The following is a 69,100-nucleotide window of genomic DNA, read 5'->3' on the forward strand; positions in this document are numbered from 1 at the left end:
TATTTAAGAAAATTATTATGCGATACATGTTCGGAGTTAAAAATGAAAGTAAACTGTTATGATTAAGTAATCTATTCACATTTTAAATTTAATGTCATAATCAATATAATTCACTTATCTATTAAAAAGTCACATCAGTTTGGAAATGGGAGGTTTAAGAATTGTTGTGATAGTTAAAAAGAAATCATTAATTTACATCAAGAGAAATAAAATATTTAGAAACATTGAATTAGAACTACTCCATGGAATTTATATTTTCCCTTTATCTATTGGTATAGAAGATTAGTATAAATAAACATGAAATTAGAAAAGATAAAGTAAGAAACATAAAATATTTCAAGGATAGTTATTTTATGTTTTTCCAATTTCTATTAGGATTAGTATAGAAATTTATATAAAATACTTCATGTTAGTTATTTAATAATGTTTATTAATATTAGTATAGAAACATAAAATATTCCAAGGTAGTTATTTTATGTTTTTATAATTTCTATTAGTGTTAGTATAGAAATTTATATAAAATACTTCATAATAGTTATTTAATGTTTATTAATATTATTATATATAAAGATATATGAAGGTAGAAGTTATAAAATAAAATAAAAGTTATAAAATATGAAATTGGAAAACATAAAGTCATAAACTACTTCATAGATGTTATTTTGGGTTTTACCTTTATTAATAGTATAGATATAGATATAGATGTTAAATTTGATGTGAGAGAATATGATTAATATATTGACAGTAATTATCTAAGATTATATGATTTTTCGTAAAAATTAATTAATATTAAAGTTAAAATAAAAAATTGGAAATTATTGTATACTACTAGTTACATGACATTTTACCTTTATGTTAGGATCTTGAACTTGTCTTGATTACATGCCATAAATACCCAATTTGGGTATACTTATATATAAACTAACATCACAGCCTGCAAAATAAAGTTGATTAGAAGAGCCCAAAATATACTTTGTTTATCGAGATTAATACATTTCTGCTACGAACTTATGATAATATATTGTAGACTGGTTTAGATTATTTTCCTTATTATTCTTAAATCAACTTCTAGCAAATATACTATCCTATAGGATTTGTGGTAGTTAGTGGTGGATGTAGAATCTCAACGCTTCTCAAAATCACATTTGATTGTTGGAAGAAACATAGAAAGATCCTCCACTGCTTAGTAACTGGAATAAGCACTAAGTTATTAATCTATAGAAAATAAGCACGCTAAATCATTTTAATAAGCAAAAGAGTAGAAACACTCCTGAATGTGTAAAAGTAGAGTCAGATTAAATTGAATAAATGAAGATATATGATTGGTGGCCCATAGGAACAAGTATCAACCTTATAAATTCTACAAAACCAGAAAGGTTAGAAGAATTGTCAAAAAGTTTCAAGATAGTACAAAGAAAAGTAAGAAAAATGATTAATTGGCATGACCCTAGAGGGGAACAATGAATGACAATTTCAGTGATGAAATCATGTACTTCATGGAACCATAGAATGTGTCATTACGTGATTTTGTTGAATGAAGATAATATATCATAATTCTTGTTTCATTCTATATTTCTAACCAATTAAAATGTATCATTTAATTATTATTTTTTTATAAATTAACATTTTTATATTATTTTGTAAAATTTAATTCAATAGAAATAAAAAGACATGATTGTTTAGAATCTTTCTTTGGATTTGTTTGGGTGTAGGTAGCATTTGTCCACATCAGTTACTCACTTCCAACTAATATATGGTTAATAACACATCATATCATTGCTTGACTTAACATAACTAATGGCCACAAATCCCAAAACCATGACATTTTTTTTCTTAACAAACGATGACATAAGTTGCTTAGAAGTGCATCCTTAATCAAGAAAAAATAGAACGATAGAAAGGAACAAGTGAGGTATAATTACCCATAAAACCTTCCCAAGTCCAAAGGTGTTCTACTATATACGCTTTAACATTATTCCTTGTCGTGGCAAAGTTTGGAACCGTTAATAGACTCTGCTTAATGTTGATTACCTCACAAACAAGAGAAGAGATTCTCTTCATTTTTTAACTTGAAAATAGTTTTTACATAGGGGTTTCTACATTATCAAATATCAATGCATTCATTGTCTAACATAACATGCATGAATGGTAAAAGATAAGCACTAGTGTAAGAAAACTTCATTCCGAGCATATATATTAAGGTTAGTCAATTTTTATAATTTTATGCACTGCTTTTACCCATTTTTTTATGAGAAAAAAATGTTATTCTATATAGTGTCAATCTAGATGATATATTATTTTTTATAAATCTTTACACAAGATATTACATTCTTTTTTTATTTAATCAATGTCTATACAATGTATTAAAAGTATAATTTATTAGTACCAACAAAATAGGATTAAAATAAATCATGTAGAATGGATTATTTATTATTTAAAAAATAATCTTTATGACTGTATGTGGTGTAAGGCCTCACTTAAATATTCAACTCACGTGTAGGTAATGAAAAACATGAACTCTGAAAATGATTAATTTTTTCCCAAAAAATGAAGAATACCCTTCATAGTACAAAAAAAACCTTAAACTTCTTATTGAAGAAGATTAGTTTCTCACAATATCGCAAGAGGTAATATTTTATTTTCACCTGATATTTATTCAGTTTGATCTTATTTAAGAAAGAAACTAAAAAGCAATATAATACATTATTCTATTTTGTAGATAATTTATCCAAATGAGCAGAAAAAATGGGGAAGGGATGTTTTTTTGTCAAGCCTATCGATGAATGAATGGCATCATCCATAATAAAAGTAAGAAGGAAACGAATTATCTACAAAAGTTTCTTCTATTATTTACCCTTATTGACCAGGTGCGGCATACATATAAAAACGTACCGTTTTGCATGCCAAAAGGTCCAGAACTAAGGGTACATACCAAAGCTCTTTTTAGTGATTCAATTTTTGTGCAACACAATATTTTCACGTGGAAAGAACAGGGCTAAAGCATGTGAAACAAACTTCTTCATTGGTCTGAGTGTACATAAACATCAAACAATGACACAACTCATAAAATTCAAACATCGGGTCTCCAAAGTAGAACTAAATAAATAAAGACTAACAACGTTAACAGTAACATTGCAACATGCAGAAGGGCAACATAATATTAAGGGAAATTGAGGCAGAGGTATATAACAAAATCTTCGCTGCCATAACCATACGTTTAAACTGCAACACAACTAAAGAACAAAATTCTTGAAGGCCGCAAACCATGCCAATAGATGTGGCAGAAAAGCATAAATCAGCGTCCCCTGCAGAGAAAAGGAAACTTTAACTGACTAACAATTTTAAAGCCATATTCTATGATCAAACAGATGTATATCTAAATAGGTAAAGCTTAAAGGTCTGCCAAGGAAAATAAACTACTCATGAATGCAGTTGAGTTAGCAATTGTTACAAGAATCAGCATTCAACTACACTCTAATGATTGTTATTGTATGCTGTTATAGCTTACTTGCTGCATACATGACGAATTAAGAGAATGTGCAAGAGTGTGTATGTATAATGGCAAAGAACTTCACCTTTATCAGCGTCTGTCAGTCTTTCCACTGGAGCGCTTCCCAGAATACAAGTGTTTGGGCTTCAGATTAGGTATAACTCTATCAGCTTCTCCACGACGGGCATCCTTGTTTCTCTTTTTATTAGAATTCTTAGCAAGTTTAATAGCCTTGCCCTTTTGAATAGAGTCCTTGAAGCCCTCTCCTGGTACAACTTCATTTGCAGGGCGCGTAACTGACCTGGACCGCGACCGTGACCTACTGAGACGCTGCTTCTTGCTAGGTGTGTCACCATCAATATCCATTCCATCTCCACCATGAGCACTTTCAGGTGATCTATCCCTTTTCCGACCTCTCCTAGACACAGACCTGCTGCGCATTCTGTTAATTGCCAAACTGGGATCAAGCCCCAAAGATGATAGCTGCCTTCCCATTCTTTCTGATGTGAATTGTTTGTCCTTGTCAAATTTCCTTGGAACAGTTGGCCGGCTCTCTGCTGTGCTCTTTTTGATCCGATGCTGTTGAATGAGCAGGCTTTTCTTTTTCCTAATCTCAGCTAAAGCTGCCTGTTGTTCTGGAGTTAATTCAGTTCCATCTATCTCAAAATCATCTTCATCCTCTGCCTGTCTAAACCCATCTTCTCTTTCCAACTCTTCAACTCTATGCAGAATATCAGGATCAATGAAATCATACACATTGTGACCATCCAAAATTTCTGGCAGTATATCTTCTTTCCATTCATCATCAGCTAAAATGTAATGCTTTCTCAAGTTCATCGAGTATACACCTGCCCCTCCATTCTCATTCTCCAGCTCCTTTTCAGTTTTCCTCTTTTCCTCCTCAGCTGCTTGCTTAGACCTAGCTTCTAGAACTGCTGGAGGAATACATGGAAGCCTTTCCTTCTGGTCACGAGGTTTTGGTAATGCAACATGAAACCTATTCAAGCAATCATTAATTTTCTTTGACTTCATCTTTATCTCTACCCTCTGATTCAATAACCTTTCACATGCTGCATTTTTAACTGCCATTACCCCATCTTCTGTCAAAGTGCTCATGGTCAACAACACACCCTCATCATTTGTAATATCTCCGTCTTGACCAATAACAGTCTTCAAGGCTTCAGATTTCATCTCCATGACCAATTTCATGTCTTCCTCAGATAAGCCCTCAAGGGGTTGCAAGTCTGTCTTGTTGCAGACAATAATTAATGGCTTGTTCATGAACAAAGACTTAATGCTATGAAATAGAGCTGCCTGTTGTGCAATAGTGTAACCACAAGACCCAGATATGTCCAAGAAAAACAATATTGCAGCTCTCAAATGTGCCAGAGCAGTGATACTGCACATCTCAATAATATTACGATCTTCAAAAGGTCTGTCCAAAATCCCTGGGGTATCAATAACTTGGTACCTGTTGACATGGAATATAGATGCAGTGAAACTCGTAAGAATCCAAGATCCAACTACAGTAATAATAATAATAATGGACGGTTTGAATCCCCCTCTATTGGTTAAAAGAGATTAAAAGAGATACAAGCAGTGATAAAAAAAGGTGACCTAGTGCATGAGACTCTCATTTAGTGGGATATGGGAAGGGTAAATGGACGCAACCTTGCCCTGCAAGTGGATAAGTTGTTTCCAAGATTTGAATGTTCATAGAAAAAGAGGTGAAGGACTATTGAATATTCTTGTTATCTTCTACTGATAGTAGTGTCATCTCTATTAGGGTGTCATTGATAACATAAATGTAACTAACACCCTACCATTGTATAGAGTGTAAACCAAAATAAGTTACTGAAATGTACTTTAGTTAATGAGTTAGAATGAGTTAATCTCCCAAAGTATTATATCTTCAGCTAGTTGCTAAAAGCACTTACAAAATACAATAGCCAAGTATTTCAACTCATTTTTATGCTTAATGTGAAAATCTAATTCTGGACCAACTACGGATATCAATTATACGAAAATAAATATAAAATGAGCAGCAACAGAATGATGTGTTATTGACCAGCTGGGCAACCATTTTGATAGAATTGCATACTGTAAATAACAACAGCAATGATAAAAGATTAAAAAGGTAAATCCACAGAGAGTAAAATGCTGACAGATACCTGAGGTACTTATAGTCCGTATGCCCTACAAAGAGTGACTTTGTAGTGAAAGCATAAGGCTGTACATCCACATCAGCTCTGGTAATTTTGTTAATGAATGAGCTCTTGCCAACATTAGGATATCCACAAATCAAGACGGTCCTGGTATTTGGATCGATTGATGGAAGCCTAGCCATGTGTTGTCTTATCTGCTCGAGGTAAGCCAAACTTGGGCCAATCCTCTTAAGCACAGTGCACATGCGGCCAAGAGCAGCAACCTTCAGACACTTGCACCGGTATAGTGAGTCACCATATTTCAGCAATCTCACATAATCCTTGGCAATCTTACCAATAAGATTCCTAGCAGTATTGATTTGTCCGAGCGCAAGCTTGTAATGATCTTTGTTGTATAGTACATGGAGTAGATCACCATAAAAAGGATGAATATCATCAAGCCGAGGGAACTCATCAACAATGGTTGAGAGCTTTTCATGAAAGTTCTGTTGAGTGTATTTCACTTTGCGCATATAAAACTGACGGAGACGGGTAATCGCATATCCTTTGTGTACAACTGTAGGTGTCTGACGCTGGGTGCGAGAAAGGATGATATCAATGAAGTCCTTCCCATTTGGTACCACAGTAATTTTCTTGAAGTTATAATGCACCATCTTTACGAATAAACCTATCGCATACAATAATTTATGGTTAAAAATCAACACATCAAATAAAAAACGCACAAATTCAAATATAATGGAACACGCATGGTTTTGAAGCATCAACTACGATTCAAGAACAAATAATGAAAATGCAGAAAGTAAGTAAGGGAAGAATTGACCTGAAAGTTGTTAGGGTTTGATTGAGAAGTAATGGAAGCAGAGAGTGAGAAACTTATACCGACTTTGGAGGCGGCATCAGTGAAGTTTCTCACACAACGAACAATTGAATTTAGGTACAAAAAATATAAGCGAGGAGATTCTTCCTTATTGGGCCCATTTTCACCATGCGTTGAGCCCAGTTCAGAATTTGAGATGACTTTTTTATTTGTTGAGCATTATCTCGCTTAATTTTTTTTACATGAATTATCTTTATTTATGACTTAATAATTGTCAATCTATAAATGATCAATACCATGTTAATATTTGTGCTATTTTCTCTCTCTTTTCATTCCTAAATCGTCTACAATGACACAATATGCTCGTGGAGAATAATATGGGTTGTCCTTCATTAATTTAAAAAATCAATAAATGACAATACATGCAAAGGTAAGTTATTGATGTTCCTAATTTCCGATTCATGCTTTCCAATAATCAATGTCATTTTAGTCTCCTATTTTATAAAATTATAATGGATTGATGAATAGTCTAAATAGACATTCAAATTTCCATTACCCTCACCCTTCATAAATTAATCATAAATGTGATCTTAACATTTTCTTATATGTCCATCCGAATCGAGTTGAACTAGAATTCAGTTAGGTTTGGCTCGATAAGGATTTGTTCAGCTCGAAATTTGACTTGAATTCGATACGAGTTATTTTTTCAGCTCGAATTCGGCTCGATTAAAGTTCACAAATTGATCAGTTCAGTTCGAATTGGTTCATCTAGGCAACTCAAATAATTAATTCATTTTTAAAAATACTACAAATAGATGTGTATATAACATTGTTTATATATAATAACAAAAAACATAAAAAAATAAAATAATGCATAGGTTATGATATAATAACAATAAACATAAAAAATTAGTTTGTATATATTGAGTCAGCTCATAAACTTAATGAGTCGAACTGTATCCAACTTAAATTTGGCTCATTTATTTAACGAGCTAAATAATAAGTCGAATTTTGAACTAATATCAAACTGGTTTGGTTGATTGCAAACTCTATTTTTCACAATTTGAAGTTGAAGTCATATGAGTCTTTGAAATTCGTTAGGATCGAAAGGAATCTCACAACTCTATGAGTGATGATAGATATACTCACATATATTATATACTAATTAGGTTATCATCCAACTTGTGAGATTTAAACTCTTATATAAATTATAATTCAACCTTTATCCACTTCTCATATTTTTTATCAACCATATTTTTTTAATCAAAGCCATTTTAATCTCATGAATACATAATTCACCTAATCTTCAACTAATTCAAACAAGTAAACAAACTAATATAATTCTTGAATTTAATAAATAATTGAAATGTATCCATCCACAGTACAATAGTTTTTTACATTATCGTTACATCATCTACTATTCATATTTATTATTGACTCTCAAATAAAAATATTACAAATAAATGATGGATAATATATACTTATATATTGATAGTGCATAGATATCTTAAATGAAATGATTTATTTGCGAGTTGTGTTTTAGAGACTAATGAAAGGAAATAGAAGAATTCAGAAACAATAAATAAAATTTTAGATAACTTTACAATCTTTTATTTTCCCATCCAAAGCCTAAGTCATTAACATTTTTTATCCAATAAATATATTAGGTATCATTCATATCATATCTATCAATTTTATTTAAGAGTGAATAATTATTAATGTATGATGTAAACAAATCACACTCAAAACTTTCAAGTGATGATGGTACACCCGAGAAAAACTTACTCTTATGATATCGAACTAAAGCTAGAGAGAGAGAGGAGGAGGACTAAAGTGCACAAGTTTAAGAACTAAAAATAAAAAAATAAAAAATGGAGGACTAAAGTTACAATTAAGAAAAGTAGGGACCAAAGTAATAATTAAAAAAAACACGAAAGATGAAACGTCGAAGGATGTAGTAAAAAGGCAGGTTTTGCAAGACAAGCAGCAGAGGATGACGATGATGTTGAGATGGAATTTGAATTTGAATTTGAATTTGATGCCAATGTTGTGTTGTATCAATTCATCTCACTCTTATTTCACATCTCTTCAACTTCAACAACAACCCTTTCGTCGTTTCCCAAGGTTCAAACTTTTCTCTCAACCATCTTTCTCTTCTGCAACTTCTTCACCATCTTTGGACACCTCATATCTCCGTTGTTCCATGCCACATAACCACAACCTCCGTCTTGCCGTTCTTATTAGCGGCGGTGTTGATAGCAGTGTTGCTCTCCGCCTTCTTCACGCCGCCGGTCACTCTTGCACCGCCTTCTACCTCAAAATTTGGTTCCAAGTACTATTTTTCATTTCACTGTAACACAGTTGAAACTTCATTTCTAATTTTATTATATTCAATTGTACAACATTAATTGAACAATGTCTACACACTTTGTTTATTGCTTATTGTTTATTTTCAAATTAGGTTAAATTACACACGTTTATGCTTTTGTGTAGGAAGATTTTGACAACTTTTGGTCACAGTGTCCATGGGAAGATGATTTGAAGTATGCCAAACATGTTTGTGATCAGGTCACCTTCTTCTCAATACTCTATTTTGCTTTATTTATGACATAATTGAATGATGCTAAGGAGCACAATAAATTGATGTTTGCATTTGCAGGTTGATGTGCCATTAGAAGTTGTGCATTTGACTGATGAGTACTGGAACAATGTGGTATGCAACAATGCAATATCCCTTCACCTATTTTTGTACAATCTTTACCCACTTTCCCTCCAAACTTCAAGTGTAGTATTTCCTGTTTTATACAGACTGCATTAATGTTTATGTGCTTGCCTTAGAGTGTGGACTTATCCTTACAAAAAAATGATTTTTGTTATGTAGTAAATCAGAATCTATTTAGTGTTAGGCTGCAATTATAAAAAGTACTTTTAGGGATACCTTTTTTTAAATGTAAATTTGAAGCATTTTAGAGAAACTAGAAAATAGCACTTCTCAAAAAACTGTTTTTCAGCTTTTTTTTACAGGTACTGGACTACTGGTAAAAGTCTAACCAAACAAATATGCAAGTGTTTAAAGTGATTTTTTTAAAATAGTAAAAAAAAACATGTTTTTTGTGTGAAATAATGCTTATACAAGCACCCTTCATTAGTGTATTCATGTTGCAATACTATTGGTGTGTCGGGTGCACCTGGTAGCTGAATTACTAACCTGCATACAGGTTTCTTACATCATTGAAGAGTATCGTTGTGGCCGTACTCCTAACCCAGATGTTCTCTGCAATACGAGAATAAAGTTTGGTATGCATCCCATCACGTGCCATGGTCCAATCTCACCAAGTTGTAGTTTATTTCATGTAATTTCTTTCTGTGCCATAAATCATATATTGTTTTCTTAGGTGCATTCTTGGATGCAATCAACAATATGGGTTTTGACTATGTTGCTTCTGGACATTATGCAAGGGTTGTCCACCCATCTTCAGATCAAATGGATGAGCCTTCTGTTCTAGAACTATCACAAGACATGGTACCAATATGAGATATACTTTTTGCAAGATCTTGTTTGCACTTGTAGATTATAGGTGATATTTCTACACAATTAGTTTTATCTGGAAAATCTTCACTGGTTAACATATACTAAATACTTCACAACATTATTAAGTTCGCTATATTTCTTTGCTTGTTTGTTTATCAATCGGAAAAATATCTTTCATGTGTGGGTTTGAAATTTTAGGTGAAGGATCAAACATACTTCCTTTCACACCTCTCACAATCCCAGCTGAAACGACTTCTTTTTCCACTTGGTTGTATTCCCAAGGTTTGTACTGACTGCCTCGGTCACATTTACAATGCTGAAGTTGCATCTTATTTTGTCAGTGATTCGGTATTTTTATGTTGTCTAACGTGAGAACTCAGGCAGTGTGTAAGTGTGTTCAGAATATATGCTAGACTTTGAGTCCCTTTAATTGCTGCTTAGGGTTGAAAATTGAATGCTATTTTGCACTGACCATTTACAAGGGCGAGTTATTGCGTTCTGTATTAAAATTTCTTTTATCATCTTTTACTTGCTGACATTCACTTTTATTTGTACATCGCTTGCTATCCATTTTTTAATGATGTTTAACATGAGTACTCAGGTAATATGTTTTCGTATGAACTTTGTTTCTATCATTTTCTCTATGCAGACATGCTTTGTTTTCTTTAACACCATGATATTATGAAGAAAATTATTGTCTCTTGCCTCGTTATCTGCAGGATGAAGTCCGTAGGCTTGCCTCAAAATTTGATCTTCCAAATAAGGATAGAAAGGATTCCCAAGGAATATGCTTTTTGGGCAAGGTATGCTGAGTGAAAAGCTCTTTTATATTGTATCTATGACTATGTGCAAAGAAATATATGGTTCGTCTACAAATCACTATTGATCTTTCGAATTGTTTTCAATGAAGATGGTTAAAATAAAAAGGACATGTATGACAATGTTCATTTTGGATAATTGTTGCTATTATTTAATTTTCCATGTTAAAACTTTTAATACTATCATTTTGTTCACATGCATACTATTGTTTTGAGGCAAGCCTTGAAGGTAGTTTTCTCTTATGACTAGATTTATTAACTATTTGAATAGATAAGGTTCAGTGACTTCGTTGCACGGCATATTGGGGAGAGAGAAGGTATCATCCTGGAAGCGGAGACTGGAGATTTTCTTGGCAAACATCGAGGCTTCTGGTTTTATACTATTGGTCAGCGCCAGGGTCTACGGCTACCTGGAGGCCCATGGTTTGTCCCCTCCCTATTTCTTTCTGACACCGGCTGTATTTATCTGATAAATTTCCAATCTTATCTTATAATTATACATTTTCTTTTGCATTGAAGATAGGACTGTATTTTAAAATTATGAATCCATGTTTGCTTGTTGCCCTATACAATTTTAAAGATTTGTCCATTCACTTGGAAGAGAGCAATGTTTTTGCCACAACAATTTTCTCCACCCCGAGCCATCTAAAAATTTGCTTTAATGGTTTTCATATCTATATACCGAATTACCAACTATGTGGTTATTAAAAACAAAAATAAATAAATCATACCATTGTTATCTCATGCAGGTATGTTGTTGAGAAGGACATTAAAAATAATGTGGTTTTCGTGTCAAGAAATTACTTTTCCTTTGACAAAAGAAGGCGCATATTTCGTGTTGGCTCTTTTAAGTGGCTTAGTGGGCAGCCCCCAAGCCAGACAACTCAGATCCAATGCAAGGTGGATGAATATCTTGAATATCAGTATCAATTTATCTTCAACGTTGTTATAAACATTTTCCTTATTTATATTTCTTGAAGACTTGAAGTTATGTATCTTAACCTTTTCAGGTGAGACATGGTCCTGGGTTCTATAATTGTAGCTTAGAGATGGAAGATGGAGGAGATGGCATTGGAGACTCTGCTGTTGTTCGCATATCTGAAGATGATCAAGGCCTAGCTGCCGGGCAGTTTGCAGCCTTCTACGAGGGAAGAACATGTATAGGCTCTGGTGTGATTTTGGAGTCCTGGGACGATCAAAGTTTTCCTGTATGTACAAAAGCGTTGGAAATTGCAAAAATGGAAGATAAATCGAAGCTTGGGAATCCAGTTAAGATAAAAGTTAAACCAGACAGCCCACAGGAGGTTCGCAGTTCCACAGAGGTAGCAAGCAAAGCATCATAAGGGAGTAAGAAATTCTGGAGTTTCTGCCACCGAACAAAATATGCAGACATGTCAGAGGATTGTAGCTTCCATATTCGATTTCAATGCTAGAAAAAAACTGGCAGAAGTGGATGTACATGTGGGTTATCTGGTTTTTGGTTCAGGAATGTTCTTTTATACATGTTCGGGGAAGCCATAAATATTTTTTGTAGGGATGGATGGGTACTTTAGTTGCAATGCAAAGGTTAGTAGGAAAGTAAGAGCTCTCAATATTAAGTGTTTTGTGTTAATTATGTATAGCTACCTGCACATGGTTCAATGTGTTGTACTTCATTGACAAAATACCTTACCTTAATTGGTTGTTCCTCTCATTGTTATTCCAATCAGTTATGGTACTAAAAAGTAGTTAAGGACATTGTAATCTTGTAAGAATAGCAATTGGGTCATTTAAGAAGGGAAATCCTTTGAAAATGGGAAGCTCTTGAAATCCTTCTCCAATTCTTATTCATTCAATAAAATTATTTATGTCACAATTTTCTTTCTTGACTTCCTAACAGATAGGTGTAAAACTTTCTTCACTTCCCGCTCCTAGTTTTATAATTTTCTTTCTAATTTCCTTAATTTTTTAATGTTTTTTCTTTTCTTTTTGGTAGTATAAGTAGGGCATGTGTCATTCATTGTTCTTTATAAATGGACATGCTTGTGTTGGTCCTTATTTTGGTGAGACATAATGGCAGCAAAATCCATTTTGGCAATGTTACCTGTGCATATAAGTCAATGAAGAGAATAGACAGAAGAGAGAGTTTGTGAGGATTATTTTTCGAATCTCTTTTAAAATAATACCTTCATGATTTCCTTTGGTGACATAATATATTAGCTAAAGAGAAGTTATTGGATAATTCTTATCACTCATGCACTTTAGATTGAGGACTAGGGATGCATTCTAGTGAGCAAAACTCTCCCATTAGTTGGATATAGACTTTGTAGTATTTTGTCTTAGCAAACTTTACCTTCTCCTTTGTATAAGTAAATTAAAAAATACAGCAATATCAAATTCAGAGTTAAAAAAATACATTCAATTTTGTTTGTAAATTCTGGAACTCTACACAATGCCAAATTATTTTGAATTGTTGCATTGGAAACACATAAAAGGCTAAGCGTGTCTTAAAACATGAATTAGTTTTGGAATTTTACTGTGACAATCTTTTCATTTTTAATTTATCCTTTTTTTGGTAACATTATATTACTGTAAAGGGAAATAACATCACTGTTTTTTATATCTTTTCTTTAACCTATCAATGGAACTTCACCAAAATCATAAATATAATTTCGAAGATGGGAATATTATAACTCTAACAACAAAGAGTTACAATGAGACATCATATGAAAATATGAGAAAAGAGATCAAAACAAACATTTGAAGAAACGCTGATACATGCATAATGACAAAACATAATAACACTGAGCCTCTTATTTCACTGTCTCTACTATATAATCAATGAAGGCTTATATAATTAAAAGGGACAATCATGTGTCACATAATCTTAGTACACCGGAGGCGGGGGTGAGCTATAGAGGTAGGGGTGATATGGTGGAGGGGGTGACGGAGATGGTGGAGGTGGTGAAGGAGATGGGGGTGGTGGTGACTTATAGACATAAGGCGGAGGAGGCGATGGAGAAGGTGGAGGTGGTGAAGGTGATGGAGGAGGTGGTGAAGGTGATGGAGGAGGTGGTGAAGGTGATGGAGGAGGTGGTGAAGGTGATGGAGGAGGTGGTGAAGGTGATGGAGGAGGTGGTGAAGGTGATGGAGGAGGTGGTGAAGGTGATGGAGGAGGTGGTGACTTATAGATATAAGGTGGAGGAGGCGACGAAGAAGGTGGAGGTGGAGACTTGTTTACATATGGAGGAGGTGGTGAAGGAGATGGTGGAGGTGGGGACTTGTAGAGATATGGCGGAGGAGGTGAAGGTGAAGGTGGAGGTGGAGACTTGTAAGCATATGGGGGAGGTGGTGAAGGAGATGGTGGAGGAGGAGACTTATAAACATAAGGAGGTGGTGGCGATGGAGATGGAGATGGTGGAGGAGGAGATTGGTAGTAATATGAAGGTGGTTGGTAGTAGTAGTAGGGTTGCCCTGCATTGTAAGGGTGATAATCAGCAACAACAATGGTAGCAATTAGGCAAAATGCAACTGCATATATCAGTCTAGGCCATTGTGAGGTTCCCATCTTGCTTGGTGAACAAGTATGGATTCTAACCCTTTATATAGTGTTACCCTTCTTCACTGTGGTTACAACATTTCTTTCTTAAACTCATTTATAAATTGGATTCATGTTTTCAATGCATTTTTTAGATGCATGTATACAACTTAACACAAAGTTACTGAGATAAAATTAAAGATATACAATATTTTGATATACAGATAATAAGATATTTTTATACTTTCAATATATCATATATATGGATAATTATTCACTCTTAAATATATTTAAAGATGGTATATGTTTTGGAGGTTGATGCACCTTTGTTTTTATATGTTATTTTATATTTCAGGTTGATGTTTTTGTTTTGCAATAAGTGTGAGTTCACATTTTCCACAATAAGACATAGTCATATAAGAGGGGTTGGGGTAATGGCATTGAGTTCTTGCTAATTATATTTGATCAAACATTGTAAAAACGCGTAGAGGCTCATAGCAGAGAGCTATATGCATTTTTAGAGAGAATATGATCTTATTAGAGTAAATTACATTGACACCTCTGAGTTTTAGAGAAATTATATAAACCACTTAGAACTTTTTAAAACCACGCAAACCACCCCTATTTATATATATATATATATATATTATATTGACTATCTTGTAAGAGATATAAGTGTAATTTTTTAAACAAAAAATAGTGTAAAATATAATTAAGTCAAAACAAAATATGTTATATTGTAGAGACAAGTCCAAATAGTATAAATTTCATGTATATTCATTATTTTTTATTTGTTACAAACTACGTCAATAAGTCTAAGAAGGTGTTTAAATTACTCTCATATTATATTGTAACTAACCAAAATAAAGAATAAACATCAACTTTTATACTATTTGAACTTGTCTTCACAATATATCGTATTTTGTTTGACTTAATTACACCCATCACCATTTTTTATTTAAGAAATTACACTTATCTATCTTACAGGGATAATCAGTGTAATGTATATATATAATTAGGAGGGTTCATATATGTTTTAAAAAGGTTCGAATGATTTATGTAATTTCATTAAAACTCATGGGTGTCGCTATAATATACTTTTGTTATTATCATCCAGAAGCTTTAATGTGAAACGGCATATGAATTATGAAGTTAAATGACAATCTTACCTAACTTTTTTCTTCTCTAAATAGTCTCTATCTTTAAAATTTATATATGGGCGTTGATCTTTTCTTCCAAACATCAGTAATTCAATATTTCATGATTGTTAAAAAAAGCAATTAGCTTTGCTGTTATTTTATGCTTAAACATTTTTTTTTATGATTAAACATTTTTTTTATGATTAAACATTTTTTGTACTATTAAAGTATCCTTTTACCTTTTAGATAAATAACTAATCTTTTTGAGGTGTATAATTGTTTCTCTGCACCTTAAAGTATTAGATCATCACCTTGTTGGTTGGTGATTAGATTGAATCAACTTAACATATATCCTTGACAATAGGCTTACATAATTTAACTTTTGACTTTGGAATCACTATCTTTTAACCCAGTAGACATGTGGTTGTTAATTGTTATTGTTAGTCATTATACTATCTGTACATTGATAGTATAAACATGACTTTAATACTAACATTTTTATTTAAGAATCATGTTTTTGTAACTAAAAAATGCTAGTATTATGGTCATGTTTTACCGAGATTTGCATCATAAAATATCGAGTAAGGATTCTTTCTATTAATTGAGAAATAAGTACTATAAAAAAGTGATATGATAAAAGACATTTTCTATTATATATTTCACATTACATTTATGATCTATGTAAAAATTGTGCAGATAGGACCTCTTTTTGCATAACGTAGCCATTTCATTATTTGTCTTGAGTTATTGTTAGATAGTGAGAATAATATTATTCTGATATATTGTTGTAGGTGACTGATGTTACAGATTTATTGCTACTTCAAATAATAGTGTGGTTATGGGCATATTCTCATTTAACTACAGAGTTCAATGTTTGCTCTCTTCCTGAACTTGCATACTTAAACTCCGTACAGCATTCACACAAAAAAATACTGTAAGAATTATTAACAAACAGAATGGTAAAAATCCGTACTGCATACTTAACTAAATCTAAATTCATATTTTGCTTCCTAAAGATCTTTAAAACGGATTTTGTTTTTATGCATAAAATCGTTTATATACTTTGTCTAAGAATGATGGAATCTGTAAATGTCATAAGAGTCAATTAAAGAATTGAATTTCATTAAATAATTTGGCATATACAGTGGAGGCATATATAATTAGAGTCGTAGTCGAACAAGTTTTGTAGCTGGAATGTCTTGTTGTTTAACATGGTGACGTCTCCTTTCACATTGGCAAAAGAAAATAAATGTATTTATATTGTTTACTTCTTTTTTGATCAACTTACTTTAGACATATCTTGGTTGTTATCTATAAATATGCTACACATTTGTTGTTTATACAGAGACGCCTATATATAAGTGTTCTATTCTTTTTAGTATAACTAATATATTCCCTTACCCTATTGATAAAAATTAATCCATTTTAAGTGCATGATTGTTTTCCGACAAATACTACTCATAAAAATTAAACATTTAACATTTTATTTATTTGGGGATCTAGTATGACTATATGCTACTAGACCAACATTATGTTGATATATGATTTACATTGTAAACTAATTATCGCAATATTCAAAATCACATTGATAGTGATTTCCTCTCTAATCAACTCCTAGTCCATGCATGCTTGTTATTTATTACCTCAACCAAGTGAATATGATTACACCAATATGATATTACCATGATGTGATAATCTTTTGATGAACACCTCAAACCTTATAGCTCAAGGACTTGTGCTAGTGTAAGAAGGCAGTACCAACCCACACGGTTTGTTTGAGAATTAGATTTTGGAGAGGAAGGAAAAGAAATGGAAGATTGAGAGTCATTTTACATATGTATTTCATGGCTCTCAAGTCTTCTTTTTCTCTTCATTCCCCTCCAAAATCCAACTTCCAAACAAATCCATAGAGAATTCATGTTTGAGGCGAAACAAACAGAAAGAAGAGTTATGCAATTGCAATCCATGTTGCAAGGAGAATTCCATGAAGAAGGGGGATAGATTTGGTTGTGGTCATAGATTTACTGGGAAGCATTTTGGCACTTCACCTCAATAAAATTGAACAGATAAAATAATAGAAAATAAGAAAAGAGATTTCCTTATGCTGAGATTATATTGGTGAGGTGCTTCAACTTCAAGTTCAATTGTCACACAAGGAGTCTGGAATTTTGTCATAAAAATTGCAAATACAATTTCATATAATCATATTCCCCCAATGTAGATAGACACTATCAGTAGTGAGTGGCAATAAACATGAACACATAGGACATTGTATACAAATACTATGAAAAGTACCATAAGCCAGCCTCTCCAATACACAACCATGAAGCATGTCCATTCTCTATATCAAACTATATGATTCTGACCATTTTACTGCACTCTTTGTATTTTCACTAAACCCAACATAGTAGGTCGTTTGTCTATGAAAAGGAAACATAGCAAATGAATATATTTCTAGTGAAGACCCAAACTGAAGGAGAAACAAACAGAAACATGCAAAGATTGCATGTTGCTCCTATTTGCTCATCTGTGATTATTTGTGTTTTGACTTGTCTGCAAACACCTCTGTGTAACATATCGGACAAGCCTAAAGACAAAAGCACGGTAAAAACATAAACGTCAGAATAAGCATTAAATTTATATTTTCATGACAAGTTGATGAATATCTTGCCTTATTGATGCTAAGCCATTTGTTCCCACAGCTAGCATGATACATGTGTTTACATGGCAAAGTGATCCGCTTGTCCCCTCTTCTATATTCCATTTGGCAAATAACACATCTAAACAAAAATACACGTTAGGAAGAGGAGGCAAGATCCAAATATTTGATCTTCTGCCATAAAATAACAGGCAAGGTTTGGAAGTGCAATACCCATCTGGACGTTTCCAAGTTCCAGATTAAGGAAAGAAACATAAAATCTTCAAAGTTCGTTCGTTTGGGTCCACATTTTTTTCTTAGTTACATATTATGTGAAAGAGGACGAATTAGATTTTAGGGCAATGATCAATGGTTAAAGTGTTCATTGATAATCTATGCATTTCTTAGTTCATAAGAATCTACCTTCCCATGTCATTTACTAACTGATATATAATCTTCATCTGTGAGATATGCACCTTATTCATCTTAACCACATAATACATTGCATTTAAGCTATACAAAGTAGTGTTTGGACAATTAAAGAAGACATAATATCAGTGATTAAAATTAACCCAAAAAAATAAGCTCAATTGCAGCAATCTCTAAGCTCCAAGGTCAATTTGGACACACGGAAGAAAGCAGGATTGTTTGTTAGAAACTAGTCAATGAAGAATAAAAGCAGAAATAAGGATTTCTAAAGTTAGATGCATGAATTTTTTCAAATGTAATGGCTGAATGCATAAGAAAAGCAAGAATTGTATTAAAACACAGTGCAAAAACCTAAATGTTACCTCTCATCCCGTGACTTTTTCCTCAAGAAGAACCCACACTTGTACTTTGAAACTGGAAGCAAGGAAATCTGTTCTTGGGTGAGACCACGGCTTTGAGTTCCGACAGCCTCGCTTAATTCAAGTAGTTCCTGCAATAAACAACAATATGATATTAATGAGGGGAATTACAAGGGAATCATCACAAATATAAGGGGCTATATACTTTAAACTTTAATTAATCGGTACTCGACAGTTAATATCTAGAAGATTGACGCAATGCTATCAGGAAATCAGATATATAGTATCTGTAATTTAAGGAAGACTGGAAGAAATATATAAAGCCCTAGAAGAAGTGGTATCTAAGACTCAAATCTTATAAAGCCCTAGAAGAGATGGTATCTAAGGCTCCAATCTAACCTCATAGGTCATGTCATCAGGATCAATACTGTCTTGCCAAATGACCTGCAAAAATTAGAAAAAAGGCTAAGATAATCTTTTACTCTGCTTCTACTGATGAAATGGGTAAAGGTAACTACACAAACTTCCTAGATGTTCATTGCATTTGACTATATTATGCAACTTTTGAAGGCAAATACCTGATAATCATTGGAATTACTATGATGTCTTCGTGGGCCTGAAAGAAAATAAACAGATATCTAAATCACGAGCAAACATTTTATATGCAGGGTAAAAAGACTAAACTACCAAATGACAGCACTGCAAAAGGGGGTTTGGATAGACTTTAATGACTGAAACAGATACCTGACTTTCTAAATGCAGTTTTTCAAACATTGTGATACACTGATGCTCATAACAGAGTCAACAATCCTTTAACTCAAAGAGCAGAGGTCTGAGGTGAGCAGCAATGCTCTTTCAAGGAACTCACACATACCCGACAGTTCATTTAGTCACCCAGATATCACCAAAATGTAACTAACTAACTAACTACTTATGATGTGCCGGACACTGACAGGGCATTTGTTTTTAGATTGTAGAAATGCTTCAGAGGCTAATCTGAGCCCCTTTTATATATTAGGAGAATCATCTTCAAATGAAACTCAAGAACTTACACTCAATAGAATTGTCTCGTGTATCAGTGTTTACACTTTCTCCCCATTCTGTACTTGCTGTTGTCGTCTGTTCACTAACTACCGGTGAGTTTCCCAAAGGCCTCCTATAGTCATCCACTGGTGATTGATGATGGCTTAAGTCATCACCATGACTGTAACGATAGTATGAATTGCTGTCAACTTCAGATAGTCCAAACTTGTAAAAGCTTGAAGCTGAAGGGTAGGAACTCTCCTGCATATACAAATGGGATTTTATTTAACATTTATACTTGAATATCAGGAGCCATTTCTAGTAGTCTTCAATTAATAACAACAGAACAATTAAAAATTTGCTGATAAAATATGAAACTGAGAACAGTCTTTTCCAACAGATCTACAAGAAGAAAACAAGAAATGAAGTGCGACAATGTCGAACGAAACAAAGCGAAAAAATGTCTTAAACAGAATATATATTACAGTCATTTCAGGTACCTGAGCATGTGATGCACCAGAAAAAATGAAGTTGACATGTTCATAGGTAAGACCTTCAAAATATTCAATAAAGCTCCCTGCAGTATTATAGGGATAGCTGGTGTTATTGTAATGCACCTCCATATTTGGGCCCCAACTCATTTTGAACCCTTCCTGCTAGACAAGTATTCTGCAGAGTGAATTCACAACAGATTACAGAAAATAATGAAAACACAATAAGATGCACAAACAAATATAAGAGCTTCATAAAAGCATCAATAGATATATACAAATATATTCTCCACAGATTCACCAACTCCAAGCCATAATAAGATTCATCAATAAAAGATTAATTAATTAACACAAAATCATTCCCCTCCCACCATTCAGAGAGACCTAAAACGTAAACTTCTAAAGCAAAATTCAGACAAATGTTAAGTGATGTGAAGGTAAATGCCATTAATCCAAAGAATAATCCAGCATGTTGAGCATTTTCTAATTAGATTCACTAAAGTTGAGAACTAACATTTTTTGAGATCTATGCTTAAAAATCATCTTAATATTAAAAAAAGTCAATACTAAAAAGATTGAGATCTCTGGTTAAGAAACACAGATTCATCAATGATGATAATATTCTCCGTCGCATCGCAGTGACAATGCACTTCGCTTCAAACACGTGAATAGTGAGAAGCAAACAAGGCAGAAAGTAAAAGAGTAGAGTACCTAGAAATTACAACAAATGTCGTAGTGAATATGAAAATGGTACGGACCAAAACCAGAAAATAGTGAAGATGAAGAAGAATAGAGAGAAAGATCGAAAAACCGATCTAGAGAGAGTTTAGAAGGAAGAGAAATGAAAATGAAAATGAAAATGAAAATGGTGAATGGTTTTGTAACTCACTCTCTTGTATTTTCTCTCTCACTACGCATTGGTTTCAGCAACACGCCAAGTTCATTAGATGAACTATGTTCACCAGCATTGCACCTCTTCTTTAACTGTTACTCATTACTTTTATTTTTTATATCTCTCATAAAGGGGAATACAACTCAACACAACATCTTCTTTTCTTTTTCTCTTTTTTTCCTATTCTTTTTGTCTTTTCTAAATCTCTATTTTTTATTCCATTTCCTTATTTTTATGCTATACTCCTACAATGATAGTAGTAATTGACTCTGATGTATTAATAAATGAGGAGACCACCAAATCATTGGGTTTTTGGTAGTGGCAACATTAGTGGTTGGTCTGTGTCTAGAAAAGGAGCATGTGGCTTGACTCAAGAATGTGGTTGAAGACCGGTGATCAAACAAAATTACAAGTTTGTTAGGAATCAACCTACTAAAACTATGTTTGCTTTACAAATTATGAGTCCCTCAAAATGATTTGAATTTTGAAAAGCAAAATTTGCAAATATTTTAAATTAAGTAATGTGAAAATATTTTTTTATTAATCATACAATTCAAATTTAACCATTTTTTAATGATTAGATAAGATAAGAACATGATAAGATAGATAATATAATATGATAAACTCTTATGATGTTTAATATTTGGTGTTCAAAAGATATTGAAATGACAATATTAGTAGTGGTAATGATGGTACATGTAAAGATATGAGGGTCAATATTCTCATTTTTAATTAATATAAAAAATATATAATGTGATAAAAGATTATTTCCTATGTAATCTCTTATAGTGAAAAAGAAGCTATAAGCAAATCATATATTTCTTCATTCTCTCTTTTGGATAAAACTAAACAAGCACAGTAAACATGTCTAACTAAGAAGTAAGAAGGAACAAATGAAAAAGGCTATGAGGCATGTGAGAGAATCAAGCATAACACATAATTGAGAAGCGAATGATACAAAAACTTGGCATGCAAGTTAAGTGAGGGGCGAAAAGTATCATTAAAATTATAGGCCCTTCACATTACTTTTGTTTGCCACGCCTAAAGAACCAATGACACATTCGGTTGGTCATGATTAATACCAAACACAACGATTCTCTTCTATCTTGTTCCACAACCTAATGATTTTCTGCTAATTATTCTGCATCACCGCTCTAATAATACAATCACCAAATATTTCCTTTTAACTTTACAAACTTATGACTATTTCTCTAAGTTTCTAACTCTATACTCTCCTCTTGTATCTCCACTCTCTTGTTCCAAATTATTTTTGGCACTATAATTTTCTTGTCAACATTTCATATATGGGTTTATGTCTCATACTATGTCTCGTATTAATGATAATAAAGAAAAAACATGACATGTCATTTTTAATCAACATGACATGTTTTGATTAGGGCAAGACAAACTTTAAGACAACAGTTATCTCATATCTGTTTCATATTTGTTATACCCTTGTCGGAAATAAGTATTTACAATTTGTGTATTTTATTGCATATTGAATTACATTATTCTGTTTACATTTGTCTATAGGGTAAACTATAGTTATTGGTGAAATGCATTCTACTCTTCATAGATGGTTGTACAGTACTGTGATTTGAAGTTAGCCAGTTTCATGTCAGAAAATAATACAAGATAGTTCCAAGCTACATGCCCAAGTCCTCTGGTATGCTGATATGTAGAAAATACAGGCTGCACATAAAGCAATACTTATGAGATAATTACAAGTAAGGAATCAATTTAGACACTTTATAGTGCAATTAAATCCTTCATTGGCAAGTAATCTTCATGTTAATAGTTTCTAATTAACATGCATATTAGTTTTCTCACTTTTTATAACTACAAACATGAAACATGACTCTAATACATTAAATTTACCAAACTAAGTAACCATAAAAAACCAAATGATAACATCATCTCATGAAATGAGTTTTTATTTGCAATGAGATTTGTCACCTTGCTGACATGAAAGCCATTCCACAGAAGACGGCCTTAACAGATTGCTTCGGTCCGGCGTAATCAAAAGCCAATGGCAGCATTTCATGAAGTGTTAGAAAGGCCATGACTCCACCAACTGTATTTAACATAGAAAAATTGACAAATATAGATAACAAAGTTCCCAAACAAGTTGTGACATTTACAAAATTTATCAGTGCAAACCTGCCCCAAGTAAGCCTTCAAGAATCTCAGGACTTAAACTGCTAGGGAATAGACATGCTACAGAGAAAGAAGAAAATTCATCACAGAAAGTTCAAATTTACTAATTCACACATATTCAAGATTGCCAATGTGTTAAAAAAAGTGTATAAATATAGTTAAAGCTTAAAAACCAACTATGATGTCTAGAGTGAAAGAGATTCAACATGCAAGGTTGAATTAGGCATGTATCCTTTGGTTGACCTTAATTTTGAAGCATGTCCTTATAAATAATATGCTACATTATTGTCATTATAACAAATTACTGCTTATTCATGTGTTCTGTTTCTTTGAAAGAAAAAGAGTCATGTAATAAAAGTGGGTGATATACCTATAATTATAACACCAAGGGGTTCTGCAAAGCCAGAAAGTGATGCCAATTTGAATGCTTCCCATTTACTAAGAAACATCAAGGAATGAAAAGTTTAGTTAAAATTCAAATTTAAGATTACTGGTGTAACACATTAACAACAACAACTATAGATTTAAAAATTAACTAACAATTCTAGATGTTATTATGTAACAAAAAAATTAAGTGTGTCAAATTTGTGAATGTGAACATCCTGTATTAACTAGGGATAGCAATATGGGCTTGACCCGACGGGCCAGCCCGTTTGGATTGTCATTTTTAGAAGGTTGGACTGGAGATTTGAGCCCTTTTAACAACAAGGGTCGGGTCAGGCCAGACCAGCCCATATTTGGGCGGGCCAAAGGTGGGTCGGGCCGGGGTGGCTCGTATTGCCACCCTTAGTATTAACGATAAAAAACCTCCAAAGTTAACATCATCTAGCCATCATTTACATTGCTAACATCACATTTACTGCTAATAATGTAAAAATTAGAAAAACACCAAAAGGTGATCACATTCATCAGCAAGCCTTTTCAGTACAAATTATTGATATGACAGTTCCAATGTCAAATTCTCAGAGCTGCTGAGGACATATTTCCCTGTGTTTATTTCATATATATAGTTGTTGATTCCATTGTTTCTTACTCTTATCTCAGAATGACTAGCAACCAACAAGAAGGCTAAAGTAATAGAAATCAAACCAATGAAGGTTCTTGCCTCTGTGTTGCATAATATATAGGAAGCGCGACAGCAACACCCTGCAAAATCAGAAGATTCTTACAATTGTTCATGTGAAACTAAAAAAACTACAATACAAACAAAACTAAAGTAAAATATTGAAAGAAAACATCAAATAAGTATCAAAGGCTTTACACCATTGCTAATTGCAACAAAAAGAATCATAGCATCCACTCTAAACAGGCTTTGCCACAAGATAAGAATTTATACCTCTGGGATATTGTGTAGAGCGATGGCCAACGAAAGGTTAAGACCAACACGAAGGCCCTATTGAAAGGAGGATTGCATAAGCATCAAATTGAAGTGACATTAACAGAAGCATTAGTCAGTAACTCAGTATATAGGGAATACTTCACCAATCAATGATAAAAGTTCTTTTGAAAACCCAACATTCTACCAACTAATTTATTTGAAAGAAGGTGTACCTTCATGGATCCAAGGAACACTGCCATTCCTTCTGGAAAATTATGTAAACTTATACCTGGGAGAAAGCCATGAGAAAAATTTCTAGTCAAACTGAAGAATAATCTGAAGTACAATGTAAGAAAAATAATTATCCACCAACAAAAATTTAGCTATGTCTGGAAAGTACTAATACAGACCTATGGCTGTAATAATTCCACTGAGTAAAACTTGGCGCTGACGTTTTTTCATAATGTCCTTGTTTCTTTCATCTCCACCTTTCTATTTTAGCATGTCATAATATTGTTAGAATTTTACCTAGCAAGTAATATAGAAACTGCAATGCCATTATGAAAATGCAAGAAAACAGATTCACTAAAAAACCTTTCTGCTCTGGTCATCTGAAATGGGAGCAGATGCAGGAGGTTCTGGGATAAATTTGGAAACAACTGCAAAAAATATGACTCCAGCAAAAAACTACATGAACAAGAAAATGAAACTTTTTGGTCAGAACAAATATGAACATGGTAATGATATATATGGAACAGAACATAGAGTGAAGTGCAAAGCGACAAAGCGTACCCATAGGTTGGCTTTCAAGAAGCCAAGTGCATTCAAAGCATTGTGAACCAAATCAAAGAAAGATATGCTAAGCATCAAACCAGCAGCAAAACCCTTCATGGAAGGAAAAGCTTTAAGAAAGTTGGCTTATTGCTAAAGTAAACAAGTCAACAAATATAATAGAGTTTATGTCACGTTTTCACAGAGATTCTAAATGAATCTATGCAAGAAAAAAGAGACTATCAACCAAGAAAACCACCTGTAACAGGCCAAGCATCTTCAAATTCGGAGCCGGATTAACGATTACTAAAAGTGCACCTGTTCCATTTTTTGAGAAATTTTAGTCTAGTTACATAAGAAAAGTCTATATGCTAATGAAAAAGGGGAACAAGCAAAGATATCATTTTTGCTTCCCATGCAAAAGCATAAGTCAATAAACAAACTTAGAAATCAACATGTGATTGTTATGGAAATTGCAGGATATGCATTAATAAACAATAGAGTCTTACTAATCAGGCTACTGATAATAAAATCAAACATTCCTTCACCACAACACTTGTTAGCATTTGCCTTAACAAAATGCGAATGATGAAGAATAAATGGAGAGTGAATAATTTGTAATAATAACAATGTTATTTGTATAACAATTCTGAACAACAAAGTTTTACAAAAAGAAAGAAGAACCTCCCAGTTTTTATTTTCATATCCCTTTTCCCAAAAATAGAAGTTATGAAGTTTTGATCAACAAAATTGTTTAAAAAACATTTTTTTAGTAAGGAGGGAACAGAAAATGTAAGATAAAAGTGTTTGGTTTGAAGTTATGATTATAGAATTTGATGAAAGAGGAGGCACACATACCTATGGAAGTGCTCAAACCACCCAAACATGAAAGAGCAATACCCAACATGAACTGATAATCCATGAGGATGAACCTGAATAACACAATTACAGAAACTAAGAAAGGATAAGAGAAATGGGAGAGAAAACCAAGGAATGAAGGCTTATATATACATAGTTGTAGTTATTATTAGTTTATTTAACAGTGGAGGGAAAGTAGAGGGAGAGGGGAATTTAAATATTCTACAGTGGAACAAGCAACAACAAATTAAGAAAGAGATGGATTGTGTTATATCACCACGAAAAGTACTTTCTTTCTCTCCTCAACCAATCTATACCTAATAATAACCCATTATCTAATCACTTTTCTTCTGTTTCCTCGTGCATGGTCTTGTCTTTTTGCCAACCTTTGTCATTTGAACACTCTGAGACGACAACCTTCACATTTGCATACGTGTTTAATTCAGTTTTTGTCTGTAGACAAATTCAATTCTTGTTCTCAATCTAGAAGGTCTTTAGGATGGGTGACTTTTTTTGGAACTTAGAATATCAGTAGTTAATTTTACCATATGATGAAAACTATGAAATTTAAATGACAGTATAACTTTCATGCATTATTATTGCTAGTTTTTTCTATACAACCAACTGTATCTCCATATTCAAAAAGGGTAAGGAATGAATCATTTTCAGGTATTTGAATATCTCTCTTAACGAGTGTTCTTAGGAATTGAACTTTTTACGATTGTTAGTATTATTGCTAGTTTGCTCCTATTGATAAATTGTATTTCATCTCATATATGTGATGAAAATAATAATCTATAGTATAAAAAGTATTTATATATTTACGAATGATTTATTCAGGTGATATATATTTAATTGGCTTTTGGTTTGACAAGAAAATGAGACAAAAAAGATCACCTTGTGGTTTGAGAAGTGAGTCTCAATGCTCTTCATGTGTTTCTTCTGTCTTAATTTACAAATTTACATAAATTTTACTAAATTCTTCTACTAATTATCCTACTAATTCTCATAAGGTGACATATATCACCTTAGTAAAAAAAGAAAATTAAGACTCAAATTACATTTATCCCATTTTCCATATTCTACCCCTTCTTCCACTGCCATCGAACACTTTTTATTTATTCTCAAAGCAAGGGAAGATATTATTCTTTTTACAAAAGTTAGGATCCAATCATAATCTTATTTATTCTCACTTGTGACTCTTCAGGATAAATTAATCCAGAACAGTGCTCTTACTCATAGTGTCATCCACCACTAGAGGAGAAAATAATGGAAATGAAGAGAATCTCTTGTGCTGTCTTTGTGGTTATGGATTTATCTTGTTGCTTCCTCCAATGGAGCTTGATTCTCCTCCTTCTGCCCATTTTACTTGCAATAATCAATAAGTTTATCATTGGAAGAGGATTTTGATTTGTGTTCATTTCGTTAATTGTGTTAACATTTAAAGAAAAATATGTAGTATTTATGTATCAATTTTTACACTAACATTACATAAATTTTACACTCTCATATTAGTGTGTTCCTTATGTTAATGGATTTATTGGAGAAATGTACTGATTTGATAAATAAAAAATGTTACTTTAAAATCTATTTGTATACCTCTCCCTTTATACTAAAAACTGCTGATTACTTAGTTCTGTTTAAGCAAAAAGAGTTTTGTAAATTTGTGGTTTTATGAGAAATCCTCAACCTAAATCTCATTTATTTTGGTCTTTCAATCTATCTATGGAGAGCCTGAAAGTGGAAGAAAAAAAGAAGGGGCACTCTGTAACTTCAGATTTAATGTACAGTTACAGTGTAAGCTCAAAACCAGAATGTCTCTTGCTTGATTAGAAATGTTCAAGCTAAAATTGTAATTCAACAGAAAATACCATTAACTGGTGGAGAAATGCATAGAAATGAACATAATCTCCCTTTCAAAACTACCAACAGGAGTTATGTCCATTTTATCAACACTGGCAAAACATCTTAGCAAGAGTTTCATTTTGAGATGTATGCATTTCTCCTTGTAGAATGTAAGGTAAACCATGTAGGTACAATGCAACCACATGAGTAAATTATTGGTACCACATAATCTTTATTTGTTGTTATATATAATATTTTGTTACTATCTTCTCCTCCTTTGAGTAATAAATTAATCATTTTTGATGTGTCTGACTATTTCTCTTAACAAATATCAATCTCAATAATTGAATTATTAATCTTTTGATTATCGTGAAGATCTATGTGAATCTTATGCTATTAGCCCAAACATATTACTGGTATGTATATATGAATAGTCATATATAATATAATAAATGAACTATAATTGGTATGTTATTAAAATTATTCATTAGATGGAATTTATTTAATATAATTTTTTTTTGTAATATTAAAGATATCTCTTACTTACTTATTGATAAGAAACTAATCATATTTGAGTATATACATGTTTATGCAACAAATATCGTTTTCAGGAATTGAATTTTTAATATTCTATGCCATATAAATATCAAATGAACCCTTACATACAAAACTGGATTAATTTAAATAGAGATTTAATTATCTCAGATTGGAAAATATCCAGCCCAAATAAAAAACAACGGCTCTAATTATATTTTTTGTTTTCAAAATATACAAGGAAAATATGCTTTTAAGAATATTAGTGTTGACAGCTAGTTTGTACTTGTGAGTCTGCATTATATGTCCCTAAGTACTTTTAAGTTTTATATATTTTAGTTGAGAGAATTAAAATGTATATTTTGTGTTTGTATATTTTATATATTTATTTTTATTATAATGTTTTATTTAAGTTGAGATGAATGATTATTGTAGTAATGATGTTTACTTAGGATTATATGTTTTGTATGAAATAATAACTAATATTGAACGCACAATAGGAATGTGGAAATTATATTATGCTAATAGTTATACTATATATTGTCTTTATATATATAGATATAGATTAAACAATATACCCAGAAATGAGATCAATGTGAAAGGGAATAATTAATTGTGTGAAATATATATGTATTAATAGTGTAAATATCTATACACATATCATTTACATTCATTTGAATTACTTTTTAAAAAAGATTAATAATAATTAAAAATAAATGATGCATTATGCAGTCACAATATAAAAAACTCTTATACTTTATATATATATATATATATCTTTATCTCTATTTAATTTAAGTTGTCATACAAAAAATCAATAATAAGAATAAAATGACAAGACTACCATAAACATATCTGCTGTCTAATAAAAAATGTGTTAATTTATATACAATTATTTATGCTTGTTCAGAAAAAATGTATTTATATTAAAATGTAATAATTAAGTATTTCTCGTACTAATAAAAAATAACATTAGATGAAGTGATACACTTCTCTACACGTGTACAACATCTTACGTACCGTTTCACACGAAGGAATCTTGATTGATTAATTAACATAAAAAACATTAGTTAAGGTAATAATTTGATGAGACGCAATAAAAAATGTTAATGCATTGGAGCATGTATCATCCCCGAAAAGCAGAGGCAATAAACAATCCCAGCTGGCAAAACCGTCGATATGGCAAATGAAAAATAGACAACCTTGGGAATGTAGTAGTAACACCCTCACCCAATAATAACTAGCCACGTCATCATCATAGAAGCAGCAATAAAATCCTTTTTAAATAACAATCACTGACACAGACAAACACGGCGCACGCTTCTCTCTCTCTCCTCTCTTGATCCCAAATCGATTAGGTTAGGGTTTCCCTTATCTCTCTTTGATTTTTACTTGTTATCGTCTTCGATTATTTTTCACCCCCTTTCCCTTTTGTTGTTTTATTTCGTGAATCCAGGATTCATATCCGATGCGGTTCTAACTTATTGATCGACGTCAACGTTTCTTTTCGATTTTTAAAAAAATTATTTTTTCGCCGACCAACAAGTTTGGCTTTCGTTATGTCTTGCAATTTTTGTTTAATTTCACGTGTACTATTTGTTTCTGTCCAATTTTAGTTTTCTATGTATTATGTAAAGGGATCTCTGTTTAAGTTAGGTGGAAAAAATCCTAAGTTGTATTTGCAGTTATGGACTTTTCTTTTTGAGTTTATGTACAGTAGAGTTGGTATTTGTGAATGCAAACTGCATGTACAGAAATATTCGAAGTTATCAATATATGTTTATGAAACATTTTCCTCACATGTCATGCTGGTGTGTTATGGAATTTATTGCAATTTTTGGTGCTGAGACTCAATAATGTGGTGTTTGTCCTCTGTTCTGGCATGGGATATAGCTTCTGGACTTGCCTGTTCCTAATGATTTGGAGTTGGACGCTTGATATTTCCATTTGGGGCCTCTATACTATAGCCATCTTAATTTTTTAATCAGAAGGGAAGCTGTCTCAAATTATAATTGAGAAGAAATGCAATAGTATACACTGGTAGTGATATATTTCATGTTGTCTGTGGCAAACCCTACCTACTTGGCTGCTGCATGTGATTTTAATTAAGTGCTTAATATTGTGTAGATAAACTTTTACACATGGCCAATAGGGTGGTATAGTTGTAGCAAGTCATAATTTGAGCTTATAAAAAGTCGATGCCAAAAACTACTATTGCCACTTCTTGTATGAAGTATATTGATGACACTCCTGTACTCTTCTGTGATTCATTTTACTAGTTTGTGCTAATTTCTATTTTTTCAGGAGTTTACTTTAATCTTTGGCTACAATTACAACTTGGAAATTTTGGGTTTATCTGTTTATGTAAACTTGCATTGCCATGCTTAAAGAGAAGCAAGGGAGCCCCTCTGTTATTTCTTTGTTTAAGTGCACATGTTGGCTAAGAAGCTTGTTGTGGCAATATTTAGTCTGCAGAAAAGACTGCTCATATTGATTCTTTATATCAGTTGGTTAATAATCAAATTAGGATACTGGGTATGCTATAGAGTAGAGTGGAGTATGTTTCTCGCTTGAATACATGATGACTGACTTTAGATATTATTAATTTGAATATCTTTGTTGCAGGAAAGTTGAAAAAAATATGGACCATGACAAGACTGGATGCCAAGCTCCTCCTGAAGGTCCTATATTGTGCGTTAACAACTGTGGATTTTTTGGAAGTGCAGCTACCATGAATATGTGTTCTAAGTGCCACAAAGACATGATGCTCAAAGAGGAGCAGGCCAAGCTTGCAGCATCATCCTTTGGTAATATTATGAATGGATCATCAAGCAGCACTACAACTGAATCTGTTGCTGCCAAGGTGGATGTCCCGGTAAATGCAGTGGAGCCTAAACCTATCTCTGTGCAACCTTCATTTGCTTTCGGTTCAGGGGAGAGTGGTGATACAAAGCCAAAGGACGGTCCAAAGCGTTGCCTTAGCTGCAATAAGCGGGTTGGTTTGACGGGGTTTAATTGTCGTTGTGGTAACCTTTTCTGTGCTGTACATCGCTACTCAAACAAGCATGATTGCCCATTTGATTACCGCACTGCTGGACGGGATGCCATAGCTAAAGCAAACCCAGTTATCAAGGCTGAGAAGCTTGATAAGATATAAGATTTCGTTTCTTGAAGTTTCATGCCGAGATGTTGTGCTCAATTTGATCAAGAAATAACGCAAGATTCCTACATGTTGTAATTTTCTTATTGTATTGTTATATGTGGTGGTGGGACTTGGGTGTTGTAGGACATCTCTGCAATTTGAAGGATTCTATTTCATATGATTGGTGAAAATATAACATGGTAATCGAAGGGTTTAATTTTTTGAATCTATGCTGGTTTGGTGGAAATTGGTGTTCTTATCTTTGTAATGCCAGTATTCTGTCTCCTGGTATGTGAAATACTGCAATTTACAGATGATTTCAAGAGCATCATCCATTGATGGTTAGATTGTAATTGTTATTATAATAGGGAATCTATGAATTTCTGTCTGCAACAGTAGACTGCAAGAAATCGTTTGGGCTTTTCAATGGAGTAGATATAGTAAGTAGGTAAGGGGGTTTAACAGGACAGGAAGGCAAAATAGTTGGAATATATTGTGAATTAGAGAATCGGAATGTTAAAAATTGTATAAAATTAGAGAATAAAGCTCCTCATACCTGGTGGTAACTTACTCTTTCACGAGTTAAACTTTCACAGCCAGGTTAAACTTCATTGTCTTTGTTGACACATGGTACCCAATCAAACCCACGGTTTAACTTCGAACTTTTTCACTGTGGTCTGACTTTAAAAGCGTCTGCATTCTATCTAAAGGGGACATGGAAACATATGCAAAGACAATGAAACCTAGGGATTCTGTCGGACATGAGTTGTGTAGAATAAAATGAGGTTTTTTTGGTACATGTAGAAAAAAATGGTGTTAGAAATAGAGAAAACTGTATTTTATTATTTGATCCACAAAAAGAGAACTACATGTGCAGTAAAAAGAATAATAAACCCATAGAATTTGCTTCTATATTATTTCGTGGTACAGAAACAAGACTCTATTTCGATGTTAAACCTTGGGCCAAGACTATAATTTAAATTGCGGGGTACTCTGAGCTTGGCCCATATAGAAGCCTAATTAGAGGGCTCATTTTTTGTTTGTAGCAATTCTGTAACTCAATCTTATCCACATTTTATGTCAAGTAATCCACAAATTTTGTTAGGGTTCAAACTAATCCACAGCCTTTAGAATTTCAGTTCACACTCATTTTCTCTTAAATTTGCCTTGAAATGTAATAAACGAAGTTATTAATTATTATCTATTTCACCCCCCATTCCTTTTTCTTCATGAAATATGAATGAGTGCCCTAAATGTTATGTTTAAGGAAAACAAATGAAATGTCTTGAAAATTTATATTTTGATATGTTGAGAAAGAAATACAAGATTTAGTTTTCCAATGTCAATTTCATTATCATGTATTCCTTAAATAATAAGTACCATTAGATACTCGTTAATAAAACATTTTTATTAACATAAAATTTTATATCTGACAATAATAAAATGCTAGAAATGATTTAGAATTTAAATCGAGAGTATAGTTATTAGAGTTTGAATGGAGAGCATGGCCCTATTGAATTTTGAATGGAGAGATCTATAATTGGAGTTTGAATATAGAGGCTCACAATGTCTCATAATTTTATTAAGTGATATGACATTTATAGATATAAAAAGTGAACCATTTTCAACATTGATTCAATATATTTTCTTTCTAGAAGAAATATATATATACATACATATATTTAATTTAAATCGAATTTTTTTTATTGTTAAGTATTTCACATGTATAAGAAAATTATAAGGAAATAGCATCCACACTGAAGAATTATATTATACATGGAATACCTAAGTGTGTGTCTCTTTATTGTTATATAGCATTGGGATGAAATTCATAAACGTATAACTTAATTTTCTGCGCATTCCAATAGAACAGAACAAACTCACACATTTAAGACAATCCAACCACCTCAATATTGAATCAAATACCAAGTTTTAAAACATGCTATCTCTGACTTCAATCCATTTTTCGATTATCCCAGGAATTAAGGAAAAATCGGCTGCATTTTTTTCTGTTACCTGAGCAGTAGTGAGTAGTGGTGGTTTAGAAAACAAAGCTAACCCTAGCTAAATGTTAGGGTTGAAAGATATTGATAGGGTTTCCACACCAAACATAACACATGAAAGTTTCCAAGTGTAGTTCATTTCGAGGCGACACGAGAAGTTTCCCGGCATTAACTCCCATCTCTTGGAACTTCGATCCTCGTGACTTCCCTTGTCTCCTACTACTCTTTATGCAATTACCCATACGTCCTTCTCTTTCTACATCACTTATTAATTCAAATTTTCAACACAAATACATGTAAATGTATATTTACATATATAATTGGAATGAAGATTATCGGTCCCAAGATTTAATATAATAAATGTTATTAAAAAAATACTAATTAGTTAAAAAAAAAACCATAAAAACAGGTTTAGAACATGAAAATATAATTTTTTAAAATATGTGATCTTTTTCCTAAACTTACTGTCACGAATAAGATAGAGAGAAACTCCATATATTATTTTTCCCCCTTTTCCTAAGTATATATATATATATATTATAGGCACGAGGTTACATACAGATAGAATAACCAATCATAATAATAATAAAAAAGTAATTATATCATATATCACTTATATATTGGCTACCTTTATGTTGAAAGTAAACTGATATTACTCTCAACTAACAATGTTGCAAAAATGTTATTTCATATTACCTTCACAGTTTTTCATTATTTAATATATATGATTTTATTACATTATATATAAATATATTTGTTGTAATTTTAAGTTCATAACTTACATTAAACAATAATTGAATTAAACTAATAGAGGATATTGTGGTAAGAATATTGAAGCATAATTTGTATTTTGTAGTAGCTAATGGTAAAAGCATGGTCAAAGTTCTAATTTCTTTTGTGTTTTTTCGTGCAGGCATGCAGACCTGATACATGGCTCTGTTGGCTGCAAACTTTTAAAGCGAAAAAGGCCAAAGATAAAGAAAACATGCAGCAGGAAACAAAAACAGACACGTATCAGTCACATTCCACTGACTCTGAACTTCGCCACAGAACCTGAAATGGAATGATAACATCATTAAATGTCACTGTGAGAATCCTCATGCACGCACTTGTTTCTTTTCAGTTCCATTTTTAAACTTTGATTTCTACTCCATCCTCTTTTCTGAGCATAACACTATAAATCTGATACAAATAATATTAATTATATCTATATGATTAAAACTAGATTGTAAAATCTGTCCATTAAATTATTTTATACGATATCATTCATCATTAATTTATATTACTTTTATCTGCAGTCAATAATAATTAATAAATTAATGGTGAATGTTTTACAAACAGTGTAAAAAATACTTAAGATTGTATTAAATCCTTAAAACTATCGATCCTCACTTTATAATTAGAGAGCTAGAAAAATTGAAATGTGGAATGGAACACAGCGAGAGACGTGGTATTATGCTCCCTTGTTATGGTGCAATTTGGTCAAAATAGCATCTTCTTTATGCAACACCAAGTCATCAACCGTGACAGATATTTGATTTTTTTTTTATTGTTTGCTGTCAGTGCTTCTCACTTATTATAATAATTAATAATTTTCGATAGTACTTGTTTTTGATATGTAGTTTATATTCATCTTTTCATGGATGATCTAGAGTTAGTTAATTCAGTTCAGTGAATTTCTGCATTGCTGTGTATTGTAGAAATTGAAGTTTCACTAAACAAAAGATGAATTGATTGAATAATAGAAATTAAATATTAACCTGACAATTTACGTATTTAATATAAATACACACTATATTGTTTTTTTTATCGGCAAAATGAAAGATTTTATTAAGAGAAGAAATAATTACATGAGAAAAAGAAGCAGAGAAAAAAAGAAAAAACTAAAAGTCATTATAACATAGGATCAAGATAAAAAATAAGGTTTGTATTGTTACTTGCTTTTACAAGTATACACTATATATGTTCGATGTTGTACTTAATTTTCTAGTTCATGAAAGAAGTGGGTGTAATTGTGGTATATTGAGGGATCCAAGCTTTGCCTAGCTAGTAACTTAATTTGTCCCCCCTATAAATCTAACATGAAGGTATTCTATAAGGTAGGAGTATTTATCAATCAATAACTTCGACATTCCATATATAAAGTATGATACAAGTAATCATTTCACTTGGATATATACGTGAAGATGCATTGCTTCAAGAATGGTCATAGCGGGTATATCACGAAATTAAGTCACTCATTGTGGTCGTGGATCATGGTTAACAACATCTTTTTAGTTTTTTTATTATTTTATAACCAATGATATACCCTTATCTCATAGGTAAGTAGCTAATTCCTTTTGGAGTGCGTAACTGTTTCTTGCACATTATTAGAAATCGAATATTTAACATTTTAGTTACCCGATGATACAATAAATCTCATACCATTATATCAAAGTCTTGTTGATGTTAACATGATCTTTAAAATTGATTTGTCTATTCTTGATATTATGGAACTTGAAAGAAGAATCTTATTCGAAGGCCAAAGTTGATTATACAAGGTTTAAGTGTTGTAAGACACCAACCTGATAGGCCTTTATTTATTTAATATTTATATTTGTTTTAATCTAGTCCAAGCAAGTGGCCTTTTTTACGGGTGAAGAAATCGAGTAGGTGGCCAACAGATTTTTACTTGGGGGAACAAACCGAACCCTTCTATAATATTTCATATTTACCGTTCAAATAAATCACGTTATTTAAGTATAATTATAATATGGAACACAGCTTGGTCTAATGTTGAATAAAAAGTAATTCTTACTCTTCTTCTGGTACTTTGATACTTTGATTTTATCAATGTTTGGCTTTTTAGTAATTTTAACCATAGATATTTCCATACACATTATTTTATATGTAGGTAGATAATTTTCTAGCCATAATAGTTTAATATAATTTTCAGTACCCTTTCTAATTCTTAATATGAGTAATTATCCTCTTCCGGAGAAATAATTGTTTCAAAAACAAAAAAATGTAATTTTTATAACACATTTATTCTTTTAATTATAATAAGTAATAATTTTGTCACTAAAAACGCAATAACTTTATAGAAGATGGTGTGCTCTGTGTATATTTTCTGTCTCAAAATATAAGATTAAATGAGCTCAATTAGTTCTGAACATGCAATTTGAGGATTCTTTTCTTACATCACGTGAAGTTGTTTTACTCTCTCGTTTCCTTTTTAACAATACTTCTTTATAGATGTACACTTTCAGGTTTCGACTTTCGAAAAGAAAATCATAGATATCACCTTAAATATATAAAATTGTTGTCCAAAAATCCTTATTGAATATTGAATTACGTTAAGCATATGCATCTTTAACACATGCATGATTACGTGATCTATGAATTAGGAGTTTTTTGTTAAAATATATTACATAGTACATACAAAACTTACATCGGAGGTCTTGCATATCTTCTTGCTGATCTTTATCTCATTTTAGATCTTCATTTTTGTTTCATTCACTTCCAATATATATATGTAACTAAAATATAGAGGGAGGGGTTGGTTTAATAATTAACTTCACCTAGAGTCTTTCATATAAGACTAAGATATGATTTGCAAGAGTTTCAGAATCTTATATAAGCAAAAATCATCACAAACAATAAGATATTAACGAATCAAATAATAACTAACAAAACATAAATAACATATAAACTCATGTCTCATTTTTGTCAAGACCATTCTTCACTGTACTGCATCAGATTTATCTCCAAAAACAGCTAGTTGCACCAGCAAAGTGGTTCTTCTCCCCTTCACCAATCAGCTCAATATGTTCAATTATATTAACACTTATTTTCAGAATCATCACCCAGCTTTGCTTAAGGGAATGATGAACATGGGTTCTTCTTCAATATCTGCTGATGTTGTGATTAACATGTGGGATTAAAGTTGAGTATGAATATTAATTAAAATTAAAATATCTCATCGTAATGTTTATTCCAAGATTTAAACTTAGAAGCACGTTATCTCCTCTTCCTTCTAAAAAAAATTACCTATAAAAGATTCAAAAAAATATATATTTTCTTCAAAACATTTCCAGGAGAAAACTAACACCGCCACCACTGTGATAAAGCGTATTCTTCAGTCCTCTTGCATGCTCTTGTTTACTTGAGTTCCATTTTCACTTTGATTTTTCCTCCATAAAATGTAGATTTGAAGTTTGGATTTATGAGGGATTTTACTGTTTGGAAGTTCTAGTTGTAGAGGGGTAGAAAAATAGAACGGTGGAATCGAACACATCGAAAGAAGTGGTGCTATGCTCCCTTATTGTGGTGCAATTTGGTCAAAATAACATTATGTTTATGTTATATATATATATATAAGTTGGCGGGAACAGTGCATCATTAACTGTGATAGGTATTTGAATTTTTTTATTGCTTATTTTCCGAGCTTCTCGCTTACTAGATTAAAAATTTGCTAAGTAGTTTTTATTGTTACTTCAGATTCTTCCAATTCATCCCGTGATTAATGTGTTAGTTAATTAGGTGGGTTGGTACATGTTTTCTATATTCTAATTAGTAGTGGATCATCTTTTTTTTTATATGCACTTTTGCTTCAAATATGTGGAGTAGGTGTTACAATTGGTTAGGCCTGAATGCCTGATACTCAATAGTTGTGTGGAACACTTTGAGCAACAAGAGTTAGCTTATGCAGCATTAGGAATATGGATATTTTTTTAGGATGTTTTGGTTTCTTGTGATCTGGTTTTTCTGGTTAACTAGAACAAGTGTGAGTATTTTAACAGTATAGGTTTAATTTTTTCCCCTCAATCCTATCCTGAACAAAACATTCTAAAATTGTGGATATATGCGTGATCCTCACATATATTTTTTGGTCGGAGAAGAATTATTTTATTGAAACGCACAGAAAAGTGAGAAGTTGGTACATGGTTGAGAAGGAATAGAAGAGAAAAACAAAAAATAATTATGAAAGACAAGCTAAGAGTTTACACCTAAATAGAGTAGAATATTACATCCAAACATATTTATTGGAACACGTTATGTGTACTTATCCTTCTTTCAGTAACAGATTTATGAACAGCATCACAAGTAGTTGTTCATGTAAAAGTGGATAATATTACTGCATCTTATTTTTGGCAGAATATATATTTATACATATACACTTTTTTGCTTCCTTTTGTCAAACCGTAAAGTTTTGTGGCACTATGCTTTTGTATTTTGGAGTAATACTTTTATCCATTCCAATAAGATTTTATTTTTATGATTACAAAAATGAAGGATTCACGTAATTATGTATATTCCACGGATAAATAAAAAACTCTGTTTGTGTTTACCATAATTATCTATATGCTAGGTGCATCTTCCTCTTTTTTGGAAATCTAAACCTCCCTTAAAAGTCATTATCTTTGTTTGAAGACTTTTTCAAGATAGGATACCTGCCATGGTCCCACTTCATAAGAGGCTTTATCACATGGAGGAGGTCTCTGATGCCCTTTCTACAACGAAAAATTACGCAGAAACTCTAGATCATCTATTTTTTTACTTGCAACCTCACATCTTCAGTTTGGCAGCTCCTCTACAATTGGTTGAACATTAGCACGACAACCTATAAACCATTTTATTGCTCACATGGCTATGATATCAAACAAAAGCCGTTCAAAATTTTGGAGTATCATTTGGTTAGCTTCAACTTGGGCTATTTGGCTTCTTAAGAATGACTTCATTTTCAACTCTGTTACTCTTTCTCCTCAGAAGATTTTTGAAGCTGCAAGAATTCATTCATGGTTGTAGGTTAATGGTCAGATGAACAATAAAATATTTGAACAAGTTATTGTCCTTCTTTATTTCGCTTCTTTTTATTTCTTTTGTAATTATCTTCTATTAATAAAATTCTTTTAGTTGCCCATCAAAAAAAAAATATCTATAAATATCTATATGCTAGGTGTGCGTTTAAATGTACGTGTGAGTGTGGTATAGTGGGAGATCCAAGCTTTGCCTAGCTAGTAAGTAACTTAATATGCACCCTATAAATCTTCACTTCTTGATGTGTTTTCTAGTTAGTACTAACAGTGAATTATTCTATTCATCAATAACCTAGACATTCCATAAAAATATCTTAGTGCCATGCTATGCCATCATTTTACTCTGATATATAGATGGAGACACATTAGTTCAAGAATGCTAATAGCGGCAAGATTAAGTCATTCTCCGTATATGATGGATACCAAGATCCTTAAGATAAATTTGTCAATACTTGATTTAGAAGAATCCTACCAAAAGATTAATTACTTGTTGCTTCAAGTGATATATACTTATTTTTCCTAGTCTTCTAGTTTTGTATATGTTGAAAATGAAAAACCTAATCTCATTATGTTGTGGATATTTATTGGTCAAAGAAGATTAGCTTATCTAAAAAAATAAGTGCCTAGAAAAATATTAAGCAAAGGGCAAAGTAGATTACAAACTTCAAGTGGTGTAGGACACTCAGCCTTTTTTATTTTATTTTTATTTTGCCCTATTCGAAGCATGTGACCTTTTGACGGTGAAGAAATCGAGTAGGTGGTCAACAAATTTTTACATGGGGGAACAAACGAAAACCTTCTATAATATTTCTTAATTACCGTTCAATTCAATCGCATTAACGATTTATTAATTATAATATGGAACACAGCTTGGTCACATTTTGAACAAAAGTAATTCTTACTCTTCTTTTTGTACTTTTAATTTTTAATGTTCGGTTTTTTAGTAATTTTAATCGCACTTATTTTCATATAAAATAAAATTATGATGTAAAAGTTATTAATCATGTACAGTAATCACAATGATTTATTATATATCTTTTCATGTATAAATATTAGTATGTTAGTATTTTTGTTGTGAACGAGACTTGACCTATATCTACTTTACTGAATCTCTTCTCCCTAAACATCAAACTTAATTTTATATTTAATGATCTAAATTAATGAAGATTCATTTGCTTGTTTTAATTGTGATTTCAAAAAAGACTTTTTTCACTAACAATGTTCTCTAGAGACTTTAAGTAATGTGAACCGTATACGTATCACTCTTTCTACCATCTTGTGAAATAATTAATGAGATTTATTATTTATATATAAGTATTTGACAAGAAAATGATTTTGTGGATATAATAACCATTCAAAATTTTCAAAATTATATCCCCTTTATATTCCATTGTGTTTAGGTAGTTTCGCATCGGATATGTGGGGGAAAAGTAAAAAAATTTATATGTAAAAAAGACACAAGAATTATGTTTTAAAATTTTGGTTCAAGACGTGTTGTTTTACTTGTGGGTATCCATCTTTCCATACCCAGTAACAATGGAACTCCCTGATGATTGGAGGCTTCCCGGTCACAATCTGGTGCAACAAGTGATGTTAGAGTCAATGGTTTGGCTCGGACATGATGGACTTAAGGGGGAGCAGATCGAAAAGTGTGTGGTACCCACACTTGAGAGGGAGATTGTTGGCTTTATTCAAGTGTGAAGTCTCAAGTTGGATATGCAGGGAGAGGAATGTGGAAATGTTTATAAGTATAAAATTTATATGAAACTAAAGCCTTAAAATTTTGGTTCAAAAAGTGATATCTTACTTATCGTTCTTCACTCTTCTCATACCTCGGTAATATTGGAACTCACCCATGATTGAAGAATCCTCCTTGTCCCAGAATGATCATTGAATATTATTGTATGACCATACCCATGCATGTTCAAAACATGCAGGACTAGGCGCTCTACAAAATGGGTTTTCTTTGTTAAATCATATCACCTACCTTATATTGGAGGTCTTCCCCATCTTGTAGCTTATCTTTAATCTCATTTCAGATCTTTACTTTTTTACATTCACATTCACTATACATGTGAATATAAGTAAAATAGAGGGGTCGGTTGTTTAACTTTACGTAGAGACTTCGATTCGAGAGTAAGATATGATTTGCAGCGTATGGGAATGCTGGGCTTTTGGGAGTCATTGTTTTCACTAAACGAGGACGAGAGTTCCAATATACCAAGTGGGTTACATAGAGAGAGATAGGTGGAAGGGTATGAGATTATATTTTATTTCTATTTTTTTTGAAGCTGGAATGGTGATTTTGTCTCTGAACAAAGACTATTGAAGGAGGTTTCATGAGTAATAGTTTAGTAAGACACACTCGTGTCCCAACATTATAGTAAACAGATAATATTATTTAATAATCATTTGTAGGTAGATCTTAACATTGTTTTATGGTTTTGGAAGCCGGTGGAAAGGGTCATAGTCTACAAAAACAACCTTCACTTATGGGGTGAGATAGCCATTGTAACTTAATTTAATCCAAGTGTTTTAGGATTGAGAAAGAGTGAGGGAATAATGCACTTTAAATATTGTGGTTTCATTAACATGTTCTCTTTTTAGCCTGTCTTATTTTCCCTTTATGTTAATAAAGGAAGTTGAAAGTAGAAAAAGTGGAATTGAGTCAAAGTAGTTTTCATTGCTATAAACCCTTGCTACAACCTTGGGTAAACCTATATATGTTTCTATCTTGCCATCACTGAGTTTTCCATTCTCTTTTCATGAACTTTTTTTATCACCTACCTCAATATTCTATATTTTAGATGCAGGTATTCCATGATTTGTTGAAAGGAAAAAGCAAGAAAATAACAAGAAGGGCTCAATGAATTCAAACAACTGGCTTTCCTTCCCTCTTTCTCCTACTCATTCTTCATTACCAGCTCATGATCTTCAAGCAACTCAATATCATCAATTTTCTCTTGGGTTAGTGAATGAGAATATGGAAAATCCTTTCCAAAATCACGGTATGATTAATCCCTTTCTCACTTCCTCTTACTATAGTTTTCCCTTGTAACTTACATTATTTGGGTTGTAATTTATAAATCCTACAGATTGGAATCATTTTAATACTCACACCAATGATGAAGTTCCAAAGGTTGCAGATTTTCTTGGTGTGAGCAGGTCTGAAAATCAGTCAGATCTTGCTGCCATGAATGAAATTCAGCCAAATGAATCAGAATACCTTTTCACAAATAACAGTCTCGTCCCCATGCAAAACACAGTGGTGACATCATCTAGCAACTATGAGTATCAAGAATGTGGTAATAGTAATTTACAATCGTTGACATTATCAATGGGAAGTGGTAAGGACTTAAGTTCTGAAACTAGTGGTGACAATAGTACAAAGACTGTTGAAGCTGCACCTTCTAGAAGAACTTTGGATACCTTTGGGCAGAGAACATCAATATATCGTGGTGTAACAAGGTTATTGATTCACCATATGTTTGATTGAATCAAATTATTTTTTCATATAAATATTGTTTTGTTTTTGCTCTAATCATGCACCAAAAAAAACATATATAGACATAGATGGACAGGAAGATATGAAGCTCACCTTTGGGACAATAGCTGTAGAAGGGAAGGACAATCAAGGAAAGGTCGCCAAGGTAAACTTTAAATTAGTAACATTCTGTAGGGTTTTTCCACCCTTAACATATACTTTGATGTTTTTTTATTGTGGAATATTAATTTGAAGTTTTATTAACATGTTTGTTTTCTTATTTTGCTTGTTTCTTTTCAACTCCCATTCAGTCTATTTGGGTAAGTGTCTTTACTTTCATTCAGTTTATTTTCCATTCCGTTTTTTCCTTTTGTGTTGTGATCGTTGAAGTAACCACAATATATACTATTTTCCTTTTAATTGAAGGCGGATATGACAAAGAAGAGAAAGCAGCTAGGTCTTACGATTTAGCTGCACTTAAGTACTGGGGAACATCCACCACCACTAATTTTCCAGTAAGTTAATCTCTCTATTTTCTTCACACTTAATTCCTAGTCTCCTTCAAATGTATTTATTTCATGTTGTTTAACAGATCAGTAACTATGAGAAGGAAATTGATGAAATGAAGCACATGACAAGACAAGAATTTGTGGCCTCTATTAGAAGGTGACTTGAAACATTCATAAAACCTTCTAAGTTATATAACGCGTAGTGTAATTTAATCAAGAGTATAAAATTAACAAGTGTGATATTTTATTGAATGTATTGCAGGAAAAGCAGTGGTTTCTCAAGGGGTGCATCAATGTATCGTGGAGTTACAAGGTATCAAATTGGTTCTTATCCAATCTATTCATTTACTAGCTCAACCCCTTTCTCTTTACATGCACATTTTCTTATTGGAATGTTCTTTTTTTGATCCGCAACAAATGAAAATATTATTGAAAAAGATAGAGGTAAATATTCGTTATAATTCTATTGTTAGGCATCACCAACATGGGAGATGGCAAGCAAGAATTGGAAGAGTTGCGGGAAACAAAGATCTTTACTTGGGAACTTTCAGTAAGCCAAATAATCATGCTCCATGCATAGAAACTCCTACTGTATTCGACTTGAACTCAAAACTATTTACTGAAGCATGAAACTATAACTATTTAGAATCATTTTGTCATATAGGTACTGAGGAAGAAGCTGCAGAAGCTTATGACATAGCTGCAATAAAGTTCAGAGGTCTTAACGCGGTAACTAACTTTGACATGAATCGTTATGATGTGAAAGCCATTCTTGAAAGCAACACTCTCCCAATAGGAGGTGGTGCTGCTAAACGACTAAAAGAAGCTCAAGCTCTTGAATCTTCAAGGAAACGTGATCAAGAAATGCTTGCACTTGGATCAAACTTTCAATATGGAACCTCAAGCTCTAGCAGCAGGCTACAACCTTATCCTCTAATGCAGCATTTTGAACAACCTCAACCATTGCTAACCCTACAAAACCATGACATGTCTCATCACTTCTCTCAAGATCCTTCTACACTACATCAGAGTTACCTCCAAACACAGCTTCAATTGCACCAGCAAAGTAGCTCTTCTTACATTCACCAATCAGCTCAGAATGCTCAATTCTATAACAGCTATGTTCAGAACCATCACCCAGCATTGCTTCATGGAATGATGAACATGGGTTCTTCTTCATCATCATCTTTGATGGAGAATGATAATAACACTATTGGTGGTTTCACTGGGAATGTTAATGCTGTGGGATCAGCAGAAGAGCTTGGGTTGGTTAAGGTTGATTATGACATTGACATGTCTTCCGGCAGTTACGGTGGCTGGTCGGCGGAGGGGACGGAGTCCATGCAGGCATCAACAGCTGGTGGCGGCGGCGGCGTGTTTAACATGTGGAGTGAATGACTTAACAAAAAATAGAGATGTTACTGAGTATGGCACAAACAATATTGTTAATTTTGTCTTTTCTGCAGTTTTCTTTTTGTTCGTTAATTTTCTAGCATTTTAAAACAAAATAGTTGTTGATTTTCAATGAAAAAGAAAAAATATGTGTCTGAACTTATGCCGAATATTCATGATGCTTCATTTACGTAAAATGTCGACGCACTACCTTAAAATGTCGACTTAATTTAATCGATAGTGGTTTGGTAACGATGTCTCATATTTTTCAAGTCTTACTTTATTAATTAATTTGAAATGATGATTACAATATATTCAAAAAGAAAATACATGTGATAAGCATAATTTGAGAAAAATAATGGTGAAGGGGAGAGATAACTTTGTTTCACATAGGTCGAATACTCCAAAATAACTGAGTGCCAAACTTAAGACCATATTTTCTCTATATATCTCCTTTGAAACATAGAGATGTAAAACTTAGTGAGTAGACTTTTGATGTGAAAAAGGTGCATTACTCGTACCAAATAGTGCAATACTGAATAGAAATAATGACACATGACAAAAAGTAGTATTTAAGGGTTCAAATTTTAAGTTGTTTTTTAATAAAATAAATTTAAAAATTAACGAAATTCTTTTTCCCCTTACAACTCTAGGAGTCCAGTATGTGGATTGTGGTAGCTTCAAGAAGCATAGCTTACAAGTTATAAGTAAAATGAGCCAAGAGGAGAATTATGTAAAAAAATATATAGAAAAGTTAAAAGGATAATAACACTTTTATTCTTTAACTTATACTGATATTATATTTTTACCCTAAAAAATACATTAGAACTATCATCTTCGGTAATAAAGAGGAGTTTGACTCGAGTAATATAAGCATTGCTTTATTACACATACCCTTATCATAATATATATATATATATATATATATATATATAATAACGTATAAAATCTAGCTCATTCATTCCAACCACCAACCACGGCCATGCATGACTTGGTTGACATTTCAACTTGCATGATAGATGTTTCTAACCATGTGTCAAAGCAGTATGACTGTATGAGTTAAACTTTGTTTTAATTTTCATTTAGATACAATTGGAATTTTTATGTATAGTATTATATTCATTTTTCAACAACATAACTAGGATTTATTTATTGAGGTTTTTATTACTTGACCACAATTCATGATTAACCATAATGGAAGCGAAATGTGGTCTTAGACAACTTTAACTATGACATATTCTAAGAAATACTAAGCAAATCTGTCTAATAAGCTTGACTTGAAGAGTCTTTCAAATTTGTTTTGCACTAGGTTTCAAAATATTTTTGATATACATACTCTGTTGAACTTTCTTCTCATACCAATCACATAAACTAATGTCTGTATGGAATCCATGGATCATAAAAATCATTAATTGGACTAAGCACAAGATATCAGTGTTGCATGTTGAAATACACTGTCTCATCTCTGAAGGTGAGTAATGGCTCCAAAACAAAATTTCTGTTTGCCCCTTTAGCCACAAAGCTGATAGGATTATATTGTCTTAATCCTTTCCATGCAACAAAGCTTGCTGCTTGGTTAAAAGTAGCATCAGAATCAGACTTACAACTGAGCTTCACTTCTGCAACAAAGTTCATACTACTGTACATGTAGCAACCATTGTTGGTTTGGGATTCTAAAGATATGGTTTCATTTCTTCCATCCAATCCTGGTACCACAAGAAAAATAGATGATGACTCAACTTGTGAAGAAATGACAAGAGGTTGATTTGCTCCTTGGTGAATCACATTCATTCCAGGAAGATCAAATGGTTCTAAGAGTACTGATTTACCAACAGCATTTGAAAATGTTGAGTGCTTTGTGGAAGGTTCTTTTAGTATAAGTCTAAATGTTGCACGAAGAGCCAAATCAGTGCCAGGTCCAGGTAACTTTTGCATAGTAAGTGATGGGTTTGAGTTTGTTAAAACAAAACTTGATTTTGCAAAGTCTTGGGAAAAGGAAATTAGTTGACTATTGTAGCTGGCAGGAATGGGAGTGATCCATTCTGAAATAGCTTGGTTAGCCCCGGATTTAATGTCCCAATCACCGGTCGTATGACCGGCAAGAAGATACGGACCATAGAGAATTGCTTGAAGGGATGCATATTCAGACCTATCATCTGAATTTAATTCATAACACAATATCAGTAATGTAGGCAAACAAATTCATAAAATATATATGGTATGAAAAATGAAGAATACTGATAATTAACTAACAGATATGGATCATGTTGTGAAACAACCTTTTATGGCCTCTGTTCTGAGGGTAATAGGCAACTGAAGAGTCAACTTGTCACCAGCACTCCATTGTCGTGTGACTGATAAAAAATTTCCTACAGGTCCAAAAAATAGAATATGACTTTCATGTGTTAACTTTTTTTGTGAAAGTCCTAGGATCTAGCATGTCTGTCTGTGTATGTATCCGAACTTGAATGGGCTCAGTTTTTTAGAATCCAGTGTATGCGTATGCGTGCATGCGCGTGTGCAGTTTAGATAACTGGTGGAACAACTACTTTTCATTGAAAAGGGAAATTAAGAGTGCTTCACACCTGGAGCTGGCAGAGATAAAGTTTCACCATTCAACATCCCCTTGGCACCATTTGTATGAGTCCAAGATGGTAGTCGAAAGTTCAATATGGACGAAGTACCAGTTTTCTGCAAAAGTAAGATTTGAAAGATAGATTTGAGAAAAAAAATGTATAGGATCATGTGCTGATTATCTTCACATTGCACCTTGTCCATTACCCTCTAGCTAATAAGTTTAGCAGTTGAAATTTTACAATAAATGTAAGTTACTAAATTGTCATAATCCAGTTGTGATATCTAACTTTGATATTATATCCATCTTCAATTAATAAGCACCTTGACTCTGCAATTTTCAAGTTATGGTAAAAAAAGGCTGGATATCAACATGATATTGACCCAAAATCAAACAAAAGCAAGCATCATTTGTATCCTTATGCTAGTTATATCAACATATTTGGAAAAATGAGATGCTATAAGAATAACAATGTAACAGGTACCTCAGTAGGAGAAAATGTAAATGTGACTCGTAAGTAAGGATCCCATGAAGCAGCTGGAACTACTGTCTGATTAAGAACAACGTTTCCGGATTTCCAATTAAACGAGCTTGATATGTACTGAATGATGTAAAGAGCAGGATGGTTCCCTCCCTCTACAAAATAGATAGAATCTCCCAGCTTTGAGAATGATTCAATTCCTAATGAACACGGAAAAGAACTTTAGAGCATTAGACTGATGAGAACATGGATGCACTTTGATGCAAATGGAAAAGTAAATATTACAAATAAATGCATACCAGTTCCATAGCAGCACCAGAAAGAGTCAAATGGTGTTCCCCAACTATGTCCAGTTCTAGCCTTGGAAACACCATGCCCTAGTGGAAGCATATAAATCATCACTCCGGGATCTGTTCCTCTTTGAATGCTGAGTACACCATTTGTTAAGGCACGCTCATAATAATCGGCATACGAAACTTCTTTTGTCCATCTAAACAGGTGGCGCGAAACCTGACAAATCATTTTAGTTTTTGGGTGCTAAGGTAATGGAAGCATTATACAACATAAATATTTCAATAGAAATAAACTAAGATTTATCCCAGAATATACATCACACTCACATATAAATGCATAATCACAAGAATATGCTAATGAATTACCATGAGACAATAGGTCTTCCCTCTTCAGACAGTTCAATTTTTTTTATGGAAACTTCATACGCACATTTTGAACTTCTGATGCATTATTAAAATGATGAGTGATTGGCTATACCTTCAGCATATTATAAGTTGTGCATGACTCTTCATTCTCTGTTGTTTTTAGGTTGTCGGCTATTCTCTTTGGATCATGCCTACGCAAAAATTGAAGTACATGTATTTAGTAGAAATATATAACTGATTACCAATGAATAAAAGAACAGAACATTTTCAGCATGAAGGCTAGTTGATAGACCCCTATGCTTCTACAGCATGGGAAATGTGAAAGGAGCTAGACTCCATCTTCTTTTTTTAGTAAATTTCTGGTGCCTAACCTTAATATAATAAAACAATTATTAAATGGAGGATTATAAATGCATTTGAAAGAACTAAAACTAAAAATGTGGCATCTCAATACCAGAATTCACTGACTGATGTGCCTCCAGTTGCATAGCTGTGAGAAGAGTTAATAAGGTCCATAAAGAATGTCCCAATTTCCTAACAACAAGAACAGATTTTAGAAAATTGAAAAGCATGACAAATGGTAACTTCTACTTGGCTTAATGTACAACCAATGCAACTGTGGTAAAATAAGCATATGTGATATTGGAGAACACAAAATTGCTATAACTAGGTGAGTACTGAAAAAATAAAACTGAGTAAATCATATTACACCAACAAATTGTAAGTAAACACAATTCCATCAAATCTAGTGATATTTTTAGCAGCAAGCTACTGTATGCATAGAGCAGTTCACCTTATAAAGTGGATCCCCTGTGACTTCATACCGCATTTGAGATCCAACAACAACTGGGATATGTGTATTAGCATGAAAATCAGCTATATCATTAGCCTGCATGAAGAAAAAAAGTGAATTTTATTCACGGACCTTGTTATAAATTAGATAAAATTTCTAGACTTGAAACGGAAATCCTAAGTTCGACATCCAAATATCTAGTTTCATGGTGAGCACAATATAAGACAACGAAGAATAAGTAGCAATTCGGTCATGACAAGTGTTATTATCACTACCTGGACTGCAAGCAATCCCAGAAAGCATGGCTTGTCAAAAAGGTGAGCCAACACTAGATGTTTTGGATCTCCCTGCATACGATACACGAAAAGTTCAGTTTGGAATTAAAATTTACAGCAGTAACTTTGTACCATGTGTCATAATCATAAAAACTATTATATGAATATAGGCATGCCAATTCATATAAAATCATATCTGAAATTCTGACTTATGGATTATAAATTTATAATTCATATCTGTTAATGCCTATTCATATAAGCAAATGAAGCAAGAAGAGAGTTAAAGAAGTTACATGAACTAGTTAACTTACGGTTAAGCTATATAATCTGTAAAGGACATCATTCATTCCTCCAGTTTCCTCATTTATTGATTGATAGTGTCTATTTATACTGAACTGTGTTATTACATTCAGGACTCGGTTGTAAAAGTAATCAACCATCCATGTCACCATTTTTAGAGCCTGAGGGTTTCCGGCTATAGTATGTTGATCCAACAGGCCGGCTAAGATCTGTCAAAGCTGAATAGTTGAAATCCAACAATAGTAAGGCTAAAACCACTTGCATAACCAAAATCTACTTTTGACTGTACCTTGTGAATGGTGTAATAGGGAGCCCACACAGGTTGAATAGCTTCGAATCGATCGAAAAACTGAGATGGAAATGCAGAGAGATATCCTGTTCCGATTTTCTCTTGACAGGCAGATAGACCTGCAACAACAGCTGACATTTTCTCCTTCAGGCTAACATTGTGTGTGCTGGCCCACATTAGAGCTGAAGCACTCAAGTAATGTCCTTCAAAGTAACAAAACAAGCAATTATAAATTAACCTTGAAAAGTGAATTGCACTGGCTTTGAGCAAGTAATGCACTTCAATGTGTGAGAAGATATTTCAGGAGCTATGAATTAACCTCAAACAAAGTAAATATGGTTCAGTTCTAGACAAAAATTGAGTCCAAGGAGGATAACCTTTGTATGCAGAAAGACATGCATTTACATTTGTATGCTGTTTAGTTGATTATGTAGCAAAAAAAAGTATCAACTATGAAATTTTCTTTAAATATAACTGCAACTTTTATTAAAAAAATAATACAATTTTCTCCTTGCTCTGACTTAACAAAATGAAAATAAAAAAGCACAAAAAGTGGAAAAAGCATCACAAGAAAAAGAGATGCATGCCCTTTTGAATCTTGGGATGAAAAGAGCCAACCAATTATAGAATTGTTGTACCAATAGCAATGCCAATAAGCAAGTCTTTAAGAAGAGCTAAGTGCAAATAAAGATCATTAAAGTGGGACACAAGTAAAATTTCTTAACTGAAAAGGAAAATTAAAATGATTAATAAACTAACCAACAAAATGACCCCTGAGTTCAACTTGAGCACCTTCCCAACCTCCATAAGGTGTAGAAGGAGTTGGTAAACCAGCATTGTTCCTGAAGCTCCAAATCAACCTATCAACATCCAACATTAACAAATACTCCAAGTTTGTCTTCTGTGCTTGAGCATGTATTGAACCCTCTTGCAATCTCAAATCATGCAATGACACCTCTTTCAGAAACCCTTTAGGTGGAGCAAACACACCCAAGTTCTTGACTTTCCTATAAATCATTGACCATTCATGTTGATGATCCTCTCTGGAGAATCTCCTTGGAAGCATATCTTCCCAAGCTGAGTCATCAGTTGGTGTCAAATGGTAATGAGACATAACTTCTTGCTTCCATGTTTCATTGTTGGATGTTAACAGTTCATAACGGAATGTGTGTGATTGGGTTGGAATGTTTGTACACTCTTTACTCACACCATAACCACACAGAACAACAAAGGATACAAACACAAATAGAAAAGCCTCCATCCTTCTGAAAACTCAAAGTAAACATCAAACATAAGAACATGACATTACTTATTAGAATATACTTAAGTATCTCAGAATATCTTAAGTGGTCTTATATGATTACTATATCTAATATTACTTAACAGACAACCAAATAGAAAAGAAGATGATAATAATAAGTGGGGAAAGGGTGAATAATTAAGAGAAGATAGAGAGAGATGTGAGTGAGAATGTATTATAATATATATAAATAGAAGGTGAGGTATAACAGGAAAAGGAATGTGAAGTAGTAACGGTGAAAGCTAAAAAACAAAGGAGGTTAGAGTGGACCATAGGTGTGGCCAATGAAGTGTTAATGTTCAAACAGGAAAAGCAATGTGAATAGTACTGTCAGGAATTCTAGAAGAGGACAAGGATACAAGGTTGTATCATGTTGTACTTATACACACGAGCCATCACGGGTCATGTTCATTGACTAAAAAACACTTACATTTACATTCTTAGTGTATAAATATTAAATCCAATTGTGAAACCCTTAACTGAACTGAATTATTTTTTGTATTAATGTGTTTTGGACGTGTGATTAAATCTCAACACCTATCGGTTGTTATGAATTGAACATTTGCCTAATACCATATTTAAGGCTTTACACTAGTAGCTTTGTTGGTGAAGTGGAATTGGTTTTATAAAATAGAAATCCAACTAAACTGTTTATACTTTTTGGTTTGGTTCTGTTAGATTTTACTGATTTTTGTGACTCTGGACCACTTATGCTCGGTGGTCAGTGCAAAGGAATTTGAAAGTTGAAGTTCAAACTTCCTGAAAATGAAAGGTTGAAATGGGTCTGGGTCTTTGGATATGGGTTCAAACTATTCGGGTTGTGTAGTTTTTAAAGGGATTTAGTTTATTCGGGTTAGTAGCTTCAATTTCATATTTAATCTGTTTCGGCCAATAAAACTTAATGGACATCATGTACGCGTTTAAGGTTAGTTGGTCACACTTTTACTCCATTCTCCCTACACAAAAACAAAATTTTAAAAATAAACATTTAATGTTTTATCTAACAAATCAATTAATAATGCATCTCTCATTAATTACTCAATCATACAAATAGCCTCAAATTTTCAAATACTTTAATATTTTTGGTTTCCCACAGATATCCTCTTATTGGAGACAATTCTGTCCGAACCGGACCATTCACATGTACGTGGGGCTAACTCTCCCAGTGGGTATTTTGTCTATCCACAAGACTCAAATCCGATACCTTATTTAAGGGGAATCAGATATGTTACATGTTACTAACTTGAAATTTTAAGTGGTGTGTTCCCCAATTCATTTTTTCTATACTTTAATGGAAAAGGGATCCACTTATTAGAAGAGTGAGTTACTCTTTATTATAGTTATTGATTCTAAGAAAATTCAATGATTTGAATTAGTAACTAGATCTAAGTTATTAGATGTCCATAAAATTGATGGTCAGGATGAGAAAAATCTTACTCTTTGAGTAAGTGGATCCTCACTTTACTTTAATTATTTAACAAATATTTTAATGCATAAAATATTTGAGAAAAATGTATCTAATAAAAGTGTAAGAGTTTTATAAATTGACAATTTATCTTATGTAATTTATTTTTAATTGTCATTGGCACTTCAAAAGTAATATAAATATATGATGAATGATATACCACTTCAAAAAGAAATATAAATAAATGGTAAATAATATTTTAATTGTATATAAATATTTATACTTCTAGATATATTAACTCAAAATATTTTATGAAATGATGTCTTATATATGTTATGAAATGCATAAAATATACAAGACATCATACTTTTCCTTTACACCTTTTGATAGAATGAAATGACATGTCTTATATATTTTATGTTATTGTATGCAATATTATGAAACTCAACCTGTACATTAAATTGAGAAAGATTTTATATTAGGTTTTTTAAACAATTAAATTGTCCGGTCTGATCGAGTGATTTTGTACAAAATTAATATTTTTTATCTATAATTATATAGTTATATATAAATATAAAACTTTATATAAATAATAATTATGTGTAATTTTATTGAAGTAATACATCTCATCTTTTTTAGACCGTAGTAAACTAAAATATTATAGCAGTGTTCCATTTTCCTTATTTTTAAATGAACTGTCTGATTTACTTCCTGAGTTAATCCGGTTTAACACGGTCAGATTGGATTTTCCCCGGTTCAACTCACATTCGATTAAGACTGCAAACTAAAACCGTTTTCAAATTTGATCAGTGGTCAGACCAGTCGGTCCAAGTCCGGTTCTCATAATACTTCTATGTATCAAATTTGGTGATTCATGATTTGTTAATTTTTTATTTAAATTTACTATGTTTCAGCCAATCAAAATATCTAATCACAGAGAATTAGACAAAGTATGCATGTGACATCAAATTTATCTCTCTTAATACTATAATTAGCAAAGAATAATAATAATAATCTTACTTTTTGAGAATCATGTACTCTTTGCTGTTTTCATGTAAAGTTTTTTTATTAATCATTAAAACATATGTGTGAAAGTGATATGGAAAAGAGTGTGGAATAATTTTACCTTGTAGATGATCACCCAATGATTCTTGGAGTGCACCAGGCATGGCATGCTTATGCTTCCATCCATATCGGACCCACCGGTGCCTCAACTTTTTAAATCTTGAACCTCATTCAAGTCCCATCTATTTTTAGATGTGCTATTAATTAACCATCTCATTTATCTATATATTTTGTATGGATTAATCACATTTTCAATAAAAATTAAATTACATTATGATTGGTTAAAAAAAATTATGAAAAGGTAGTTGAGTGTAAGATAATTCTATGACAAGACAAACGACTTAAACATTGTGTGAGGTTCACATCCTTAAGTAAAAAGGAATATAAATTGATAAATTATAATGTCAATAATTTTATCCTATTTTTTCTTCCATGAGATAATGTCCAAATGAGTTTGGTTTATATCGGTCAAATGCAATAAACTTCTTTTGAATCCTAAGACGTGGGACAAAGAAAATGATGACACCATCATAATACACTATATATTTTAAATATATTTTCCATTAATTGATAGGTAAATATTATAAAAACAAATGAAAAAATAACATAATAAAAATATTTTCATCTTTTTATATATAATAAAATTAAATATCACATTTACTATTAAAAATATAGGAAAAAATAAGTAATTGCCTCCTAATCCTTATTCATTATTGATCCAAACAATAATGCAATGAAAATCAAGACACTTTTCTTTCTCTCTTCACACAAAACAGCATAGTAAGAATAATAATTCAATATATTTGGGTTTATCCACGTCAAACCCAACCTATCCATATATTCATAACTTGATGCGCGTGTGTTGATGATGATGATGAGTGCATGGTTTAAGCGGGTGTCCACAAAGGCAACGATTGTTATCAAACGAAGGAGGCTGAAGATGATTGAACGGTGCACCTCGTGGAATAGGGCCACAGAGATTGTTATGACTCAGGTCAAGGTGTCCAATGTAAGTAGCAGAAACCATAGACTTAGCAACAAAACCACTCAATTCATTATGCGACAAATCAAGGTTTATAAAATAAGATCTTTCTCTAAACACGTCAGCAATGTTCCCACTCAACATGTTTCTACTCAAATCCAAATGGCTTATCCTTGAACTCAACAAAGTCCAAGGAATCTTCCCTGTCAGATTGTTGTACTTTAAATTCAGCGAGTCCAAAACTGGCATCTGGCCCATTTATTTGTGAACTGAACCGGATAACCGGTTCAGTGACAAATCAATGTCGGCCAAGCTATATATGCTTGAAATAGACCTTGGGATTGGACCGGTTATACGGTTGTGGCTAAGCAAAACCCGGTTCAGTTTTTTGAGTTTCCCAAAGTCTGGGGGTATAGGACCCTCCATTGCATTATTGCGTAGGTCAAGTATCATGAGGTTTGGAAGGTTCACTAGTGTCCTAGGGATCCTCCCTGAGATATGGTTATCTGCTAGATTAAGCACCGTGAGTTGGGCGAGGTGTCCTATATCGTAGGGCACCTTGCCTGAGATTATGTTACCCGAGAGGTCGATGAATTGTAGAAGTGAGAGGGTGGTGATGCAATGAGGGATATTTCCAGAAATGCCCTTCCAGTCTGAGATTGTGAGAGTAGAAAGTTGTTTGAGTTTGCAGATTGATGGGGAGATGGAACCGTTCATGTAGCCGGTGGCAGTGCGGTTGGTGGTGACATGAGGGTTGTCGTCGGCGATGGTGAGGCCGCGGAGGGTGATATCAGCGACACGGTGGGTGGTGGGGTCGCAGTTGATGCCGTACCAGTGGTAGCAGCAATTGGTTCCTCTCCATGAATTGAAGATTCCAATGTTGGGTTCGGTGAGTGCTGCTTTGAAGGCCATTAGTGCTGCCCATTCAGATGGAGGGCATGATTCAACTGGTGAGATTGTTAAGGTTATTAGAGTGATGATGAGTAGTAACATTGCAAAAACAGCACTACCATTTCTACCCATTGATGAAGTTGTTGTTTGATTATTTGGTGAATTAGTTTTTGTGTGCAAATATTGCACTAGTGATGAGTGTGCATGCATGTCACTTACTATGGGAACTATTGAGGTTGGTATACTTGGTGTGCATATAACCATAGAGCAATCAATGCTTGTGATATAAGCATTAATTTTGATGAATTTTCTTGGGGAAGCTTTCATGGTTCTGTTAACAAGAAAGGAATTTTGTAAATGTTGAGTTTGAAAGTGATAGTGGTGGGGCGCAATTGGATTGTGTCTGTGGTTTATGAATGCAAAAAATTCATACTGAGTCATAGTTAATTAGGGTAAGAATGGTTAAGATAGGTGTAGTGTTTTTTTTACATGTATTACTTTAAAAAATAACAAGATAGAACATTTAATTTATCTCCTTTCTTATTTTAAAGGATTAGATGCACAATCCAAATGTTAATCTAAATATATAAAAGCATTGCTCATAAGCTGATTTAAAAGAAATTGCTCTGAAGGAAGGGAAACAGTGAGTTTGTAGCTTATTACACAGAAAAGAAATGTGATCAATTTCACTTTGACACTTCGAATAAGGTATCTGATTCAGCATGCATTCTGGTAGGGCAGTTCTCTTTTTAAAGTGAAAGTTTAGATCTTGCTAAAAACTATCACATGGTACATCTAAGGAGAACAGGGTATTCTAAATTGTGTCCCAATTACTTGTTTCCACCAATTAAAAATTAATACATAAATAAATAGAATTTTTTTAAAAATAAAATATTACATTTTTATATTACTTGCTCAAAATTGATTTGATCGAGACATAATTTGGAATAAAGGATATGAGTCAGCTAAAGAGACAATGATCACTTGTCTCGTAATTTTCTTGTCCAATATTAATCCAAATAGGGAACCTCAAAGTTCCTTGTGATGCTCATTGCTGCAAACGAGGGGTGAGAGTGAGATAGAATCAACTCTCTACCCGTTAACCCGATTTGTTCAATTAAAATTGGACTAGAATGTTACCCCTTTACCCGATGTATCCTGAGCAATGGGCTTGGATGTCCAGGCCCAATCAAGAACAGGACCCAGACCCAACAAATGCTCAATATTTTATTGGTTCGTTAGTTTTATTCCTATAATAGTCAAGGATGATAGATTGAAATGCAATGTTAATTTGAACAAGTTTTGAGAAGCTGTGAGCCTCATATTGCACATTTTTTGCCGATTTATGTCTTGGGAGAATTAGTTTTTACTATCTTTGGTGCTAAAAAATATTAGTGTTTTTAAAAAAGTTGATTTATTTATGTACATGAAAAATATTAAGGGGCCAAGAATAAAATTTCAACGCATTGAGTGGTCCCCTATGCACAACATAGAAAGAGAAAATATTTCCTTTTTCTCTTGCATTCCACCAAGACCACGAATTAATGTACATGTGGCACCTATCTATTTTTTTAATAATTGAGATTTGTCTTCGACCGTGTATATGCCTAAAACTCATTTTCAATTGTTCGGATTTCTTTTCCACCAAAAATATTGCTGCTAATTAATTGTTTTTTTTAAATAGACAGCTATTTAATTGAATGAGGCGAGTGAGAGTGAGACCCACACTTATTAAATTGCTTTTTAACTTTAGAATAACTGAAAAATGTAATTCATTTTTATTCTCACACTTTTAGTCTTTCAGAAAATAAATACTCAAATTAGTGCATACAGATTTTACCTCTAGATTCTTTCACAGCCTCCCTTCAATCACCACTTGAATAATAATTCCTAATTGAGAATGGTGAATCAAACCTAAAAAAACAAAGTAGATAGGAAGAAAATGAAACTTTATTATATGTTTTTTTAATAAGAAATATGTTTCCTTAAATCATTTAAAGATAGGTTAACATTTCATATTTTTATGGACTACCAATGATATTCTCTCAAAACTAATTATTTTCATGGTTCGTAACTGCCTTTCTCAATAAATGTTGCTTTCATAAATCAAATCATCAACATTGAGGATTTAATAAAGCCTTACACCATTAAACCACGACTTCTTGCCAATGAAAGTGAGGCAATAAAGTATTTTCATCTCGTATGCTTCCCATGTTATTATAACCAAACTTCACTTCCAAATATAGGATTAACTTACTGTCCTCTCTACCTTGGGAAAGCCCCTTTCTGCCACGTTCATCTCACACTTTGATGTTTCCCCCAAAATATAGGGGCATTATAGTAAAACTGTAACACAAAACTTACCAAATCTGAAACCCGAATTCATTTATAGCTATGTTTACTTCTTCTTTGTATTTCATAACCTCTTTCCACTTTCTCTTGAACCCTCTCTTATAGGCATGCATCTTCACCACTACACACAAATATAAACTCAGCCCAACAAAAAAACAATCAAATGTTCTATTTTGTAGGTGCTGTTTTTGTTTTGTTGTTCTGTTTTGTTCTGTTCATAACTAGGATATGTTGTAATAATAATGATAATAATAATAATATTCTTTGTTTATCTTCAGATGTTGCTTTTGTTGCTAGTTTTGACCCACTGAATTGAGTCACTGATTTACTTTCAGCAACAGGAATAAACATGACTTGCCCTTGGTTTCTATGACTTTAGTTGCTAAGTAATAGAAACCACAACTCTTTTTCTTATCTTCTCCTTATCTTTCTTCTATGTATTTTTTGTTGTGTATTCATTTTCCTCTTCCCCTGCTTGATATCTTCCTGATTTTGATGCACTTTAACAGTAACCCCACTTTACAGTTAAAATTTGTGAGTGCAAATTTATGGGATTTGGGTTTGGTTTATTAGTTTTAGATCTCTACAATTATTGCGCTGAACGTTTTGATAAAGAACAGTTTTTTTTGGGGTGCAGGAATTGGGTTGGTAAAGAGGATTTAAAAAAGTTGTAGTGATCTGATAAGAAGGGTTGGAAGATAATCTGCAAAAGAATACAGCTTTAATTCTCATCTTGTGTGATTCCAACAATTTGAAGTATAAGTGAAGAGAAAAAGGTGGGAAATAATGGAACCAGATCTTGGGCAGCACCCTCCCATGTTCTTGGATCAGCAACAGCAAATTAGTTCAGGCTTGACGCGATACCGGTCAGCTCCAAGTTCCTATTTTTCGAATATAATTGACAAGGAGTTCTATGAGAGCACATTCAATCGCCCCTCCAGCCCTGAAACAGAGCGAATTTTCGCTCGGTTCATGAATAATCTTAGTGGTAGCGGCGGTAGTGATGGTGGTGCAGAGGATTCGGTTTCTCAGAATATCCAACCTGGTCAGCAAGTCTCAGTAGTGAAGGAAGAGATTATTAATCAACAGTCTCATGATGTGCCTTCTATGAATAATGAACAAGTGCTTCTTCAGCAGCAGCAGCAGCAAAGCAATATCAACAATTATGGATCATCCACTCCTCAAAAAAATTACCAAAGTTCTGGACGACCACCTTTGCCAAATCATATGAAGACTGGTCGAGGAAGTACTTCGAATCTTATCCGACATGGTAGCTCCCCTGCTGGACTGTTTTCAACCATAAACATTGAAGGTATTATATTATTTCCAATTTGATTGTCTTTTTAATTTCCCTTATTTCTTTGGCTACAACTTACAATGGTATATCTAATTCTACCTTTTTATTTTCATTAACAAAAAAAGTTGCATTTTTTATTTAGCGAAATTTTCTTGTTTCAATGAAAAATAATGGGTTGGAGGTATTATGTAACCTCCAATTTCAAATCACAGGAAAACAACTATTGTTGGAAGACTATATAACTTTGGTGCTCTAGCAGCCAATTAAGAATTAGTCTTATGAGAGATATACAAATGAGCATAGCCTGTGAGAATAAAAAGTAGTGGTTTCAAGAAAGAATATGTCAATGTGAAACTCTTGTGAGCATGAAATTTAGCTATTTTACTTGTGACACAAATTTGCCAGTCTAGATAAATTTTGTTGTTTGAGCAACCAAATGATGGTAATGAACCGAGGAAAAACTTGATCATGTCTTCGTAAAATATCATGGAGGGTATGGTAGAAGAAGTTGATTGAGCACATCAGGGTACAGAAATCAAGATTTAGGTTTCATTTTCTTACTTCTTGAATATATGTTTGTCTTAATGGTGCTATGCAAATTATTTGGCAGGCTATACTGCTATAAGAGGCATAGGAACCATGGGAACTGCTAGTAGCACTAGTGAAAATGCAAACTTTTCTCCAGCGGCGAGGTTGAAGAATGCACAAAATTATTCGTCAGGGATAATGTTATCAAAAGCTGAAATCAGGAACGAAAGCAATGAACAAAACAATCAAGTTAAAGAAGCTTTTGCAGAAAGCCAGGGTAATGATTTCATCCCAGGTTTCCCTGTAAGTCCTTGGGATGAATCTTCAATCTTGCCTGACAATTTAGGTGGTGTAAAAAGACCTAGAGATGATGGTGACGATGATATAAAACCATTTTCCCGTATAAATGCAGCTGAAACACAGGTAGAACAATACTATCTGATCTCGATAATATGAATGTCTGATGTACAATTTGTCACTGCAATGTCATTGACCCGATTTTGTTGCATCGATCAGAATGAAACAGGAGGCGAACCTTCTGTTCCTTTGGCCCACCAGTTGAGTATGCCAAATACAACAATGGAAATGGCTGCCATTGAAAAGTTTCTGCAGTCATCAGATTCTGTCCCGTGGAAGATTCGCGCCAAGCGAGGCTTTGCCACTCATCCAAGAAGCATTGCAGAGAGGGTATAATTTATTCTAGTGAAGTGATTCCCTATTTTTATTGGATACAAAGTCATTTTTACATTTTTAAAGGTTATCATTGTATGAATGGCTTTCAGGTTAGAAGAACTAAAATTAGTGAGCGAATGAAGAAACTACAAGATCTGGTCCCCACCATGGACAATGTAAGATTTTGACTTGTTGCACACTTGATCACAAACATGACTATTTATGTAAATTTCAGAAGCCTTGACTTGTTGTTTTATCAATGTTGTTATTTCTCTCTTTCCAGCAAACAAAAACAGCAGACATGTTGGACCTAGCTGTTGAGTACATTAAAGACCTTCAAAAACAAGTTCAGGTATGTTGAGTATTTTACCTATCTCAATTCTCAATGATGTCTATAATAATATACCATTACTTGTGAAACATTACTCATTCAGTTTCTTCCTAACTATATGTATCTATAGACTCTTTCAGAAAGTCGCGCTAAGTGTTCGTGTTCACACAAGCAACAACAATAACGGAAAAAAGGACGATACACACACGCCACAATCATTGCATATATTTGTAATAATAATACTTTGGTCTAGAAACTACATCATCTTTCTCTGTTTAAACAGAGAAATTTATTATGTATCCACTTCTTAGAAGTTGTTTGGGAGGGTTGGGGGAATTGGCTAAATATAGAAGTTACTTTAAGATCCATCCAAATTGTGATGGGGTGTACAAAGTTTTCATTTTTGGTCCTGCATGAACGTCAAATCAAGTATTTGTTTGGTTTCACATTGGGTAACATGGGAGGCCAAAGCAACATGGTTTTGTTGTTTATAATCATATGAATAGAGTGAGTTTACTTTTTCCTATTGTTTTGGACACCCCTTTTATGTCATGAATCATAAAAGTGTATTTTATTTACACTTTGGATTTATGATCTCAAATCATACCCAAATGAATGATGGCTCTACCTTCTTAATCTCATTTTATGGAGTAAGCTAGCCATAAATGATGTCATAAAGGTAGCAATTATAGACAAGAGGATCCAAATATATTGAGTGATTGTGTAGTCTTGTAATTTAACTAATTGCTTCAATCAAATCATGAGTAAAAGTTTGGTCCATTGGATCTCTTATTTGACTTTTAGAATAGTGCATACGTATAACTTAGACTCATTGGTTTATCACCTTGGGTGTGTCATTGTGTCCCACATTAGTCGTATGAGATCACATCTTCTATTCCATAATATGTGTTACTCCTTATTCTCCGGTATATTATATTGTAGTATGTTTATACAAGAAATAATCCTTCTTACCAGCTGGCTATTATTCTGTCCTTTTCTACACTTGTAATGTTTCTTTACAAAAATCAAGAGAGTTGTGATTATCTTTTCTGCTATACTTAAATTGTAAGTACTACTAAGTATGAGTATTCAAAATCAACATTAGGTCTGATATTACAATTAAGGACGTTTATATAACCATGTTTTCTAGAACAACGCCTTTAAAAACAAAACAATATATTTCAACAACACTACCACTGAACTTCAACAAAAAAAAAAAGATGTTTTTTATTTCAAAAATATATACCCTCACAACCAACACTACCACTGAATCGGACAAGGATCCTCTGTCCCAAAAAATTTATGTCCCCATATTTCTAACCAATAACTTTTCTCAAAATAATATAAAATATTAATTTATGTTTTTTATATTTTCTTTTCTCAATTAATTGACACATTTTGATTGGCTTGGTACACCATTGGGGACACCAATAAGTACAGGAAATCTCCATCCCACTTAACCACCTATGTCATTGCTGCCACTACAATCATTAGTTGATTACCACCATTGTGGTTATTACTAACCATCACCTTAAACATTGTCACTACCTTGTCGACAACCACCGGTATCTTGCATGTTATTACCACTATCTCGATCATCATCACTATTACCACCATCCCAACCCTGCAGTCACATTGCCGCTATGTTATTTTAAATATATTTTTTAGAATTATACATTCATATTTAAAATAGAAAGGTATTATGTACCCAAAAAAATGTATTATTTATTTAAAATTGGTATTTAGTCTACTGGCAGGGTACACTACTTCACACTTCCCACTTTATGACACTAATGTTGAATAATTGAACACCAAAGTGCAACTCATTAACAGTTGCCTCCACAAATTTTGTTGGAAAAAGTTCCTTATTGTTAAAAAATATTTTTAAAATTATGTTTATCATGCTTGCACATTAAAAGTACTTAAAAGGTGCTTTTTAGCTAGATTTTGATGCTTCTCAAAAAGACTATCAGCATGTATAAAAGTTGTTCAAACCCGAATTATCTTTTAATATTATATTCAAAATAAATTAATTTATACTTTTTAAAAGATTTTAAAAAGTCAGAGAAACTTAAATTAGAAGTTCATCCAGGTGAACTATAATTTTCTCCTTTCTTTTTTGGCATTCTGTAATTTCACCTACTATATAAAGAAGTGTTGTATAACCAACGTGTAAAGACATAATCATGTTCTCTCCTTTAACTAACCCATGTGAGGGTGAATTCCTCTGAGCTTTGCATCAATTAATCAAGCCAAAACTATTTTGCTTTTAATATTCTTATCACCTTTGATCATTCATAAGAATACCATACCACTTTCAAAATCATGGTATGAGAAATAGAGTATATATCCATAGTGGTCAAAAGAACTAATAGACAACAAAAAATGTACAAGATATATATATCCCTATAACAAAGGGTGAGGTGAATTGATGTGATGTGGTGTGGTGATGTCATTTTATACTAAACCAAGTGAGCCACGTTTTATGTAGTACTTGGTTTGGTTGTTTCCCATGATACCATTTCCTCTTTTATTCCTTGGGGTACCCTGAAAGAGACACATAATTTATATCACTTGTTTCTTACTAGGCTGTGAATGTTACTGAAAATGAAAGAAAGTATCCTTCACACACACCTACAATTGAGGTACATGCCCATGTTTCTAGGATTTTGTCTACCGGTCGATTTTGTGAGGAAAATAATCGAATCTAACAAATATATTTCATAATTTCTTTTCTATTTAATACTCTTCGAAAAACGACTCACAAACTTAAAAGGCTAAGCAACAAAAAAGAATTTGCATAGTAATACTAAACGACCATTTTCTATGAGCCCAAAGCGTGGTCCCATATTTCCTTGTCTTTAATATTTCCAAGAGTGGTTTTCTTAACTTTATAGCCCAAGCATGTAATAATAGCCGAATAAAATTGTATGCATGATATAAATTATCAAGAGAAGTTAAATCATTATTATTTTTGTTTGAATTGATTAGAATGGATCATAGGGCCTTCATTCTATGTTATTCCCTACACCCTCTGCCAATAAAGTCAATTATTTAAAGAATGGACAGAAATATAGCTTTCCTGAGTAGAACCTTACAGCATATATAATTGATCCTTTGTGTTCTAATGTATCTTATTTTGGTCCATTTGATAGTGAAAGAAATATATAATAGATTTCTATATCTTAATATTTTCTTCTTATTCTCCTCTCCAAGTATTAGGTATATTAATATAATACTATAAGTTGCTCAGTTCCTATGACATGCTTGAAGTCACATATTCTTTAATACAATAATTTAATGTAGGCATCGAGTGCTAGTGCTATCAAACATGCAAGAAAAAGTGTAAAGAAAGTTTCTACATGTGGTGGTTTAAATTTCTTAGGGGCAGAGGAATCTTATAATTTCCATAAAATTGTGATATATATATATATATATATATACATATATATATATATATATATGTATATATATATATATATATGCACCTAATTAGTTATATAAAGCGAATAAACATGTTTTCATAAAATTGTTAGTATGTTGCTGTGGGTTGTTGAGACTCTACCCTTAACTTTATAACTCCTATTTTTTGTTGTTGATAGTGGGACTCGAACCCACAACCTCATGCACTCCATTCCTTACGACCCCTCTTCACCATCAAACCACCTTATGATTACTTAACTGAAAAGTTAAACTTTTGAAGCATACTTTGGAGAAGTAGTATTGATACATAGCATGTGAGGGGCATTTATAAGTGAAAATATTAATGTTACACAATAATGGCCACTTGATCAATTGATCCCCACCTCACTCACACTCTGTCTCATATATGAAGTGCAAGTTCTTAGAATGTTTTGGTCATTTTCCTTTCTCCTTTCTGCCGAAAAAGACTGCACCTTGCACGCCTCAATACTATTCAAAAGGTCAACATTATTTTTTTCAATACATTTTATTAACACTTTTTTATATTGAATTTGAACCAAATCTTACGCTTTCTTTTAATTTTAATGTATATGTTAGAAAAGGAGGAGTAAAGTAACAAATAGTGCATGATATGTGGTCTAATAATAACAGAAAGTTATGTAGAAAAAAACAAAAAAAAAAGAATGTTACAAATTAATCATATAATGTGAGGTATGATTAGTTGACAGTTAAAAATCTTTACCTAGATAGTGTTTGGACAATATTGGCCTCAGCATAATTAGGGATTTTGAAAAAGAAAGTTATTCTCTTTTTAAAATTGTCCAAACTGAGCTCAAATCCATAAATTTGATTAATGGTTATTACCCTTTTGAAATTTCAATGCCCTATAGTTAGCAAATCTAATGCTATAGTTTGTGCATTAAGCATTTGATACAAGAGAATAAACCTTCTATGAATGAGGATCAACAGTCTCACATTTTGTATCTTATTGTATCTCAATCTAATGAAAAGTTGTCATATATTTAAAAAAAAAAACAAAAAGAAAAATATAATAACATTTTTATATTATTTGATAGGATATGATTAGCTTAGAACATAGAGACGAGAAGTTTCTGGGACATATTATCACTATTCATATTCTTATATGTTTTAGTCTCACATAGGAAAATGGGCAACCAATTGAGGAAGTAATTTGTACGTAAGGACATAGACATGTAAAAGTTGTAATAGATGAAAGAAGAAGCATGTGGGGTCTAGAATATTGTCTTATCACTTCACATGTTATCATTATGAAAAAGTACCAATATCAATTGATGCCTGTGTAAACAAAGTTCTATAAGGTAACATACTCATGTTATTAACTGTGATGATTACACAACGCATATGATATATATCAATGAGTAGTATTAAAGGAAAATATCATGTTTACAATATCACTAAATTGAAAGCTGAAATGAACTATTTGATTATAGTTATGGTGGTGGAACATAGTGGAATGGGAACTTCATATGTTAGTACTAAAGCAATCATGTGTAACAGTTGTAGCACCACCTAGTGTTGTGTTCTGTTAATTTTTAGAGTATATATATATATGGGTATATTGGTAAAGTAGCTTCACATTGCTGATGTACACATTAACAGACTTCAAAAATCTTTGGACCCCTCATTCAATTTTCTGGTTCTCCAAGGTTCTAACTTTATATATAGCTCTTCAAATCAAATTCAACCATTGAATAAAAATTCCTGAGTGACACATATTATCTTCTCTTTAATTTACATGTTCCACTTTCTTCTGCTTTACTCTATTGTGCTTCATGGATGCAACTACTACTACTACTACTTCAGTTTTCAAAGACAAAAACAACAACAATGGAAAGCATGAAATAACAAGGCAAGAAATTCAGAGTGCCATAGCCAAAGCAGTGGAGCTAAGAGCTCTTCATGAAGCTTTGATGAGAGGAAATAGCCCAGCCAATGCTAGATTCACAACTCCTTCCCCTGCTCCACGCTCTGTTTCTCACTTTTCTGCCCATGATTACCCTCTTTTCACTCCAGTAAGTTTCATTTTTCTCTTCAAATTTAACTTGTAATTTGTCTTTTACTTCTTTTGCCAAATTGGGTATCTAATATAAACACAGATAGCACTGTTTCTGGACTAAATTCTATGATACTTCAATATATGGAACAAGGAATAATAGTATAATACCTAGCATGTGGTTTTTGTTATGCAATATCCTTATTTTCTCCTATCCCTTGAACTCTGCTACTTGTGATAGTTAATAAGTCATATAAAACTGTTGCTTACTTGCCTTCTTCTTCATAGGTTGATGGGTAGATCAGAAGTCATTGTTGTTGCAGTTATATCCTTAATTGTTGCTATCCTTTCTTTATCTTATATAATCTCAATGAAACACCAACCAAGAATCAAGTTTTGACTTCTGTTACTGTTTAGGATTTTTAATTTAATTTCTTGATATGGAAACTTTATGGTTTAGAAGTCAACTGATCTAAACCCAGAGGTCAATTTCACAACCATGAATCTATTTATTTTTACTCTTTCATTAGAAAAACTAATATTATGATTTTATCCATTGACAGAGCGATGAATATGACCAAGCTTGCAATCAAAACTCCATGAAAAGCCGAACAATATCAGAAACTTGGGATGAGAATGGGCTAGAAAGAGGAAACAACATAGAAACCATGGTAGCAGATTACAAGGAAAAATCAAGTTCAAGAAAGGGACTATCTCATATATGTCCTGCTGATGATAGCACATCTGTAACTGACTCTTGTGCAAATCAAATTACAGTTCTTCAAACATCACCAGCCAATGACTACTTCAACTGTAGGAGGACAAACAGTTCTGAGGATTTCAAGTCCATGTCCATTGTAACAAGTGAATTTGAGAATACAAGGAACAGCAAGAGTTCCAATGTTGATGTCTCAGTCACTGAACCCCACACCAAAAGCAAGGGAGTGATTTCACGATTGTTTCCTCGGCTAAAGAAGAAGAGCAAGAATGAGAATTCTCCAAGCAGAGCGGAATCTGAGGATGTTTCTCAGGTTCTCAAGGACTTGGGAATCATGTCGGTTGAAACATTGAAGAAAGAGCTGGTGGAAGCACATGAGAATCGAGATTTAGCATTAATGGAAGTTTCTGAGATGAAATCTTCACTCGGGGAACTGAAGCAAAAGCTGGAGTACTTAGAGAATTACTGTGGAGAACTGAAGAAAGCTTTAAAAGAAGGCATGAAGACAAGGGATTCTCAAGTTTGTGAACAACTTAATAACCTTCCACAGAGAGGGAAATCATTTCATGAGAATTTGATGCCTGTAAGTGAGGAAGTAATGGTAGAGGGATTCTTGCAGATAGTATCGGAGTCCAGATTATCGGTGAAGCAGTTATGTAAGACGCTTATAAACAACATTGATGAAACTGATCATTCTTTGACACAAAATTTGAACTTTCTTCTTCAACCATATAAGCTGTCTCTCAATTCCAAATACTCAAAGGCAGTTCTATACCACTTTGAAGCCTTCATAAATCATTCTCTCTACCAAGACTTCGAGAACTGTGTGTTCCAAATGAATGGCTGCCCAAAATTCTTAGACCCACAGCAGGATTTCCAAGCGCAGTTCTCGTCATTTGTTTCCCTCAGGAATTTGAGCTGGAATGAGGTACTGAAAAAAGGGACAAAGTATTATAGTGAGGAATTCAGCATGTTCTGTGACCATAAAATGAGTTGTATTGCCACTAGTCTAAATTGGACAAGGCCATGGCCTGAACAGCTCCTTCAAGCTTTCATTGTGGCAGCAAAATGCACATGGTTGCTACATTTGCTTGCCTTTTCTTTCAACCCACCATTGAGAATTTTAAGGGTTGAAGAGAATAGAAACTTTGACTCTCACTACATGGAAGATATGTGTCCAAGGTCACAAGGTCCAAGCCGGGTTAAGATCATGGTGATGCCGGGGTTTTATGTTCAGGAAAAGGTCTTGAGGTGTAAAGTTCTTTGCAGATACAAATCTGCAGCCTAAGTAAAACTTGGAAATAGGTTTAATTTCACTGTCCATTTTCTTCTCTTTCTTTCTTTCTTTCTTTCTTTCCTTTTTCTCTTTCTTTCCTTCTTCTCTTTCTTTCTTTCTTTCTTTCTTCATTTCTTCTCTTTCTTTCACTGTCCATTTTCCTCTCTCTCTTTCTTTCTTTCTTCTCTTTCTTCACTTTCTTTCTTTACAGTCTCTATCATCTTTAAGTCTGTAACTAGCGTAATGTATTTCAGAATTAATTAGTAGTCATTCTAATTGGATTAACCTACTGCAAACTCAACGATGGATGCTTGCCAATTAGAAATTGATGG

At 32.8% G+C, this 69,100-nt stretch overlaps 10 protein-coding genes and 1 pseudogene across 17 annotated transcripts; 5 read left to right on the forward strand and 6 right to left on the reverse strand.

Moving 5' to 3' along the window:
• Positions 3,004-6,576, reverse strand: LOC109355415 (nucleolar GTP-binding protein 1-like). Of its 2 annotated transcripts, none has more exons than XM_019598566.1 (4): positions 6,476-6,576; positions 5,662-6,322; positions 3,576-4,961; positions 3,004-3,305 (listed from the first exon to the last, which is right to left on the reverse strand). In XM_019598566.1, the coding sequence occupies exons 2-3, from the start codon at positions 6,306-6,308 to the stop codon at positions 3,581-3,583; spliced, it is 2,028 nt and encodes a 675-aa protein (XP_019454111.1). In that variant the 5' UTR covers positions 6,309-6,322; positions 6,476-6,576; the 3' UTR covers positions 3,004-3,305; positions 3,576-3,580. The 2 variants fall into 2 exon arrangements, with proteins under 2 accessions (XP_019454111.1, XP_019454112.1); XM_019598567.1 differs by having other exon boundaries at positions 3,035-3,309; positions 3,581-4,961.
• On the forward strand, positions 8,401-12,642 carry LOC109355416 (tRNA-specific 2-thiouridylase MnmA). The gene is made up of 10 exons (XM_019598568.1): positions 8,401-8,804; positions 8,966-9,040; positions 9,132-9,185; positions 9,691-9,769; positions 9,868-9,995; positions 10,203-10,286; positions 10,724-10,807; positions 11,094-11,245; positions 11,572-11,722; positions 11,833-12,642. Exons 1-10 carry the CDS (start codon positions 8,466-8,468, stop codon positions 12,163-12,165), a joined length of 1,479 nt encoding a protein of 492 aa, XP_019454113.1. The 5' UTR covers positions 8,401-8,465; the 3' UTR covers positions 12,166-12,642.
• On the reverse strand, positions 13,526-14,379 carry LOC109355419 (extensin-like). Its single transcript, XM_019598575.1, has one exon. The coding sequence runs from the start codon at positions 14,367-14,369 to the stop codon at positions 13,689-13,691; it is 681 nt and encodes a 226-aa protein (XP_019454120.1). The 5' UTR covers positions 14,370-14,379; the 3' UTR covers positions 13,526-13,688.
• Positions 17,652-21,244, reverse strand: LOC109355418 (E3 ubiquitin ligase BIG BROTHER-like). Of its 3 annotated transcripts, none has more exons than XM_019598573.1 (8): positions 21,130-21,244; positions 20,428-20,580; positions 19,957-20,188; positions 19,483-19,520; positions 19,304-19,348; positions 18,908-19,035; positions 18,150-18,258; positions 17,652-18,065 (listed from the first exon to the last, which is right to left on the reverse strand). In XM_019598573.1, the coding sequence occupies exons 2-8, from the start codon at positions 20,566-20,568 to the stop codon at positions 18,012-18,014; spliced, it is 747 nt and encodes a 248-aa protein (XP_019454118.1). In that variant the 5' UTR covers positions 20,569-20,580; positions 21,130-21,244; the 3' UTR covers positions 17,652-18,011. The 3 variants fall into 3 exon arrangements, with proteins under 3 accessions (XP_019454118.1, XP_019454117.1, XP_019454119.1); XM_019598572.1 differs by having other exon boundaries at positions 20,428-20,596; XM_019598574.1 differs by having other exon boundaries at positions 20,428-20,596; positions 21,177-21,195.
• LOC109355417 (zinc transporter ZTP29-like) lies at positions 22,780-26,622 on the reverse strand. Of its 2 annotated transcripts, XM_019598571.1 has the most exons (13): positions 26,415-26,622; positions 25,816-25,874; positions 25,578-25,670; positions 25,380-25,472; positions 25,196-25,277; positions 25,019-25,074; positions 24,804-24,860; positions 24,573-24,613; positions 23,838-23,905; positions 23,471-23,527; positions 23,267-23,384; positions 22,946-23,002; positions 22,780-22,909 (listed from the first exon to the last, which is right to left on the reverse strand). In XM_019598571.1, the coding sequence occupies exons 1-12, from the start codon at positions 26,476-26,478 to the stop codon at positions 22,957-22,959; spliced, it is 834 nt and encodes a 277-aa protein (XP_019454116.1). In that variant the 5' UTR covers positions 26,479-26,622; the 3' UTR covers positions 22,780-22,909; positions 22,946-22,956. The 2 variants fall into 2 exon arrangements, with proteins under 2 accessions (XP_019454116.1, XP_019454115.1); XM_019598570.1 differs by having other exon boundaries at positions 22,780-23,002; positions 26,415-26,621.
• LOC109355420 (zinc finger A20 and AN1 domain-containing stress-associated protein 8-like) lies at positions 30,065-32,165 on the forward strand. Its single transcript, XM_019598576.1, has 2 exons — positions 30,065-30,151; positions 31,419-32,165. The coding sequence occupies exon 2, from the start codon at positions 31,435-31,437 to the stop codon at positions 31,948-31,950; it is 516 nt and encodes a 171-aa protein (XP_019454121.1). The 5' UTR covers positions 30,065-30,151; positions 31,419-31,434; the 3' UTR covers positions 31,951-32,165.
• On the forward strand, positions 41,912-45,300 carry LOC109353747 (AP2-like ethylene-responsive transcription factor PLT2). Of its 2 annotated transcripts, XM_019596112.1 has the most exons (10): positions 41,912-42,447; positions 42,550-42,744; positions 42,832-43,204; positions 43,304-43,386; positions 43,532-43,540; positions 43,647-43,735; positions 43,813-43,886; positions 43,992-44,042; positions 44,203-44,279; positions 44,394-45,300. In XM_019596112.1, exons 2-10 carry the CDS (start codon positions 42,603-42,605, stop codon positions 45,125-45,127), a joined length of 1,632 nt encoding a protein of 543 aa, XP_019451657.1. In that variant the 5' UTR covers positions 41,912-42,447; positions 42,550-42,602; the 3' UTR covers positions 45,128-45,300. The 2 variants fall into 2 exon arrangements, with proteins under 2 accessions (XP_019451657.1, XP_019451656.1); XM_019596111.1 differs by having other exon boundaries at positions 41,912-42,744.
• Positions 46,455-51,805, reverse strand: LOC109355421. The gene is made up of 12 exons (XM_019598578.1): positions 51,253-51,805; positions 50,494-50,696; positions 50,216-50,413; positions 49,905-49,976; positions 49,630-49,725; positions 49,291-49,370; positions 48,949-49,027; positions 48,477-48,687; positions 48,181-48,377; positions 47,707-47,812; positions 47,401-47,490; positions 46,455-47,277 (listed from the first exon to the last, which is right to left on the reverse strand). The coding sequence occupies exons 1-12, from the start codon at positions 51,752-51,754 to the stop codon at positions 46,553-46,555; spliced, it is 2,559 nt and encodes an 852-aa protein (XP_019454123.1). The 5' UTR covers positions 51,755-51,805; the 3' UTR covers positions 46,455-46,552.
• On the reverse strand, positions 54,961-56,381 carry LOC109353738 (annotated as a pseudogene).
• Positions 58,888-61,840, forward strand: LOC109355422 (transcription factor bHLH122-like). Of its 3 annotated transcripts, none has more exons than XM_019598579.1 (7): positions 58,888-59,022; positions 59,126-59,800; positions 60,396-60,736; positions 60,830-61,000; positions 61,096-61,161; positions 61,269-61,337; positions 61,447-61,840. In XM_019598579.1, the coding sequence occupies exons 2-7, from the start codon at positions 59,275-59,277 to the stop codon at positions 61,498-61,500; spliced, it is 1,227 nt and encodes a 408-aa protein (XP_019454124.1). In that variant the 5' UTR covers positions 58,888-59,022; positions 59,126-59,274; the 3' UTR covers positions 61,501-61,840. The 3 variants fall into 3 exon arrangements, 1 of the variants encoding a protein (XP_019454124.1); XR_002108661.1 differs by having other exon boundaries at positions 58,890-59,800; positions 61,447-61,576; positions 61,649-61,840; XR_002108660.1 differs by having other exon boundaries at positions 58,890-59,800; positions 61,447-61,574; positions 61,641-61,840.
• LOC109355424 (IRK-interacting protein-like) lies at positions 65,943-68,816 on the forward strand. The gene is made up of 3 exons (XM_019598581.1): positions 65,943-66,079; positions 66,212-66,793; positions 67,338-68,816. Exons 2-3 carry the CDS (start codon positions 66,554-66,556, stop codon positions 68,778-68,780), a joined length of 1,683 nt encoding a protein of 560 aa, XP_019454126.1. The 5' UTR covers positions 65,943-66,079; positions 66,212-66,553; the 3' UTR covers positions 68,781-68,816.

The sequence above is a fragment of the Lupinus angustifolius genome, chromosome LG08 (genome assembly GCF_001865875.1).
Source record: "Lupinus angustifolius cultivar Tanjil chromosome LG08, LupAngTanjil_v1.0, whole genome shotgun sequence".
Taxonomy (NCBI): Eukaryota; Viridiplantae; Streptophyta; class Magnoliopsida; order Fabales; family Fabaceae; genus Lupinus; species Lupinus angustifolius.

Excerpts from the sequence above, each read along its gene's own strand:
- LOC109355415 (XM_019598566.1), bottom strand. The coding sequence starts at position 6,308 with ATGGTGCATTATAACTTCAAGAAAATTACTGTGGTACCAAATGGGAAG. Across the intron at positions 4,962-5,661 it reads ACGGACTATAAGTACCTCAG|GTACCAAGTTATTGATACCC; the intron begins GTATCTGTCAGC and ends CCATGTCAACAG.
- LOC109355416 (XM_019598568.1), top strand. The coding sequence starts at position 8,466 with ATGACGATGATGTTGAGATGGAATTTGAATTTGAATTTGAATTTGATG. Across the intron at positions 9,996-10,202 it reads TAGAACTATCACAAGACATG|GTGAAGGATCAAACATACTT; the intron begins GTACCAATATGA and ends TTGAAATTTTAG. Across the intron at positions 10,808-11,093 it reads GAATATGCTTTTTGGGCAAG|ATAAGGTTCAGTGACTTCGT; the intron begins GTATGCTGAGTG and ends CTATTTGAATAG.
- LOC109355419 (XM_019598575.1), bottom strand. The coding sequence starts at position 14,369 with ATGGGAACCTCACAATGGCCTAGACTGATATATGCAGTTGCATTTTGC.
- LOC109355418 (XM_019598573.1), bottom strand. The coding sequence starts at position 20,568 with ATGAGTTGGGGCCCAAATATGGAGGTGCATTACAATAACACCAGCTAT. Across the intron at positions 19,036-19,303 it reads CTGATGACATGACCTATGAG|GAACTACTTGAATTAAGCGA; the intron begins GTTAGATTGGAG and ends TGTTTATTGCAG. Across the intron at positions 18,259-18,907 it reads AAAAAGTCACGGGATGAGAG|ATGTGTTATTTGCCAAATGG; the intron begins GTAACATTTAGG and ends ATTTTTGTTTAG.
- LOC109355417 (XM_019598571.1), bottom strand. The coding sequence starts at position 26,478 with ATGGATTATCAGTTCATGTTGGGTATTGCTCTTTCATGTTTGGGTGGT. Across the intron at positions 25,473-25,577 it reads TCTTGAAAGCCAACCTATGG|TTTTTTGCTGGAGTCATATT; the intron begins GTACGCTTTGTC and ends TTGTTCATGTAG. Across the intron at positions 23,906-24,572 it reads ATATATTATGCAACACAGAG|TAAATGGGAAGCATTCAAAT; the intron begins GCAAGAACCTTC and ends GATGTTTCTTAG.
- LOC109355420 (XM_019598576.1), top strand. The coding sequence starts at position 31,435 with ATGGACCATGACAAGACTGGATGCCAAGCTCCTCCTGAAGGTCCTATA.
- LOC109353747 (XM_019596111.1), top strand. The coding sequence starts at position 42,603 with ATGAATTCAAACAACTGGCTTTCCTTCCCTCTTTCTCCTACTCATTCT. Across the intron at positions 42,745-42,831 it reads AAATCCTTTCCAAAATCACG|ATTGGAATCATTTTAATACT; the intron begins GTATGATTAATC and ends TAAATCCTACAG. Across the intron at positions 43,205-43,303 it reads ATATATCGTGGTGTAACAAG|ACATAGATGGACAGGAAGAT; the intron begins GTTATTGATTCA and ends AAACATATATAG.
- LOC109355421 (XM_019598578.1), bottom strand. The coding sequence starts at position 51,754 with ATGGAGGCTTTTCTATTTGTGTTTGTATCCTTTGTTGTTCTGTGTGGT. Across the intron at positions 48,688-48,948 it reads CAACTTATAATATGCTGAAG|GTTTCGCGCCACCTGTTTAG; the intron begins GTATAGCCAATC and ends ATGATTTGTCAG. Across the intron at positions 47,813-48,180 it reads TTACATTTTCTCCTACTGAG|AAAACTGGTACTTCGTCCAT; the intron begins GTACCTGTTACA and ends TTACTTTTGCAG.
- LOC109355422 (XM_019598579.1), top strand. The coding sequence starts at position 59,275 with ATGGAACCAGATCTTGGGCAGCACCCTCCCATGTTCTTGGATCAGCAA. Across the intron at positions 59,801-60,395 it reads TTCAACCATAAACATTGAAG|GCTATACTGCTATAAGAGGC; the intron begins GTATTATATTAT and ends ATTATTTGGCAG. Across the intron at positions 61,162-61,268 it reads TGGTCCCCACCATGGACAAT|CAAACAAAAACAGCAGACAT; the intron begins GTAAGATTTTGA and ends CTCTCTTTCCAG.
- LOC109355424 (XM_019598581.1), top strand. The coding sequence starts at position 66,554 with ATGGATGCAACTACTACTACTACTACTTCAGTTTTCAAAGACAAAAAC. Across the intron at positions 66,794-67,337 it reads ATTACCCTCTTTTCACTCCA|AGCGATGAATATGACCAAGC; the intron begins GTAAGTTTCATT and ends ATCCATTGACAG.